Source organism: Schistocerca piceifrons, chromosome 5 (assembly GCF_021461385.2).
Source record: "Schistocerca piceifrons isolate TAMUIC-IGC-003096 chromosome 5, iqSchPice1.1, whole genome shotgun sequence".
Lineage (NCBI taxonomy): Eukaryota > Metazoa > Arthropoda > Insecta > Orthoptera > Acrididae > Schistocerca > Schistocerca piceifrons.
In genome coordinates this window covers 529,468,935-529,541,023 of record NC_060142.1, presented here as the reverse complement: position 1 = coordinate 529,541,023, position 72,089 = coordinate 529,468,935, and positions in this window count along the sequence as shown.

The window sequence follows — 72,089 nt, the reverse complement described above, 5'->3', positions numbered from 1 at the left end:
GGCTGTGAGGGACACACGTGTATTCAGGGGATTCTTTGATGACACTGATCATTATTTAATCTGCAGTGAAATTGGGATTGTGAGGCCGAAAGTGCAGGAGGTCAGGTCCACATGTAGGAGGATAAGAGTGGAGAAACTTCAGGATAAGCAAACCAGGCACAAGCACATAACAGCGATCGCTGAAAGGTACCGGTTAGTTGAATGTAGTCAATTACAGTCATTGGAAAAGGAATGGACAAGGTACAGGGACACAGTACTAGAAGTGGCTAAAGAATGACTTGGAACAGAAGTGTGTAAAAGTAGGATGAAGCAAACAGCTTGGTGGAATGATACAGTCAAGGCAGCCTGTAAAAGGAAAAAGAAGGCGTACCAAAAATGGCTACATACCAGAACCCAGGTAGACAGAGAAAGTTATGTTGAAGAAGGAAACAAAGCCAAACAGATAATTGCAGCATCCAAGAAGAAATCCTGGGAAGACTTTGGAAACAGGTTGGAGACTAGGGTCAAGCTGCTGGAAAACCATTCTGGAGTGTAATTAGCAGTCTTCGAAAGGGAGGTAAGAAGGAAATGACAAGTATTTTGGACAGGTCAGGAAAACTGCTGGTGAATCCTGTGGATGCCTTGGGCAGATGGAGGGAATATTTTGAAGAGTTGCTCAATGTAGGTGAAAATGCGATCAGTAATGTTTCAGATTTCGAGGTAGAATGGGATAGGAATGATGATGGAAATAGGATCACATTTGAGGAAGTGGAAAAAATGGTCAATAGATTGCAGTGCAATAAAGCGGCTGGGGTGGATGAAATGAAGTCGGAACTCATGAAATACAGTGGAATGTCAGGTCTTAAATGGCTACACAGGATAATTGAAAAGGCCTGGGAGTCGGGACATCAGACTGGACAAAAGCAGTAATCACACCAATCTTTAAACATGGAAACAGAAAAGATTGTAACAACTACAGAGGTATCTCTTTAATCAGCGTTGTGGGTAAAATCTTCTCAGGTATTGTTGAAAGGAAAGTGCGAGTATTAGTTGAGGACCAATTGGATGAAAATCAGTGTGGGTTCAGGCCTCTTAGAGGTTGTCAGGACCAGATCTTTAGCTTACGGCAAATAATGGAGAAGTGTTATGAGTGGAACAGGGAATTGTATCTATGCTTTATAGATCTAGAAAAGGCATATGACCGGGTTCCTAGGAGGAAGTTATTGTCTGTTCTACAAGATTATGGAATAGGAGGCAAACTTTTGCAAGCATTTAAAGGTCTTTACATGGATAGTCAGACAGCAGTTAGAGTTGACGGTAAATTGAGTTCATGGTTCAGAGTAGTTTCAGGGGTAAGATAAGGCTGCAACCTGTCTCCACTGTTGTTCATATTATTTATGGATCACATGTTGAAAACAATAGACTGGCTGGGTGAGATTAAGATATGTGAACACAAAATAAGCAGTCTTGCATATGCGGATGACTTAGTTGTGGTGGCAGATTCGATTGAAAGTTTGCAAAGTAATATTTCAGAGCTAGATCAGAAATGTAAGGACTATGGTATGAAGATTAGCATCTCCAAAACGAAAGTAATGTCAGTGGGAAAGAAATATAAACGGATTGAGTGCCAAATATGAGTAGCAAAGTTAGAACAGGTGGACGGTTTCAAGCACTTAGGATGCATAATCTAACAGGATGGCAACATAGTGAAAGAACTGGAAACGAGGTGTAGCAAAGCTAATGCAGTGAGCGCTCAGCTACGATCTACTCTCTTCTGCAAGAAGGAAGTCAGTACCAAGACTAAGTTATCTGTGCACCGTTCAATCTTTCGACCAACTTTGTTGTACGGGAGCGAAAGCTTGGTGGATTCAGGTTACCTTATCAACAAGGTTGAGGTTACGGATATGAAAGTAGCTAGGATGATTGCAGGTACTAGTAGATGGGAACAATGGCAGGAGGGTGTCCACAATGAGGAAATCAAAGAAAAACTGGGAATGAACTCTATAGATGTAGCAGTCAGGGCGAACAGGCTTAGATGGTGGGGTCATATTACACGCATGGGAGAAGCAAGGTTACCCAAGAGACTCATGGATTCAGCAGTAGAGGGAAGGAGGAGTCGGGGCAGACCAAGGAGAAGGTACCTGTATTCGGTTAAGAATGATTTTGAAGTAATAGGTTTAACATCAAAAGAGGCACCAATGTTAGCACTGAATAGGGGATCATGGAGGAACTGTATAAGGGGGGGCTATGCTCCAGACTGAACGCTGAAAGGCATAATCAGTCTTAAATGATGATGATGATGATGATGATGATGAAACTAGCATAAAACTAGAATAACGTGGTTGAACAGTAGGCAACAAAATTTCGATAAAGGAATAATTTTTGACTGACTTAGACAACGATTCAATCATTGCCTAACTTCAGTGCAAAAATTAAGTTCGAAGGGTGGTGATATGTAAGCTGTCAGGCAAATCCAACACCTTCCTTGAAAACCCTGACATGATAGCAAATCCGGCAGTATGTCACATAGCTCCGAATAAATCCTGACATTAAATTAACCAAAGTAACACGATCAACGAGTGAGCAAATGGAATACCACAGACTAACACAAGAATGCCTAAATGCATGTCATACCTTCCCACCGTGAAACAGACGCAGTTTCGAGGGGAGAAACGAGAACAGAAGCCGAGAGCAGAGCCGTGTAAGCTAGGAGGCCCTACGATAAGGGACGGACACCCATATCGCCGGCCGATCGCCAAGAGCAGCCCCCAGCCCATGTTAAATGATAGAGCCCTCCAGAAGAACAGTATGGATCTTACAATAACACTAAAAGGCCCACACCGGCTGCAAGTTTTAGCGTGAGACTATATGCGTCTCTGTTACGTTGCAAACATTATAAACATTGCCTCGCCACGAAAAGTATAACGTTTCTCATTAGATAGACAGAATTTTTGTAGGCGGAGCTTAAGGTTAACATTGAGACCCTTATTGGTCAGTTGAAAACACAGCCAGATATCTTTTTCTTAAACCAATTTCGGTAAATTGTAGTGAAGAGAAATTCGTGAGAGTTGCTACCAAGACGGCGAAGTGTGTGGAGCTGCGCCTCCCGCCGCCCCCTGACGCTGACTAACCACCGACAAGGTAATGAACGCTCGCGATGCCGCATAAGAGCGCATAAGGCCTCACTCAGAACTGCAGAAGTCTCATCTGTTACACCCCTTTTTGCGAAATACTAGAGTCGATCGTCAATTAAAGCTCATGGTGTTCACATTTGCCACTTGAAGTAAATATCTAAAACGCGATGATTTTTCTGTTATATAATTAAAGAGAAGCCACATCAGCCACTGTAATTTACGACAAGTTAAACAAGTAATTAAAGATAATTGAGGGTCACTGTAGACCATTTTGATAGTTTTCTCTTTTATGAAACTTAATTTAAACCTAGATTATAGATGTGATATGGCATAGGTCATCCTTCGATCCATTGTAGAAGTTGGAAATCCATTCAGGGAATATTCGTTCACATTTTTGTTGATCGCAGTTGGTTTTTATCATCCTGTATTAAAATATTTCCTTTCATCAATAGCACAATTTATAAACAATGCTTCGTGAGTAGAATAAAAATTCCAATGGTAAACTTAATTGCTTTTTCGACGTTATTTGACCGGCTAACTAAAATTAGGAAAGCCTTGAACCCCTTCACTAAATTTAGTTAGTATTAAGATTCTTTTACAGGGAGTGCAGTGGAGCTGACGCTGAAATCATTAAGTCTTTGATTACATCATCGCTAGTCTCACTGAACTCTACATGTCATGTGTGGTCTGGCGTCTCCTTACTTGCAACAGGTCCCAGGTTCAAACTAGTTAATTCCCTAATAAATATGCTCAGAGCGTCGTTGCGCGAAAGTGGTAGGGAGACACGACTTAGAACAAAGAGACACCACGCAGAATGTTAGACACCTCTTAGCAGGAAGTGGTTAATCCACGATCTCTTAGCAGCAAGCGTTTACTCCATGTTCTCCTTGAGCAGCAAGGGTTCTTTTCGATCTCTGAGCAACAAGTGGGTTCTCTCGTAATTTTCTGAAACTTCAATGCTTCTGTCGGAGCAGGAATCTCGACGGCCAACAGGCATTGCTAGTTGCGTCCAGTAAAATATCAGTAATAAGGTTATCTTGTTGTGACAAGAGGAAGAAACCAGGACACTTATCCCTCTCCATGATACGATTCTCAACTTGACACATAGGAGAGCTTACATGTAGTCACACATGTTTTAGAAATTTAAACAGAACGTTAGTGTGGACGCTGAGGCAAACGGTGGCTCTGTCTCTGGCCTTTCAAAAACAACACCTGACTAGATAGTTATATTTCTAAAATGCATCTTCGAACAATAAATTTTTTATACCGGAAGGAGGCTCTCCCGCCCACCGCCTGAAATGCAGGGGTAGGGGAAGTGAATGCCATGTCGGCAGCCTGGGCTGAAACCCAGTCTTTGTGGTTCAGTCCTCTTAAGAAAACTCCTACCGTTTGTCAGCCAGCTCGTAGACTATTAATTTTGCAGTCCTTCACAAAAAAAGAGAGATGAAAACAAGGCAGTCACTGATTGTAATAAATACAAATTACAAACTCGGGGTGATGTTTTGACCACTAAATTCTGCTTTTGTAAGCCAGATGGAAAACATCTGGGATGCTGGCCTGCACCAGCTCCTCGAAAAACTACCGGCCTGTAATTTACGGTTACTGCAGATGTGAAGGTGTGATGGCTTGACTGAAACACTATGGAATGGAAGAGCTCGTGGTAATCTCTGTGCCTTTTGATACCGGGTACTGAAGTGTGGATACCCGCAAGTTTGCAAAAACAGACATAATGTATGATGGGATACAGCTATCACTGGTTATACAATTTTACTTATAATTCGTCTTGATTGCAAAAATGTTTATTCACATTACCGGCTTCGGTTCCTCTAGAACCATCTTCAGATCTGCAATTTCGGTTACAGGAGTAAACCGTCCACGCACAGCAACCTTCACAGGCTGCGTCACAGGAAACGAAACCAGTCATGTGAATAAACATTTTTGCAATCAAGACGGATTATAAGTAGTCAAATGGCTCTGAGCACTATGGGACTTAACATTTATGGTCATCAGTCCCCTAGAACTTAGAACTACTTAAACCTAACTAACCTAAGGACAGCACACAATACCCAGCCATCACGAGGCAGAGAAAATCCCTGACCCCGCCGGGAATCGAACCCGGGAACCCGGGCGTGGGAAGCGAGAACGCTACCGCACGACCACGAGATGCGGGCTATAAGTAGTTCACATTAGTAATGTATAGTGTCAACATGTTACGCATCGTAGAGACACTACGAGTAAGTCACACTATGCCCAATCGTGGTACGATCATTTTATAAAATGTAGTCCATAAACTGAATATCAAATACTGTTTGGCTAAGTAATATCAATTAGACTGTGTGTTAAAGCTGCCTCGAGACTACAGGCGCCACACACTAAAGAGCCAGTTGTTAGGACTACGTGAATGGAAATGGTTTTATGTAGGCATAATATCTGCTGAAAATGTCCACGAGAATTGAACTGTAGATTTATGCACTCATAGGAGCTGCAAACAAAATCATTGAAAAAAGTTAAACACAATCATTTTTATTTCGGCTTAATTAGTTACTTCCAGTTTAAATTCTATACATTTCAACATGCTTTCTTACGAACACATACTTACTGTTACGTTATAACGTGTAACCTGCCACATTTAGATGAGCACAATTAAATTGAAGAATTAAAAACAAAATATATCAATGACATTCAACGTCTTTAATGTATCACACAAAATCCTTTAGTCACAAAAGAATGCAATTTTTCAGAATGAAGTAGATGAATAAAATAGAAATAAATAGGAAATTAACGGATCTCAAAAGTACTCCGTCATCTCGTTTAAAAACCTGGAAATCACGTTCTTTGGCGCTGTGTATAGCAAAGATCATATCGGCCAAGTTGCAAGTAGAACAGACTACAGCCTTCGATTTGTAGGTTACGAAAGACGCTGCTTTAGAGACATTTATAGACCTGTACTATAACACCATTCAAATATCTGGCATCCGTTGAGATTCGAAAAATATATAGCACAGCACAACACAAAAAAACAAGTTTAGCTGACGGAATAGTGTAGCGGAAGTCCTGATTATCTAGCACATTTGTCGACACCACTCTTTTACGCTAACATTGTTTCGCAGCACTGCACTATTTTGTGTGTATGTGTTTTTGTAAAAGAGGAGCGATAGGGAGAGATATGAGCAGAAAAACGTGGGAAAATTATAGATGAGGCACGTTTGGTATAATAAGGGTTAGAAAGAGACAGGTATTTCACGCCTTTGTGATATGTCTCCGCTACCCATCGCGTTGTAACGTTACGTGTATTTAGGCCGCCCAGAACTGTAGAGCGGACGTTCTAGGCCAGTCTGCGACGAACAATAGCGGTGTAGCCGAATGTAGATAAAATACAAAAGAGAAAAGCTAGACTACTGTCAGTCGCTTGGCAGAATGCAAAATGACCAGCATTGGCGGACTTTGGGACAAGATGGCGGCTTACAGCTCTTCGAGAGTCTCTCATAATTTGCGTACTAACGCAAATATGAATACCACAGCGATCCCAGAAAAACGGGGTGCGTCCAATGACACAACAATATTTTCAACATCTTTAAAACAAAAGTTAATATTTCACAGTGAATAAACATTTTCACAACGAACCTCTGAATTAATAACTTTTAAACGCTTGATTTCATTTCAACATACGATATCTCAGATAGCTACTGTCGCAGGTTCGAATCCTGCCTCGGGCATGGATGTGTGTAATGTCCTTAGGTTATTTAGGTTTAAGTAGTTCTAAGTTCTAGGGGACTTATGACCTCAGCAGTTGAGTCCCATAGTGCTCAAAGCCATTTGAACCATTTTTGATATCTCAGATAACAGTATTGCTCTGTAGGTCTCATTCGTGAAAGCTGCGTATCTGTATCTATTTTATTTATTGGTGTATTATATGTTTTACATCTTTTTTATTATGCAAATGTTTGTCAGAACAACATACTCTCCACATTTACACCGCCAATGAAAAAAGAGTGAATACCTCACGTGTTGTCACACCTGAGTAGTTATTTAGCGAACAGTTTACTATTTTGCCATTAACTTTATTTAAATGTTGATTGCAAATGCTACTAAAAATTGTGATAATTTAAAAGTGTTTGGCCACTTGTGTTGGTGGACACCACAACTGAAAAGATAACGAAAAGATGCTTCTGTCAAGAAGGTATAAACAATTGCTTAAACAATATTTAACGACAATTCTTGGTCATTTAACGTGAGGGCACTTGCGCAAGAATACTAGCTTATTTATTTTGAACAAATTTTCAGTTCGAGTATATGTTGTGTATGGTTGGAGTCAGATTCAGTGTCATAACATCGCTTTATTTAAATACTGTAATATATTTGTTTAGTGTCAGGAATGGTCCATATGAATCAAATTTCTATAGAACTTGTTGACCATGTAGTTTTCATAGGGACGCCCTTCAGTCAACAAATAACGGACAGCCTATCGTGTATCATATTTCTGTAGGACTTACGGACGATGTGGTTATAGTGAAGCCGGCCGACAGCCAATGAATAACGGAAAGCAATTCTAATCATAGTAATTAGTTGTTGTTGTGGTCTTCAGTCCTGAGACTGGTTTGATGCAGCTCTCCATGCAACTCTATCCTGTGCAAGCTTTTTCATCTCCCAGTACCTACTGCAACCTACATCCTTCTGAATCTGCTTAGTGTATTCATCTCTTAGTCTCCCTCTACGATTGTTACCCTCCACGCTGCCCTCCAATACTAAACTGGTGATCCCTTGATGCCTCAGACCATGTCCTAACAACCGATCCTTTCTTCTGGTCAAGTTGTGCCACAAACTTCTCTTCTCCCCAATCCTATTCAATACTTCCTCATTAGTTATGTGATCTACCCACCTAATCTTCAGCATTCTTCTGTAGCACCACATTTCGAAAGCTTCTATTCTCTTCTTGTCCAAACTATTTATCGTCCATGTTTCACTTCCATACATGGCTACACTCCATACGAATACTTTCAGAAATGACTTCCTGACACTTAAATCAATACTGGATGACGCTTTCCTTGCCATTGCCAGCCTACATTTTATATCCTCTCTACTTCGACCATCATCAGTTATTTTGCTCCCCAAATAGCAAAACTCCTTTACTACTTTAAGTGCCTCATTTCCTAATCTACTTCCCTCAGCATCACCCGACTTAATTAGATTACATTCCATTATCCTTGTTTTGCTTTTGTTGATGTTCATGTTATATCTTCCTTTCAAGACACTGTCCATTCCATTCAACTGCTCTTTCAAGTCCTTTGCTGTCTCTGACAGAATTACAATGTCATCGGCAAACCTCACAGTTTTTATTTCTTCTCCATAGATTTTAATGCCTACTCCGAATTTTTCTTTTGTTTCCTTTACTGCTTTCTCAATATACAGATTGAACAACATCGGGAAGAGGCTACAACCCTGTCTTACTCCCTTCCCAACCTCTGCTTCCCTATCATGTCACTCGACTCTTATAACTGCCATCTGGTTTCTGTACAAATTGTAAATAGCCTTTCGCTCCCTGTATTTTACCCCCGCCACCTTGAGAATTTGAAAGAGAGTATTCCAGTCAACATTGTCAAAAGCTTTCTCTAAGTCTACGAATGCTAGAAACGTAGGTTTGCCTTTCCTGAATCTTTCTTCTAAGATAAGTCGTAAGGTCAGTGTTTCTACGAAATCCAAACTGATCTTCCCCGAGGTTGGCTTCTACTAGTTTTTCCATTCGTCTGTAAAGAATTCGTGTTAGTATTTTGCAGCTGTAGTAATTTACAGCACAAATATTTATGTGTAACCGAGAAAATGATTTATCTGGCGCAGAAACTCCTTACGATTGCGAGAGACAGGTTATCTCTGTGGATAGAATGTGAACATTATGTGTACAATGCACTTACTTACTTCTGATTTACAATTGCGGAGAATAGGATCGCAGTGGAACTGTAATTAGCGGTATAGTTGTAAGCTGCCATCTTGAATACGTAATGAAATTTATTTGTGACAACATTTCGTCTCATACAAGAGTATGATGTATACTGGAATGCAGCTAGGAAAATCGTTTATGGAAAACGATAATTTCGTGAATGGATAAGGAACGTCAATTCTTTGGTTACATTAATTTCTCCCATGTTTGTGGCTCGGAACATTATTTGGTGTGTCGTAACTCGTGGGGAACTTTGCATCCTGGGAAATCAGTAGAGCGTGCACCGCGGTCGTTTATGCTCTATTTTAAGAGATTAAATTCTGGATTTTATCGAAACTGATAGACAACTTATACGGTGATTTCCATGGTGCAGAATGAGGACGTCACAGCACACAAGACGGCTTCCCCGCGGAGCACGATTGTGCCTCTGATTACTTTTAAAAAATTTCAGAGTCGACGATCGCCGGAATTCTGCAGAGCCACAGAGGTTTTATTCCATGTGGAGTAATTAATTTTATACCAGAAGAGTGGGAGATAGTTGTATAAAAATGCTGAGGAAGTGACTCCTCTCGCCTAAGAGTTTCCCTTCAAGCACCTGCATATCATTTAGTTATAATAAATTAACTTCAGTTTAAGGGGGGAGAACTTAAAACAACAGTAGAACACTACGGAAGTCAACTGGACACACTTACGCTTTGGATGAAGAGCTCTAGGGCGCGATTCTGGACAATTTATTTCGAGTTCTTGAAGAAGGCTGACTTGCCTGTGATATAGTGTTTTATTCGGCCGCATAACTGATAGTTGCAGGCGGTGACCGGCCTCTACGAGACTAACTTCTACGTCACATCTCGGAGAAGGAGGACTCTTGGAGGTTCATTCTGGAAATAGAGAGACCTCATTTTGGTATCGTGCGATTTTTGATGGAGTGGGTGATAGATTCTGGGGCTTTATATTTCGAGAGGTCTGAATGTGCTGCACAATAGGACTGTAACCATTTCCAATTGTATTACAGAGCTGAGGATGGTCGATTATGAGTTTCTACTTGTCATCTCGCGGGCGATAATTTGTAAATCGTCTTGTTGAACTCAGAAGCTTTTGGAGTTTGTGAATATTTCGTGTGTTATGATTACGAAATGGATTAGGCTCTCGTGTACCTTTGATTACAGTTTAGGTTCTAGATTTCCTACCTTTCTCGTAATGTTCTCAATGCACCTTTATTACGTTTTAGATGAGTATTTTCTGTCTTATTTTCACTGAATATCGTAGGATCACATACATTTATACTTCACAAGCCGCACAACGGTGTGTGGCAGAGGGCACTTTACGTGCCACTGTCATTACCTACCTTTCCTGTTCCAGTCGCGTATGGTTCGCGGGAAGAACGACTGCCGGACAACCTCCGTGCAAGCTCAAATCTCTCTAATTTTACATTCGTGATCTCCTCGGGAGGTATAAGTAGGGGGAAGCAATATATTTGATACCTCATCCAGAAACGTACCCTCTCGAAACCTGGACAGCAAGCTACACCGCGATGCAGAGCGCCTCTCTTGCACAGTCTGCCACTTGCGTTTGCTAAACATCTCCGTAACGCTATCACGCTTACCAAATAACCCTGTGACGAAACGCGCCGCTGTTCTTTGGATCTTCTCTAACTCCTCTGTCAAAGCGACCTGGCACGGATCCCACACTGATGAGCAATACCCAAGTATAGGTTGAACTTGTGTTTTGTAAGCCACCTCCTTTGTTGATGGACTACATTTTCTAAGGACTCTCCCAATGGACTTCAACCTGGCACCCGCCTTCCCAATAATTAATTTTATATGATCATTCCACTTCAAATCGTTCCATACGCATACTCCCAGATATTTTACTGAAGTAACTGCTACCAGTGTTTGTTCCGCTATCATATAATCATTTTAGACGTCCTTTCTTGAGTAAATACCATTCAACACAATTCTCTGTCGTCTATATAAATTATGGACAGTAAAATAGAACCCTTGTTTCTAAAGCATTAATTTATCTTTTGTTATGTGTTTCTGTGTATTTAATTTAACATAATTCTCTTTCGTCTCGATTAATTATAGACAGTAGAATAGATCCCTTGTTACTAAAGCATTCATTTATCTTTTGTTATATATCTCTGTGTGTTTCATTAACTCGCGATTCCCGCCAATGCTTAGACAATTCGACTGCAGGATCACAGCTCCAGATCATTATCAGCTGCGGGGCCGGAAAGCAGACGCGCGCTACTCGACCCTATGCTTACATTTTTTTCTAAACAGAACAATGCATAGCGCAAGTACCCAACATACAAGTAACCGCGGGTAAAGACGCAACTGGTTTGCTCGTATGGGTTGCTCTTTCGTAGAGCATTGGCAGCAATTACTAGGTACGCTCGCAGGTAAGGTTTTCTCGTCCGGGATATGAGTCTAATCCCTTTCGAATTGCAGTTTTAATTTTAGCATTATACAGTACCCTGTGATGTTGTTGTTGATGTGGTCTTCAGTCCAGAGACTGGTTTGATGCAGCTCTGCATGCTACTCTATCCTGTGCAAGCGTCTTCATCTCCCAGTACCTAATTCAGCCTGCAACCTTCTGAATTTGTTTAGTTTATCCATCTCTTGGTCTCCCTCTAGGATTTTTACCCTCCACGCTGCCCTCCAATACCAAATTGGCGATCCCTTGATGCCTCAGAATATGCCCTACCAACCGATCCCTTCTTCTAGTCAAGTTGTGCCACAAATTTCTCTTCTCTTCAATTCTATTCAATAACTCTTCGTTAGTTATGTGATAAACCCATCTAATCTTCAGCATTCTTCTGTAACACCACATTTCGAAAGCTTCAACACTCTTCTTGTCCAAACTATTTATCGTGCACGTTTCACTTCCATACATGGCTACACTCCATACAAATACTTTCAGAAACGTCTTCCTGACACTTAAATCTATACTCGATATTACCAAATGTCTCTTCTTCAGAAACGCTTTCCTTACCATTGCCGGTCTACATTTTATATCCTCTCTACTTCGAATATCATCAGTTATTTTGCTCCCCAAATAGCAAAACTCATTTTCAAATTTAAGCGTCTCATTTCCTAATCTAATTCCTGCAGGATCACCGGATTTAATTCAACTACATTCCATTATCCTCGTTTTGCTTTGGTTCAAATGGTTCGGAGCACTATGGGGCTTAACTTCTGAGGTCATCAATCCCCTAGAACTTAGAACTCCTTAAACTTAACTAACCTAAGAACATCACACACATCCATGCCCAAGGCAGGATTCGAACCTGCGACCGTAGCGGTCACGCGGTTCCAGACTGTAGCGCCTAGAACCGCTCGGCCACCACGGCCGGCTTGCTTTTGTTGATGTTCATCTTACATGCTGCTTTCAAGACACTGTCCATTTCGTTCAACTGCTCTTCCAGGTCCTTTGCTGCCTCTGACAGAATTACAATGTCATCGGCGAACCTCAGAGTTTTTATTTGTTCTCCATGGATTTTAACTGCTAATCCGAATTTTTCTTTTGTTTGCTTTACTGTTTGCTCAATATACAGATTGAATAACATCGGGGATAGGCTACAACCCTGTCTCACTCCCTTCCCAACCACAGCTTCCCTTTCATGCCCCTCGACTCTTATAACTGCCTTCTGGTTTCTGTACGAATTGTAAATAGCCTTACGCTTCCTGTGTTTTACTCCTGCCACCATTAGAATTTGGGAGAGAGTATTCCTGTGATCCAGGTCTAAAAATCTATTGCATGATAGGCAGTCTGCGCGGAGGCCTCCGAGCATAAGATTTTGCAGCAGTTGCGTGGGTCAGAATCGGTAGCAGAAGTTAGGTGTGGGGAAGCTGGGCGCGGAACTTCAAGACAGATGGAGGAGGCTACGAAGAGGGGCGCTGAGTTCGAGTCTGCAGCGGCCAGCAGCAGTGGAGACGCGGCGGCAGCGGCAGCGCTGCGTACGAGCGGCGACTTCTTTCGTCAGCCTCGTAATGGCAGCATCTACACATTCAGTAGCATCGGTACGGCAGAAGCAGCCCGCATGACCGCCAAGTAAGTAATAGTGCCGATAGTATCAATATGTGTCAACCGGCAGAGTTATTGTCAGTGATGGAGAGCTTCCCACGATTAAGCAATCACCCAGTCTGTGGGGTTAAAATAACGTTAGTGGGCTAGTTAGTCCAAAAACTGAATGTGATAATGTTGAGAGGGACGATACTAGTGGGGAAATTACTCCTACATCAGATAAAACACACGTAATTGCTGTTGATATAATGGCGTGATTAAAGGAAGTTCTGTCCAATTTCAACTCTAACGCGAGGGCAATGCAATCTACTATATGGGAATTGACTACAGAAATGGGACAAGGAAATTCTGTTCTCAGTTGAAGTACTGAAAGTGTAAAAGGGGGGTGTAAAGAAATTACGTCAGATTGTGATGGGGTATTTAGAAGTAATAATGGTAGACATGGGTAAAAATTTCATATTAAGTTGGCCTGGTGAACGCCGTAGACGAAACAGCAGAAAAAGGTAGGAGAGGGGGGAGGGGTGGGATGGGAAAAGATAGGAACGAGGTGGCTAGCTATGTTAAGAATTATGAGCTGAGGCAAAATATACTCTAGGAAGTGACTACTAAATCGGTCAACTACGTGTCAGGTAGAGTTGTAGAATGTGAGAAAGAGTTTCTTAAAAATAGAGAACATTTTGAATGTGTATTGATTAAAGAAGGCGTGCTGCATGATCAGCAGTTTAAATGAGGGCAGAACTAAGTTCTTTAGAAGCAGAGCAGGCTACTACTGTGATAGGATTTGCACGGGTGGGTTTAGGAACGACAAAAGGCTTTGCAAATGACGGAAAATATCATCCACTTCATTAACTTGCTCGAGTCGAGAGGGTTTTGTAGAGGGAAGTCGGAAGAGACAAAAATTAAGTTCGTTGAAAGACATCTCCAGCCAATGCACAATCATGGGCAAATTTAATGACTGCTTCATTTACTGCCTGCAAAATGTTTGAGAGTTGTTTCCTGAACAAATTCTGTCAAGTGAAGGAAACGTAAATTTTGAATGAGTTCCTGAACGGACCATGATTCAGATGTGGAAATGGGTCGATGCGAGTTTTTTTGTGTATAAACTTGCTTCGTTTACGCGCGTAAATCGTCCGCAATCGTCCGCTGAAGATATTGACAGGGATTACCAAAGCTCAAGAGGTGACTACTGAAACTTTTAAAATGGGAGCTCGTCCACAGTCTGAAAATTATATTGACGAGTTTTTAGATTTTATTGAGAATCTTGAACAGGCATTGAAATCCCAGCAATATAAAAATATAATAGGAACAGTAGACAGGGAAGTGAGTACCAGAATGGGAATTACAAGAATCACATAAATAATTACCAGCGCAATAGTAACAATGACTTTAACAGGGGAAATGAAAATTTGAATTCTCACAAAGGAAATCAAAATAGGAAACGAAGATTTGAGGAACAGGAGTCTCTCGAAATGCATCGCCTGAATATCAGATCAGGAAATAAGAAATCGCCGCATGTCCGGTCAGGGGATGGCGAAATAAACCGGTGTTGACAAGGACACGTTATTTTAAGATTTCTATGGGTGACGAAAATTCGGCAAAGAAGCCGAAAATGTTGGAGGTGTACGTTATAAGAGGTATAAATAAAATGGAGAATAACTTGAAGTAGTGCAATCATGAAGAGGGCGCAAGAAATATGGTGAAATGTGTTGGAGAGGTTGGCTAATAATAATATTAGTCTGAAGTATTTATTTTGTGAAATGAATGCACGTTTAGTGGTAAATTCAGTAGTAAGATGGAAGGTAAAGGTGGATCTGAATTTGGTGGAAGTGGGTTGTATGACGATTTTTAACAAGGCACAAGTGAGTAAAAATTAACATAGGTGAAAGTAACACAGACGGTTTTGCATCGACAGAAATATATGAAGATTTAAGTGAAGTCGGCGAAGCTGTAGTCTAGTCAGCTGGAAATGAAATGGTTCAAATGGCTCTGAGCACTATGGGACTTAACTTCTAAGGTCATCAGTCCCCTAGAACTTAGAACTACTTAAACCTAACTAACCTAAGGACATCACACACATCCATGCCCGAGGCAGGATTCGAACCTGCGACCGTAGCGGTCGCGCGGTTCCAGACTGTAGCGCCCAGAACCGCTCGGCCACCACGGCCGGCACTGGAGATGAATTTTGTTATTTATCGACGGAGTTGTTTGCAGGTATTCGTGAAGGCGACATCGCTATAGTCGCGTCAGGTATTTGTGGATGTGGACGATTTATTGTTAAAGGGAGGTAGAGGTAATGTTTTAGGTGCTGATGTTCCGAAGGTTGGCGCCACTGATTTATATATCTCGGAGGAAGGAATGTGTGCATTTATTTCTGTTGATGGAAATCAAACGATAGCTCTTGATGAAAGAATGAATTATGAGTGGATGGAGAAGGACGAATGTGAAAATGTGTTAGAAGGCATGTCAAAACATCAAGTTGCGGCGGAGTCTGAGAGTTGGCAAAAAGCAAAGCAGACAGAGATATATCCGAGTTTGGTTAAATTTGAGTTTGCCGTGAATTCTAATGTAGAACGAATCAGAAACGGCAATGTATTTAGTGTATCGGCAGAGATTGACGGAGTTAAGGCGGTGACTTCATAATGTATCGACAGATGTAATGGATGTCTTAAGTAAAGAAGCTTATGAGCTATCAGTACATGTTAACGGAGTCAACAGTGATAAAGACTGTAGTGATTCGACGGAAATAGTGATGTTTTCTGTAAGGAAACGAAGTTTTTAGTTTTGTGGTTAGTTGAGAGAATGCTGTAGCTACTGATATTGTTATTTCAGAGGAAGGCAACAGTATACCGGATGCTTATGGCGACGATGAAATGACGGATTTTGAGGGTGATTTAAACCCTATGGATGAGTTGGAGGTGCATCAGGAGAATTTAGGAATGGATAGTGAGATTGAGGGTTGTCCTGAAATTACGATGTGTGCCATAAATATCGAAGAAAAAGGGAAAGTTGCTGAAACTAACCTTTTGAGGGAGAGTGTTTAAAGAGGGGTGAAATGAAAGATGTGCAAACTATAAAGGAAATGAAGAAAGCTGATGAAGAATGAAAGTATGTATTTCTCGAATTTAAAAGATGGGTACGGTGGTAGTCACAAATTCTGTATGTCCGTTAATGAGCGAGGAAAGAGGGCCCGAATTTGAACAGGTGAAAAAGCGCAAAAGAAAAAGATTCTGAAGATACTCACGCTGGCGAGACAAATTTTATATGAGGCGACAACGACAGAGTTGCACATTGTAAAAGAAAAGCGTCATGTGTATTAATATAAGTGTGTAAGTTAGTGTAATTTCATGTGTGGTTTTGAGAATTTTGGTGGGGGGGGGGGGGGGGGGAGGGAGGGGGAGGAATATTTCGGTTTTGTGTAAGGGGTCATTTGGTAAATTTAAGATGTAAGTAATAAATCACGAAGTCACAGTTTAATCCAAGGAATGAGTTAATATTGGCCGCACAAGTCGTAGTAAGAAGATGTCGACAGAACATAAATAAGTTCCACCAATTATTACGAAAGAGACAAATATAAATGGTACTGTACATAAGATTTGGGGGAAAATTTCGAGGGGCTATTAACACGTGTTACTTGTAGTATTTTGCATTATTTTCTCGTGTAATGTGTTTAGTTTATTTGTAATTATTGTTCGTACAAAACCTGGTGGCTGGTGGTTATCAGACTTCATTAAAAGTTTAATTGCTTGTGGGTGTAGAAAGTGTAGCGGTGAGAGCAGTATACGCAAAGTTTTGCCGGTATATTTCACTGAGTAATTCTGTAATATACGTTATTTTGGATGGGGTTTTGAATAGACTTACGTAGGTAAAACTCTGAAGATAGTGGTATTTTAGAGCACATGTGTGAGAACATTTGCTGAATGTTTGATGCAGTTATGTGCTGAGTCGAAAGGAAACTTAAATGGGGAATTTCTCCACGTGCTAGTATCAGTTTTAAAGTTTCTAATTAGGCACGGTAAAACTGTAGAGAAATGATAAAATGTTAGTTGTTTTATGGTTCCGAACAAATTTGGCAGCACGGAAGACGTGTTTTCTAGTGGGAACATGGACAGAGTGTTTTGAATTTCGAGCTTAATGAACTGTATTGGCCCTTGCTATAAATCAATTTTTGCTTGCTAGTCTGTTTGTGAATTTATCGATTCCACTGTGGAAGGCGTTCACTGCATCATCTATGCGGATTCAGGAAGTCACATGATTACTGGTAACTAAACCACGGTCGTATTTCGACAACAATCGACCTCCAGTATTCACAGCGGCTGCGGATGTTTCAGCACTTGGCCAAGAGCGTGTTGCACTTCGGCAAAGTCACCTGGACTGCGAACTTTGAAGCTAGAACACCGATCACGCGCTGTTTTTGTGACGGTGAAGGGCTACGTTGTGGTCAAAGTATTAAAATGATATTAGATGAGAAATAAAACGCTAACAACTTTTGAAATGATCGAACTGACTCGAAAGTTACGTAAGTTTATTTCGGCATTTAATTAACAATTTATGTAATTTGTCTTAGATTTAGTAAATTAATGCTGATAATAGATGTTACGAACTATGCTGGGAGATACGTGCTGTTCACACATCACCACAAAGGTATTTACACTATTTTTCTGACACGCAGTTATGGTACTGTGTTTATTTGGTTACGGATGTATTTATTATGTTGCGTAAGTATGTAAAAAACGTTGCGACTTAAGGTCCCGAGTTAGTCAGCTAATGTGCCACATTAAGCTGAGGTGTGTAACCCTATGTGTACTGGGGTGAGGTGTTCGGCCTCTCAGAACTGCTATGAGGTACCGGTACGGTGAATATAGTTTACTGCACAGCTCTACCGGTCTATAGGCTCAGGGTGAACCGCAGCAGCTGGTCCAGGTCGCCAGTGTAACCGGATGTGTTAAGTCCCAAAGAGGGGATCTCAACAGTGGTCACTCGTCTAGCAAATGTAGGCTGACCATCAATGGTGAACTCTTGAGACAAGCTGAAACATGGCGCGTTACAGCTCTTTCAGAGTCTATAGTAATTTACAAACAAATATTAATGCAAATCCGAATACATCAGCGATTCCAGACAAATGAGGACCGTCCAACGATACAAGAATGATTTCAGTGTCTCTAAAACAATAAATGTTAATATTACACAGTGAATAAACATTTTCACAATAAACCTCTGAATTAACAAGTTTTAAATGCTACATACGATTTCAGCATATGACATTTCAGATGACAACATTACACTATAGCTAACATCCCTGAGAGCTACGTGTCTCGTATTACATCTTTATAACTTTTTTACTATCTGAATGTTTGTGAAAACATCATATTCTCTACACCTACACAACAAATGAATACAGAGTGAATTCCTCACATATTGCCCACCCGTGTAGTTATTAAATGAACGGTTAACTGTTTTGCCAGTAACTTTGATGCAAGTGTTATTAAAAATTATCCTAATTTAAAAGTGGTGAGTCGCAAATGTGTTTGTGGACGCCGCATTTCAAAAAAGAACCAAAAGATACTTCTGTCAAGAAGGCGTAAACAACTGTTTAAACTACATTTAACGACAATTCGTTGTCATTTAATGTGAGGACGCATGCGCAAATACACGAATTTATTTATTTACAAACCTTTGTGAGTGTGTAACTCATGTTCAGAAGAAAACAGTACGCCTTGAACGACTAGAGACACGACGTTCATATTCTCAGGACATGTAGATTAGTATCCTCTTCAGAAATGATTAGCATTGGAAACCCGCCAGCCTGCGGGTTCAAGATCAACGTCGATTTCGATGTCGCGGCGTGACACTACCTACCGGTAAAATGCGCCTCTGGCTCTCATTGTCACTATAAATCGAAAGTAAAGAATCAGTGTGACTTGAGCAAACGTGCAGGATGCCTCGTAAATGTGTGCGCGAACCGTGCCGTCCAATCAGTGAATTTGAAAGAGGACACATTATTGGCATGAGAGAATGTGATGGACCCATCGGGGAAATTGCAGATCGTGGGGGATGAATCGTTTCGGCAGTGGAATGGGTGTGTGAATGGTTCACGGAAGGCCGTAGAACACGACGAGATGGGTCTGGTCGCACCACCCAGACCAACCCCCGACATAATAGACACTTCCGAATAGCATTGCAAGATAGATCAGCGTCCCCCTCTCCTGAGGCGCAACAACAGATCACTGTAGCACATCGTACACTATCAGGGGCGACAGTCCGCCACCGTTTACTACGGTATTGGTTACGTGCGCTTCGTCCACTTCTCCGCCTACCTTTGATGAATTTGCAGAAACATGCAAGATGCGTGGAACCATGTCACTGGGGATAGGAATGGCATAAGCTAGTGCTTCCGGAAGAATTGAAGTTCTGTTTGTTTGATAATGATGGCATCACTTTTGTTCGCTGTGGACAGGAGAGGTGCATCACTGTGACTGCATTCGCAGAAGACATGCAGCACAAACTCAAGGCCTTATGGTATGGGGTGCTATTGGGTACAGTCAAAAATCACGTTGGCTCGTGTACAGGGCACTGCGCCCAGTGTGACCTACAGTACGTGAATAACATCCTGCGACCATGGATAATCCTCCCCGCACAACACCCGAAAAGCCATTTTTTAGCAAGACAACGCTCGATCACTTGTTGCTGCACGAACGCGTGCCTCCTTTGTGTCACAAGATGTCAGCCTTTTGCCCTGGTCCATCAGATCACCAGACTTGTGGCCAACCGAAAATGGTGAAACGATGGGTGCAGCGCTATGACTCTATCCGAAATACCACATACGAACTTCAGAACCAGAGGAATGCAGCATGGGTGGCTACAACACAGGACGCCATTCGTGCCTTATACGCATGAATATCACTACATATGGAATGAGTTGTCAGGGCCCATAGCGGATACTGTACCTACTAGGCAACAGGAAACACACTGAACCGAGGTCAGTGAAATGCTAACAACTTCTGCAGAAGAAACTAATGTACATATCCTGTTGTTGTTGTTGTTGTTGTGGTCTTCAGTCTTGAGAATTGTTTGATGCAGCTCTCCATGCTACTCTATCCTGTGCAAGCTTCTTCATCTCCCAGTACCTACTGCAGCCTACATTTTTCTGAATCTGCTTAGTGTATTCATCTCTTGGTCTCCCTCTACGATTTTTACACTCCACGCTGCCCTCCAACGCTAAATTTGTGATCCCTTGATGCCTCAGAACATGTCCTACCACCCGGTCCCTTCTTCTTGCCTAGTTGTGCCACAAACTCCTCTTCTCCCCAATTCTAGTCAGTACCTCCTCATTAGTTATGTGATCTACCCATCTAATCTTCAGCATTCTTCTGTAGCACCACATTTCGAAAGCTTCTATTCTTTTCTTGTCCAAACTATTTATCGTCCATGTTTCACTTCCATACATGGCTACACTCCGTACAAATACTTTCAGAAACAACGTCCTGACACTTAAATCTATACTCGATGTTAACAAATTTCTCTTCTTCAGAAACGCTTTCCTTGCCATTGACAGTCTACATTTTATATCCTCTCTACTTCGACCATCATCAGTTATTTTGCTCCCCAAATAGCAAAACTCCTTTACTACTTTAAGTGTCTCATTTCCTAATCTAATTCCCTCAGCATCACCCAACCTAATTCGACTACACTCCATCATCCTCGTTTTGCTTTTGTTGATGTTCATCTTATACCCTCGTTTCAAGACACTGTCCATTCCGTTCAACTGCTCTTCCAAATCCTTTGCTGTCTCTGACAGAATTACAATGTCATCGGCAAACCTCAAAGTTTTTATTTCTTGACCATGGATTTTAATACCTACTCCGAACTTTTCTTTTGTTTCCTTTACTGCTTGCTCAATATACAGATTGAATAACATCGGGGAGAGGCTACAAGCCTGTCTCACTCCCTTCCCAACCACTGCTTCTCTTTCATGTCCCTCGACTCTTGTAACTGCCATCTGGTTTCTGTACAAATTTTCGCTACCTGTATTTTACCCCTGCCACCTTCAGAATTTGAAAGAGAATATTCCAGTCAACATTGTCAAAAGCTTTCTCTAAGTCTACAAATGCCAGAAACATAGGTTTACCTTCCCTTAATCTTTCTTCTAAGATAAGTCGTAGGGTAAGTATTGCCTAACGTGTTCCAACATTTCTACGGAATCCAAACTGATCTTGCCCGAGGTCAGCTTCTACCACTTTTTCCATTCGTTTGTAAAGAATTCACGTTAGTATTTTGCAGATGTGACTTATTAAACTGATAGTTCGGTAATTTTCACATCTGTCAACACCTGTTTTCTTTGGGATTGGAATTACTATATTCTTCTTGAAGTCTGAGGGAATTTCGCCTCTCTCATACATCTTGCTCACCAGATGGTAGAGTTTTGTTAGGCCTGGCTCGCCCAAGGCTGTCAGTAGTTCTAATGGAATGTTGTCTACTCCCAGGGCCTTGTTTCGACTTAGGTATTTCAGTGCTCGTTCAAACTCTTCACGCAGTATCATATCTCCCATTATATCTTCATCTACCTCCACTTCCATTTCCATAAAATTGTCCTCAAGAACATCGCCCCCGTATAGACCTTCTATATACTCCTTCCACCTTTCTACTTTCTCTTCTTTGCTTATAACTGGGTTTCTATCTGAGCTCTTGATATTCATGCAAGTGGTTCTCTTTTCTCCAAAGGTCTCTTTAATTGTCCTGTGAAGATGAATGTCCCATCTCTAGTCGTTCAAGGTGTTTTTTTTCTGAACATGAGTGCATTTTTTGCGAATGGTTTGAGTGTGACTGAATGTTTAAAATATTTCTTATTTTTAATATTATATAAGTTCAGTCTGTGAGGTGGTCAAGACCAGTCAAATGATGTTCGTAGGATATGAGGACGATGAAGTTTTGGTGGGGACAACTCTCACCCAATGGAAAGGCAGTCGGTAGCGGAACGCTACGGGGTCAAGTCGAGACAGGGACTCTTTGGGTGAAGAGCTCAAGCGAGTGATTCTAGACCCTTTTATGTCGAGCTGAAACTTCATTACACTCTCAGCCGGCCGCGGTGGCCGAGCGGTTCTAGGCGCTTCACTCCGAAACCGCGTGACCGCTACGGTCGCAGGTTCGAATCCTGCCTCGGGCATGGATGTGTGTGATGTCCTTACGTTAGTTAGGTTTAAGTAGTTCTAAGTTCTAGGGGACTGATGACCACAGATGTTAAGTCCCATAGTGCTCAGAGCCATTTTTGAAACTTCTTTATTTAAATGTGTGAATCTGCACTCAACCTGCTGAACGACTGAGAAGATGAAACTTCTACGTTATTTTATTCTGAAACAGTTGAGTAAAACTGAACGTACTGAGCCTACTTTCTCTTTACTTTTTCTTATCATGTCAACACTGGCCCACAACATTCTAGCGCAACGCAATCTGACTGCTCAAAGAAAAAAAATTACAACCTGACTTGAAATAATTAATACAAAAGAATGGCCCTGAATAAGAAGCCATCCTGACAATAAACTATACATTTCACTAAGCACTTACCTCACAAAAATCTTCATTACGCGAACTACTGCAATACCGCGAGCGTCAATACTGTCAGCTAAATAAAAGATTTTAACTACTAAAGCCACTAACTACTAATAGGCATGTCGTTAGCAAAGGAAAGATTTTGTTGCAAATCAAATTTTTTTTTACCTTAATAATCTGACATCCAGTTCAAACACTAATATAAATCGTCATTGACATCCAGTACAAAGATATATAACCATGAATAATTTTCAATCTCCAAATCGGATACTTCCAGATCGTTAGCCTACGCTAACACTTCAGTCCTCTACCCTCCATCAATACTAACTTCTCACGTTTAACATCCATCACTGCTGGCTGTTGACCTCCAACTGCCCAACAATACATCCATCATTGCTGGCGACTAACTTCCAGCTGATCAACACTACTGGCGATTAACTTCCGACAACGAATCCTAAAGCCACAGGGTCTCTTACAAAGAAAGCGCAGTCAGAGATGCAATGCAAAGCGCGACACAGCGCTGCCAACACAGAAGCAGACCGCTTACAGAGTTCGTGAAGAAAGCCGACCTGACTGTGTTATAGTGCTTTATTTGTTCCCATGGCTGATAGATTCTGGGCGGTGAAAGACCGCTACGAGAATAACTTTTACGTTACATCTCGAAGAAGGTGGACACTGGGAGGTTTGTTCTGGAAGAAGACGGACTTGCCTTTGGTATCGTATGATTTTTAATTGCATGGGTGACGGATCCTGGGCGGTGAGTAGTCCCTATTATATTGTAGTTTCTCAAGAGACTTCATAAGACTCCAACTATTTCCGACTCTATTACAGAGCTGAGGTTGGACAGAGTAGGAGTTTCTACTCGTCATCTCGCGTGTGGTAATTTGTAAATCACCTTGTAACCTCCCAACAGTAAAAATATTAATATAATTTTTCACATTCAGTGTAACCTCCCAACAATAAAAACAGGTATAACATTCACATTTAGCGTGACCTCCCGACAGTTTATTATTCCGTAGCCTCACAATAACGTGATTAATCTCTCAATAAAATTGTGGCTCACTTATAACCTTGCAATAATTAACTGACTGTGAATCTAAACTGGTAAATTGGGACGTCAGCAGTGCTGCGTCGTGGCCCTGGAAGATCATATTGAATAAATTGAAAATTCTTACCTCAATAAGGTCGCCGCATGTATATCTGCTCCTATAAAAAAAATTTCTGGCACAGTCCAGTGCAATGCTGGCCGATAGATTTGTCACGTATAAAAAGAAACAACTGATTTTTCTTTACAATAATCGGGATGACCATGGATTGGAGAAATTAGTAAATTCTTTAAATTGAGATGAATGATTGTCAAAAGTTAATTTTTTATAAGAAAGATTATTATTAAGAGATTTTTTTAAAAACATTTACATGGGATTTGATATAACAATAGTACTGCTTTTACCTTACACTACATCGCTCAGGCACCGCCATCGCTCCACACGACCGGCCCAGCCAACTCCATACACCAGACTCCTCGCTACAATTTACTCCTACTACCACACAGTTCCTACGGCAGCCAACACTGTTATCTGCTCTGAGATTCTCTTATAGCTTGCATATCGCAGGTATCGCGTGAGCCATCCATCGAAATTACATCTGCTCGAGTGCGCTAGCAACAAATTCCCTAGTCATGGACCTCTTACAACCTTGTTGATCTCTAAACTGTTATGAGATGACGAATATTTCGTGTATTATGAGTACGAAATGGAATTAGATTTCATGTATCTATGATTACAGTTAACTTCGTAAATTTTTCTACCATCCTCGTAGCGCTCTCAACGTAACTTAACTGCATTTTTGAAGAGCATTTTCTGTATTTTGTTAACTGAACATCCTAGGTCTAATAGCCATTTATTTGAGATGTTTTTTCTTGAATAAATATTATTCAAGATAATTCTCTCTCATCTAGACCAATTAAAGTATTCATAACCTATTAATTTGTATTTCTGTGTATTTTATTAACTCGCAATTCCAGCCAATGCCTAGACTATTTGACTGCAGGATCACAGCAGCACGTTATTATTTAGAGCGAATTAGCTGCGGGACATGAAAGCAGGCGTAACTATAAGTAATGAGGCAATTAATTTGGTCGTATGGCATGCTGTTTGGAGAGAAACTATTCAGCTGTAACCATTAGGTATCATCACAGGATTCAACAAAAACTAACTCACTCTGTATCTCACGGAGATACATGTTGTTTATGTCTCCGGACTATCACATAATATAACAGTAGTTTCCTTAACACAGAAGAAGTAAGTGCGTGTTTGTTGCATCATAAAATTTCTGATTACACTTTGTCGCCAACTAGATGTACATTTACAGAAAAATGTTGAAATCTTGATGAAATTCATCCCGATCAATATACGTTACGCTGTTGTTTCCAGATATTTTCCGTAATAGTTAGATGGGTTGTGTTGGACACATAAAACGCCATAATTGAAAGTAGGATTGTAGTTAATTCTTATAGCTAGGGGCACGTGCCTTAAGTGACGCGCCATAACAAGCACCCTCGTGATGAGAATCTAAAATTTATAATTACATATGATGAATAACAGTTATATTACTTCCACGGATAGCGGTAAGTGCCATCTTTCTAGCTGCATAACGTTTGGTGGAATTCTGGATGCCACTGAAATGTTCGAGTAGCATGGCTGAAAATCTCACTCTTAAGAAACTTTTATCATGAAGTGTTTAAACGAAATTAAAATGTGCGCATTGTATCTTCTTGTTACTCTTTTCGTAAGCACAAGTGTTCATTTCATTAACAATGCAAGTGTGGACCTGCTGTGCCTTGAATTCAAAGAAATAGTATCGACAGCAACTGAGAGATTCATACCAAATAAACTAACATACGACGGAGCTGATCCCCTTTGGTACATAAAACAGGTCAGAACACTGATCCAGAAACAACGAAAAAAGCATGCCAAATTTAAACAAACGCACAACCTCCGAGTTTGGCGATCTTTTACATAAGCTCGAAACTTAGATCGGACTTCAATGAGACATACAATAATTTTCACAACGGAACTTTGTCTCGAAACCTGAGAGAAAATCCAAAGAGATTCTGGTCGTATGTGAAGTATGTTAGCGGCGAGGCACAATCAATGCCTTCTCTGTGCAATAGTACTGGAAATACTGACGACGACAGTGCCGCCAAAGCAGAGTTACTAAACACAGCATTCCAAAATTCCTTGATCACAGAAGTAAATATTCTAGAATTCGAAGCAAGAACAGCTGCCAACATGAGTAACTTAGAATTAGATATCCTCGGAGTAGGGAACAAACTTAAATCACTTAATAAAAGCACGTCTTCCAGTCCAGACTCTTCCAGAGTATCCTGATGCAATAGCTCGAAGCTAAAAAATCATAAACAACCGCTCGCTCTACGAAGATCCGTACCCAAAGACTGGAATGTTATTCAAGTTACACCAATATTAAAGAAAGCTGGTAGGACTAATCCACTAAATTACAGGCCCATTAACGTCGATATGCAGTGGGATTTTGGAACATATATTGTGTTCGAAAGTTATGTATTACCTCGAAGAGAGCGGCTTATTGACACACAGTCAACGTGGATTTGGAAAACATCGTTCTTCTGGGACGCAACTGTCTCTACAGAGGTACGAAGAGTTAGGTGATGTTGACAAGGGACTTCAAATTGATTTCGTATTTCTAGATTTTCAGAAGGCTTTTGATACCGTACCACACACGCATCATATAGAGAAATTGCATCTCGGTTATGTGACTGAATTCGTGATTTCCTGTCACATAGATCACAGTTCATAGTAGCTGACGGAAAGACATAGTAAAACTGAAGTGATATCTGGCATTTCTCAAGACAGTGTTATACGACCTCAGCTGTTCCTTATTATATAAACGGGTTAGTAGACAATCTGAGCAACCGTCTTAGGCTGTTTGCAGATGATGCTGTCGTTTATCGTCTAGTTAACCCATTAGAAGATTAAAATAAATTGCAAAACGATTTAGAAAAGGCATCGGTATAGTGTGAAAATTGGCAACTGGCCCTAAATAATGAAAAGTGTGAGGTCATCCACATGAGTGCTAAACGCAATCCATTAAACCTCGGTTGCACGATAAATCAGTCAAATCTAAAGGCAGTAAATTCATCTAAACACTTAGGAATTACTACTACGAGCAACATAAATTGGAAAGAACGCATAGAAAATGTTTTGGGGAAGGCAAACCAAAGACTTCTTTTATTGGTAGAACATTTAGAAAATGTAACAGATCTCCTAAAGAGATTGCCTACACTACGATTGTCCGTTCTACTTTCGAGTAGTGCTGCGCGGTCTGGGATACTTACCAGATAGGATTACCGGACTACATCGAGAAAGCTCAGACCAGAGCAGCACGTTTTGCATTATCACGAAATAGGGCTGACAGTGTCACTCACATGATACGGGATTTGGGGTGGACATCATTAAAACAAAGGCGTTTTTCGTTGCGGTAGAATCTTCTCACGAAATTTCAATCACAAACTTTTTCCTCCGAATGCGAAATTATTTTGTTGTCGCCGACCTACATAGCGAGAAACGAACGTCATAATAAACTGAGGGAAATCAAAGCTCGCACGGGAAGATATAGGTGTCTTCTCGGCCATATTGAAAAACGCCTGAACCGCTCAAAAATACACGTATGAGCTAAGAAGTCTTTTAATAAAAGGCTGGCTACGGTAGCAGTTTTTCCAAGTTTCATGTGAAACTTTACAACAATTCGTTGCTCTGTTATTAGACGTATTTGTCCGTCAAGGCAAAATAACAGCTCTCAAACAAACGAAGGCCACGGCGACGCTGATTTGTCTGCAGGCCCCAGAGATGCCACATTCGATTGAGAAGGCTTCATGCTTCACAGCTACTGGTAGTTGATCTTTGGCGCATCCGTAATTAACTCTATGACAGCACCACTCCCGTAATTTCACAGCCACACCTCATATACCTTTCTTAGACGAGACATAAGAAGACTGTCAGCTATTTCCAGTATTATTGACGTCAATGCCGATTTGATGTACAAGGATTTGCGTTTGTAAAATCTCATACATCACATTAAGTTTCCCAACAGAATACAGAAGCCCAACTTCGTTACGAGTGATAGGTGATCCTGATGCGTCAACGTCATCTCTGTACAGGATTTGCATTTTTTTTTTTTTTACGTTGTTCTACCTCACTCTGTGCTGCCCACATAGCAGTGTGGCCAGTACAGCTATTATTTATTTACAGAGATCGCTGGATGCCGGGCAGCGCGGCAGGGACGGCCAGCGGAGGCGGCAGCCAATCGCTAACGCTGCCCATGGGAGAAAGCCCTGCCGCTTTCTCCAGGGCCCTGCGGCGCTACGCACCCTCCACTGCTCCCGTATGACGTACTGCTCGCGGGACTTCCCCTGCCCCGCCATTGTGACTCTTCCCACGTTGCGGTGAGTGTGCCCTGGGGAACGTCCACCAGAATGGGCCCTCCGCCACTCGCTGCTCGCTCTGATAAGTAAAGCTGCGAGTTCCAACAGCATATTACGACATCACGAAGATGACGACATACTAGCGCTCTACTGCCCCAGTTTGAGTCATGCTACTGGTGCGATCCACCCAACTATTGTTGAATTCTGTCGTCAAGTATTTCATGGTGCTGGGAGAGGAAAGAGAGCCATTTGAATAAAATTGCGTTGTCTGTGAGCATCGTATCAAATTAACTAAGACGGAGACATTCAGAAACGAGTAATGACTCGGACATGTGTCTGCTGCTAATGATCTATTGTTGCAGTGTTACGCTGGTCTACCACGTAATGTTGAACAGCTTCGCATGACAAGGGGAGGCAGGATCCAATCTAGAATGGTAGCACCGTCGTGTTTAGGGCCGAGATCACAGCACCATAAATTCAGGTATTCATATAGGCGGAACTCAGTCATATGCTAAACATGTAATAGCAGTTACTTCTTATTGGAAACTTGCTTACACAGTATTAACAGTAGAACGCAGTCAGTTTTCTAGAAGTCTTTCTTAGTGCAATGTACATGAATCCATATCTGTTCCGCATACACTACTACCCATTTGAATTCAAAGTTTCATTTTATTTGTTAAAGTTAAACGTACTTATACTTTGCATTACATACATGATCACTCGCTGAAACTGGGTACCTGACCGCAATGATTTTTCAGAACATGTTTTAGCATTCCCATAGATCGATTTTTGACTGGGGCAAAACCTGTGAAGTTATCGCAGAATTAGTATACACTTACAATTTCCGTAGTAGGCTATCAAAGGCATTTTTGCTGTACAGCAAACTAGCTCTTTAAGCCATGGTTTCCACCACAAACTCATACGTTACATACACTGCACACATATAGGTCTGATTCTCTGCTGTTGTACACCATACGACTCCAAGGCGGATATTAAATTAATCAGTGGTATTTGGCCGGATGTCATGATCTTTGGTCCCGAAACAAAGTTACTGGGTCACTACAGTGCTCATTCTCACGACGTGGTTGAAACAAGGAACAGTACAGATGAGAGACAAACTGCACTTCACACTTCCAAGATATTTCAAGTCAACTAAATGCAGAAAAGAAATACTAACAGGTCGCTTAAGACCGTTTCTGCATGTCACTCTGCCCCAATCGCCATCCTAGTCCCAAGGGATAGTCAGGGTGTCTTATTCCCACAATACTTTTATGTAAAAATTGGGTCATGTATCTACAAAATTTTGCTGAAATTTCTCCAGACGTCCCTGACTTATGCTTGAATGACACTTCCATATCGTTCACACTTCTATGAGATGTAGGTGCTTCTTAACCACATAATGCTCCTTTTCAGATAGTTAGTAACCAGGAAAACGCGTTTTTTTTTAATTTGTCGTTCACTCCTGCATAAAACAGCTTCAAATATCTGATCATTTGAGTCGGCCGCAGTGGCCGTGCGGTTCTGGGCGCTACAGTCTGGAACCGAGCGACCACTATGGTCGCAGGTTCGAATCCTGCCTCGGGCATGGGTGTGTGTGATGTCCTTAGGTTAGTTAGGTTTAATTAGTTATAAGTTATAGGTGACTGATGGCTTCAGAAGTTAAGTCGCATAGTGCTCAGAGCCACTTGAACCATTTCTGATCATTTCACAAATGAATAAACGTGTTAAATATGTGACGTTAAGCATGTTACCGAGAAAAGGCTCGTAAAAGGTTTTAAATTAGGTTAAAAGTTTGGTGGAAGTCGTAAAGTGCCCTGATTATTATATACTGGATGTGTATAGCCCAGTAAATCTGGGCTCCGTTTTAAGAAAACCTAATTCTTCACGCTTCTCACTGTTTATGACGTCTTGTCCCATGCAATGGTATAATTTTGCAGGTGCATTTAGTGGTATATTTGAATGCTGTCTGCAATAGCGTTGCGAACAAAGACGGTAGTGAAGAAATAATAAATGAAAACGTCATGCCTGATGCGGCAGATTTCACGCATCTCAGTGTTTACGCCGTAGTATCTCCTAAACTACTGGGTGGGTCAAATAAAAGTGGCTCGGAGAACAGGGATCCAGGGTACAATAATAATAATAATAATAATAATAATAAACCCACAGCAGAGGAAAGGAAATAGCAGTACTAACCTAACTATAGCAGATGTCCTGCTGTAGTTCTTGAAGACCATGAGGGTCGTTGCTATACACCTTAGACTTGAGGTCTCCCAACACAAAGTAATCGCATACTAACAGGTAAGAAGATCTGTATGGCAAGTTAGGGCCACGAACAGATTGACCTCTGCTAACAACTCTGACAGGCGTGAAGGTTGTGGAATGTGCTGCACGGTTCCGCCGGCTGTATGGGCAGTTGCTCCAACGTATTGGAAGTAACTATAGGTATTTTGCTCTTCCGTTAATGCTGCCACAAATTCACGTCCAACTGCATCCACTCCTCCGGGACAGTTTTATTTGCCCCACGCTGTGTGTTGGCTCAAATGGCTCTAAGAACTGCGGGACTTAACATCTGAGGTCATCAGTCCCTCAGACTTAGAACTACTTAAACCTAAGTAACCTGAGGACATCACACACATCCATGCCCGAGGCAGGATTCGAACCTGCGACCTTAGCAGCCGCGTGGTTCTAGACAGAAGCGCCTGGAACCGCTCGACCACATGTGTACGTTGGACATCGATACAATTTTGTAGGGTAATGATGATAGGTTCTAGTTTAGCTGGATATTTGACTAGCGAAATAATCAGTAAGTGTGCAGTAAATTTGCAAGGTTTTCGGTCTTGTTTCACAATCTCCTCCTTTTGGTAAAATTATTATTGCTTCAGCAATTTCTAGACAGTCGTCATTAATTTCCTTATAGACTTACGTTCCTGGGACCAGAGTGTGTCACATAGTTTTAGAAGACATTTCCTTTGCATGCTTTCCCGGACGAAGAAAACTGTTTCTTTGGTACTACCAACAGTAGTTCTAACTTCTGGTGAAGTGTTTCAGCACTTAATTAAGCCTATAGCTAGCAAAATGATAGTAGCATGCCTTGAGATATTTCCCAGCAATTATCACCTCAACTTTAACAATTTTTCTGGTCTTGTATTGCATCCATCATACTTTGTCCTACCATTTTATCTAGATTCCAAAACCAAGCTGATGAGGTAGATATTATTGTGTCAGAAATAAGTTTCTGGTCCATCCTTGTTAATCGTACAAAGCCAATGAAGTCTTGTACTACGATATTAGCTGAACGATCAAAATAACGTGCAGCAAGGAAAAGTTATTCTGTGCTTGCAATATCTAACGTTTCGTTTGGCAAGATAACCGAGCGAGGTGGGGCAGTGGTTAGCCCACTGTACTCGCATTCGGGAGGACGACGGTTCAATCCCGTCTCCAGCCATCCTGATTTAGGTTTTCCGTGATTTCCCTAAATCGTTTCTGGCAAATGCCGGAATGGTTCCTTTGAAAGGGTACGGCCGATTTCCTTCCCCATCCTTCCCTAACCCGAGGTTGCGCTCCGTCTGTAAATGACCTCGTTGTCGACGGGACGTTAAACAACACTAACCTAACGTGGCAAGATAGTATACAATTTGCTATTATTGATGGTGTTAATCAAATCATTTCTTAGTTCTTCGAGGCATGCATCATTTTGAACTTATGGGGAAAGGACACTAAGATTCGTAATTCTTCCTAAAAGTTTTCTTATTTAAGCAACCTGTTTCTATTTTCACTAGCATCATCTTCAGGCTAATGAAGCTCCGAAACAGATTGCTTAAATAATAAAATTTTTAGAAATAATTACGGCTGTTGGTATCCATTTTGTACGAGTTATTGTTCACCAGCAGTCTCGCATCCACGTCTATATTAACGATCTATAAAAACCGAACATCATTTTGGGATCTGTTACAATAATAGGTGACATTTTAGGATGCGCTTTGAAAACGTTTCTCCAATGTTTCTTTGCCTGAATGTACACTAAACTAAGATAAATTATTAAAAAAACCGCATTTGAATTCTTTTTCTCCAAAATCGAGATTATGAGATGAACAAAACAATTCGCAAGTAACGACTGATTTCAGCTTAGCGCGATTAGTTCCTACTATTTTACAAGACTGTCATTGACGAGTTTTTCCACACTCTTAGTTTTGTTCGTCGTAACATTAAAAACTTTACTTGACTTTTTAACTTCCTCTTTATACTATTCGGAATTCATACACATTTTTACATACAGGTGAAATTTTTGTAAACCCTGAATGGAAGTCTTATGAACACACTATGATGACTTCTACGTGCAGTACGTGGCCGGGAATACATAGACAGTTTACATAGTGCATCTTCACCTGCTTTAGAATAAAGCAATGGTGCATATAATACAGCCAGTCCAATTGAAATGTTGTCTTGATGCCATGTACAGGGTGACAATTATTGAACTACATGAAAAAAAGGAAATTAGATACAAACTAAGTCGTTATTACCCTTTATTCAACATGTAAACGTCACTACGGCTATCTGGATTGAGGTAATGACAAATTCGATATACTTGCCATCATTGGCGATGACGTGGCACAGACGATAGCGAAATTCTGCATGACCAGCTGAACTGTCGGAACATCAATGCTGTCGATGACCTCCTGCATAGTGGTTTTCATCTCAGCAGTGGTTTTGGGGTTATTGCTGTACACCTTGTCTTTAACATAGCCCCACAAAAAGAAGTAGCATGTGTTCGGGTCCGGAGAATATGGCAGCTATTCAAGGCCAATGTCAGTGGCCTCCGAGTAACCCAAAGCCACAATGCGGTCCCCAAAGTCACCCTCTATAAAACACTGTCCTACTTCGATGAGGTTCAATTGGTTCAAATGGCTCCGAGCGCTATGGGACTTAACATCTGAGTTCCTCAGTCTCATAGAACTCAGAACTACGTAAATCTAACTAACCTAAGGACATCACACACATCCATGCCCGAGGCAGGATTCGAACCTGCGACCGTAACTGCCGCGTGGTTGCAGACTGTAGCGCCTATAACCGCTTGGCCACAACGGCTGGCTTCGATGAGATGCAGCTACGTCTTGCATGAAACACATCTTGTCGAATTAGGGTCACTTTGGATAGTGGTGATGAAATCATCTTCCAAAACCTTCACGAACCGTTCGGAAGTCACCGTGCCAACAAAGAATATCGCACCAATTATTCCGTGACTGGACACTGCATACCACACAGTCACGTGCTGAGGATGAAGAGCCTTCTCGGTCGCGAAATGCGGATTCTCAGTCCCCTAAATGCGCCAATTTTGCTTATTGACGAACCCATCCAAATGAAAGTGGGCTTCGTCGCTAAACCAAAACGTACTAATTTCCATCATGTCCCGTGGCCAACGGTGCAGTTTGAACGTCCTAACGTAAACCGCTCAGACTTTATGACGATTTTATTTCATGTAGTTCAACAATTGTCACTCTGTATGTCATTCTAGAAATTATAATTGTGGTCAGGTTGCCATGGATTCAATAAAATCTTTAGGGAATCGGCAGTCACTTCTCTTTCAAGCAAATTTCCGACGTGGGATGACACTGACTAGGAGAGTACTATCATTTTAATAGAAGCACTTGAAGCAAGCAGAGATACTAGTTAGGTCTGTATTTCCTCCGTCAGTACAGGTCCTGACGTTTTTAATAGAGGTATTCAGTTTGACGCGGAATTTCTTTTGGTATTTCACTGCATACAGTACTATATTTAATTTTGGATTTTCATACGTTTTTGAGGTAATTTTTTCTCTATTCACTGTGCTTTTTTACCTCGCACAGCTCAAAATTCTAAATGAACTACATTCATGCACCTCTGCCTATGTACAACTCTGGATTGACTATGGAAAAATCGAAATGTAATTTCAGTCGCTTCCATATTGGTTAGATGGGTTTCGCAAAATGCAATTTTGCATTTTTGTCGTATGGGTATTGCACTGTATTTAAGTTCTTAAAGATGGTCGTATGTAATTGTTATTTGCAGTAATGATTATAAAAATAATTAAATGAAATAAGTTGTACAACAATTACTGAATGAGCGCCATCCACTGTTACATCGCACAGGTTGGCAATAGTTTCAATGACGGCGACTCCCTATTTGTACCAACTTTGGAGCATTGGCCACACATCACAAACGAACACTTCTTCAGCAGTTGAAAAGAAACATAATACAATACGCTGCATTAAATTAGGGCCTTAGAGTTGTTACCAGTTATTTGAATTTTGAAGGATTAAGCTCTTACAAAGTGTTTTCGTTCTGCAACTCCTTTGTTGCACTATTTGCCATATCATATTTACGAAGATGAACGCACCAATTGACGTGGGAACAGGAAACGTGAATTTTTCCATCCTTCGGACGGCAATATTTCCGAAACGGAAATAATTCCATGGGTATCTTTCTATGGGATACAGCGTAGACATGTTATAATTGTAAATATAAATTTAATTTTGCATTTTTCGTCGTATGGGTATTGTACTGCATTTAAGTTCTTAAGGATGATGTCATTTTTAAGACTTTATTTAATTTTTATCCGTTTGTGCTGAATGACTATTTATGACACAATAGTTAATTGTTGGTATGAGTGAACAATGCGCACGCCGCTAGGAAAAGCTCAATAATGTTTCCGAAGAATGTGTTCGCACATCTTGAAAATGTATTGATGATTTATCTGCTTATTCCCATTGTCAAGTCAATTGCTGATTTTAACTTACATCAGGTAGAGTATTAAACGAAAATACTAAAATTATGTATAGATACTGTAGAACAAGTAGTGTAGTGGCCTTTTTTGAATAATCGATATGCGTGTGTCAATTTTTTAGATTGGTTTAAGAAAGTAAAGTAAGATATCAAACTGATCGCTTCAGTTGTTTCGGTAAATGAAAGTTTTTCTGGCCAGAAGCACGTGTGGTCCCAACTACAGACATACCTTCACTTTCAATCATTTCTGTGTGCTGACTAGCATACAGTGCAATAGATGTAAGATGGTTATACAGTAATTTTAGTACATCTTCAAACAATGAGATTTCCTAAACAGAAACATAGAGACTTGAAATTATTATTTTTGTAATTTCGTCCCAACCTCCTACCAAGTTGTTCGCTACTCTAGTCCGTTTTGTATCTCACATTGCATACGTTTTATATCATTTTACGTCAATTTATTTACATTTTCAGATCATTTTAGTGATAATTTTCGAGGCATTTTAGGTTGCAGTCCAGACTCTGCGGTTACAAGTTATTTTCCATATTCGTAAACTAAATGAATTCTCACCAGGATCAGCTGCGCCCACTGCAAAGCGCAGCGTTATTTGCTTCACACATCTGTTTTTATGTTTTTAATCCAATGCATTTTTCTCGAGATCATACCGGTTTGAAACTCAGTTGAGCCATTTGCCGCTTACAACGCCATTTATCCCTCAATAAGAGAAGTGTTAGCTACAAAGGTATCATATTTGCTTCCGTAGAATCCTATTCTACAACAAAAATGGGATGATCGTGTTTAAGATTTAGATGCTGTCCCCCCAACCGCCCCACACTCTGCAGATGGGGCAGGATAGTCAACATTGGTATCGCTTGACAACATTTTCAAAAATTTTGAATCCGTGTTTTTCCGTTTTTAATGCGATGGGTAGTTCTTGAGGTATTTCGTTCTCTCATAATAGAAACTCAGCCCATATATGACTGCACAAGTCTGGATCTGTTATCTTGCGAAACAGAAGGAAACTAAATGCTGTAAGGGACATGCAGATTGGTTTCAGTAAACAGAAAGTTACCAAGTGGGCAATAGTAAAATATTTCATGTATCAGATACACTTAAGGAAAAAAATCGCAACACATAAAAATAATTAATGAAAAGTAATGAAATAACGGGAATACATTTGTCTAACATATTTAGGTGATTAACATTGCAGACTCACAGGTTAATGGAATGGCGAGGTAATTCATTGCAAATATGAAATGCTGTTAAATTAATAACCGATGTAAGCACCAGAATGCTGAATGCAAGGATACAAACGTGCATGGATTGTGTCGTAGAGGTGCCGGATGTCAGTTTGCGGCATTGAGTTCCATACATGTTGCACCTGGTCGGTCGATAGAGTGAGGGTTAATGCTGGTTATAGATGAAGCTGGAATTATCGTCCGATGATGTCCCATATGCGTTCGACTGCAGATGGTTATGGTGACTGAACAGGTGAAGGCAGCATATCGGAACTTTGCAGACCATGATGGGGTATGCGTGTGAGCCTTGTACACTCCTGGAAATGGAAAAAAGAACACATTGACACCGGTGTGTCAGACCCACCATACTTGCTCCGGACACTGCGAGAGGGCTGTACAAGCAATGATCACACGCACGGCACAGCGGACACACCAGGAGCCGCGGTGTTGGCCGTCGAATGGCGCTAGCTGCGCAGTATTTGTGCACCGCCGCCGTCAGTGTCAGTCAGTTTGCCGTGGCATACGGAGCTCCATCGCAGTCTTTAACACTGGTAGCATGCCGCGACAGCGTGGACGTGAACCGTATGTGCAGTTGACGGACTTTGAGCGAGGGCGCATAGTGGGTATGCGGGAGGCCGGGTGGACGTACCGCCGAATTGCTCAACACGCGGGGCGTGAGGTCTCCACAGTACATCGATGTTGTCGCCAGTGGTCGGCGGAAGGTGCACGTGCCCGTCGACCTGGCACCGGACCGCAGCGACGCACGGATGCACGCCAAGACCGTAGGATCCTACGCAGTGCCGTAGGGGACCGCACCGCCACTTCCCAGCAAATTAGGGACACTGTTGCTCCTGGGGTGTCGGCGAGGACCATTCGCAACCGTCTCCATGAAGCTGGGCTACGGTCCCGCACACCGTTAGGCCGTCTTCCGCTCACGCCCCAACATCGTGCAGCCCGCCTCCAGTGGTGTCGCGACAGGCGTGAATGGAGGGACGAATGGAGACGTGTCGTCTTCAGCGATGAGAGTCGCTTCTGCCTTGGTGCCAATGATGGTCGTATGCGTGCTTGGCGCCGTGCAGGTGAGCGCCACAATCAGGACTGCATACGACCGAGGCACACAGGGCCAACACCCGGCATCATGGTGTGGGGAGCGATCTCCTACACTGGCCGTACACCACTGGTGATCGTAGAGGGGACACTGAATAGTGCACGGTACATCCAAACCGTCATCGAACCCATCGTTCTACCATTCCTAGACCGGCAAGGGAACTTGCTGTTCCAACAGGACAATGCACGTCCGCATGTATCCCGTGCCACCCAACGTGCTCTAGAAGGTGTAAGTCAACTACCCTGGCCAGCAAGATCTCCGGATCTGTCCCCCATTGAGCATGTTTGGGACTGGATGAAGCGTCGTCTCACGCGGTCTGCACGTCCAGCACGAACGCTGGTCCAACTGAGGCGCCAGGTGGAAATGGCATGGCAAGCCGTTCCACAGGACTACATCCAGGATCTCTACGATCGTCTCCATGGGAGAATAGCAGCCTGCATTGCTGCGAAAGGTGGATATACACTGTACTAGTGCCGACATTGTGCATGCTCTGTTGCCTGTGTCTATGTGCCTGTGGTTCTGTCAGTGTGATCATGTGATGTATCTGACCCCAGGAATGTGTCAATAAAGTTTCCCCTTCCTGGGACAATGAATTCACGGTGTTCTTATTTCAATTTCCAGGAGTGTACTATTGGAAAACATCCTCTGGAATGCTCTTCATGAATGGCAGCACAACAGGTCGAATAACCAGTCTGACATACAGATTTGCAGTCAGGGTGCATGAGGTAACTACGAGAATGCTACTGATGTCATACGAAATTGCATCCCAGGCCGTAGTTCCAAGTGTAGTGTTGGGGTTGTTTTGGGGGAGGAGGCCAGACAGCGAGGTCATCAGTCTCATCAGATTAGGGAAGGATGGGGAAGGAAGTCGGCCGAGCCATTTCAAAGGAACCATCCCAGCATTTGCATGGAGCGATTTAGGGAAATCACGGAGAACCTAAAACAGGATGGCCGGACGCGGGATTGAACCGTCGTCCTTCCGAATGGGAGTCCAGGTGTGGGTCCAGCGTGTCTAGCATGCAGAAGGTTGGTTGCAAGTCCTCAACTGGCCTCCTGAAAATCAATTCACGGCCATAACTGGCTCCGAGGCAGAACCAGCTTTCATCATAAAACACAATAGACCTCCACCCTGTCCTCCAATGAGCTCTCGAAGGCACCACTGAAGTAGCGAATGGGGGGGGGGGGGGGGGCAATGGAATGTACGCTACAGGGTGTCTGGATCGGAGCTGTCCTTGAGGTGACCGATTTGTAACAGCTCGTTGCATCACAGTGGTGCAAACCGCTGCTCGAATTCCTGCTACAATGTAGTACGATGAGGCACCCATACGCCGAACACGATGGCTTTCGATATCAGTAGTGCCACGTGGCCATCCAGAGCTCGGTGTTATAGCGACCCTACATTCTCGTGATCACTGCAGCCAGCAGTCATGTACAGGGGCTGAACTGCTGCCAAGTTTTTCTGCTCCTAGTAGCCCTATTACGCGACGTTTTTCAAACTCAGTGAGCTGTTGATAATGGCGTCTTTGTCACTTTAAAGGCATTCTTGGCTAACATCAACTCACCACCTCCAATGTGAAAGGCAAATAATGGCCACGACCGTTACAGGGTGTATTTAAAGCAAAGAGGCTATTAGCGCCACTCTTATGCGACTGATTGGAAATCTGTATAGACGTAATCATTCAGATGTAAAATCACACGTGCCATCCTTCGTTTATCTTGCACAACTTCTTCGTAGTGTTGCGATTTTTTCCATCAATGTATAATGACTGTTGTCCTGTTAAAGTTCCAGTGTATGAAGAACCTGGATTGAGAATCGTAAGATTGTATTATTCTAATTGATGAAGGCGAACTAATATTCAAAAGAGCAACCTTATAAGCGACTTGACAACCACTGGGAATAGCAGTTTAGAGCACAATATAGAGCATAATAACATTTGGTACTAAACAGGTGCTATTCTGAGATGAATAGGTTGTCACAGGATAGGAATTGGTGGCGTGCCGCATCAAATCAGTCAGAAGACTGATGACCCAGAAAACAAAACAAAAAAAAAAACTAAGCACCAGCTACAGGAGTATTAGGACTTCTGGTCCACACTGTATTTTTAGTGTCTCGTTTCCTGATCTAATTCAGTCATCACCGCCTGACGTTCTAAGATATCTCAATAGTTTCATTTTTACATGAAAGCCTGTACCTTAACCTACGCACTGACGCCATTACAGTCTGATTCACCGGCCAGGGTGGCCGAGCGGTTCTAGGCGCTACAGTCTGGAACCGCGCGACCACTACGATCGCAGATTCGAGTCCTGCCTCGGGCATGGATGTGTGTGATGTCCTTAGGTTAGTTAGGTTTAAGTAGCTCTAAGTTCTAGGGGACTGATGACCTCAGAAGTTAAGTCCCATAGTACTCAGAGCCATTTGAACCATTTGAATAGTCTGATTCTACCTTTGTTTACGTTGCATACTGAGTGTTTAAGATGCCTCCGATAGTCATGAGTCCCGCCGACTGTGAAGTAGAGGCTGTTATAAGATTTCTTAAAGGCCTAAAAGCGATCTGTATTCATCACGAGATCTGTTCAGTTTACGGAGAAAACATTATGAGAGATGGAGTGGTAAGAAAGTGGGTGAGAGTATTTTAAGATGGCCGCACAAATGTGCATGATGAACAACGGAGTGGGCGTCCTTCGGTCGTTAATGAAAGTTTGGTGCAGGAAGTGGACAATAAGGTGAAAGAAAATAGACGCTTTACGATTTCCTCCTTGCGGAATGACATCCCTAATGTTTCTTGTAGTGTTTTGTATTGCATTGTGACCGAGCACTTGAATTACCGAAAATTGTGCGCACGTTGGGTACCGAAAATGTTGACGGATGTGCACAAAACCAAACGTTTAGACAATGCATTGACTTTCCTTGAGCGGTACCACAACGACGGTGATGATTTCTTAAGCCAAATTGTTACGGGCGATGAAACATTGGTGACCTACGTCACACCAGAATCAAAGCAACAGTCCATGGAAGTTGAGCAAGGGCATCGTTTTGCTGCAAGACAATGCCCATCCGCATGTGGCGAATCAGACCAAAGATCTCATCACATCGTTTCGATGTGAAACTCTAGATCATCCTCCGTACAACCCCGACCATGCGCCCAGTGACTACCATGTGTTCCTGCACTTGAAGAAACACCTGGGCGGTCAGCGTCTTCAAGACGATGACGAAGTCAAAACACTGGTGATGCAGTGGTTAACAAGTCAGGCGGCACACTTCTATGAGGAGGGTATTCAAAAACTGGTAGAACGTTATGACAAGTTCCTGAATATTGACGAAAATTATGTAGAAAAGTAGATTAAGGTAAAGGCTTTCATGCGAAAATAAAGTTATTGAGATATCTTTTTTAATTTCAAAACGGTACTTACTTAAGAAAACACGCCTCGTGTATTCCATTAGCCAACGGGCTTGCCGCAGTTTCAACACCGGTTCCCGTCAGATCACCGAAGTTAAGCGCTGTCGGGCTGCCGAGCGCTGTAGGCAAGCGGGGTGCACTCAGCCATCGTGTGGCAAACTGAGGAACTACTTGATTCAGAAGTAGCGGCTCCGGTCTCGGTAACTTATATACGCCCGGGAGACCGGTGTGCTGGCCACACGCCCCTCCCTATTCGCATCCAGTGACGCCTATGGTCTAAGGATGACACGGCGGCCGGTCGGTACCATTGGGCCATCATGGCCTGTTCGGGAGAAGATATTCCATTAACGTTGTTCATCGTATAACTACATTTCAATACGCTATCAGTTCCAGATCAAATACAGGGGACGAAAAGCTATTTACAATTTTTACAGAAACCAGACGGCAGTTATAAGAGTCAATGGCCATGAAAGGGAAGCAGTAGTTGGGAAAGGAGTGAGCCGGGTGGTAGACTATCCCCGATGTTATTTAATCTATACATTGAGCAAGCAGTAAAGGAAGCAAAAGAAAAATTTAGAGTATGAATTATAATCTGTAAAGAAGAAATAGGAACTTCGAGGTTTGCCGATGACATTGTAATGCTGTCAGAGACAGAAAAGGACTTGGACGAGCAGTTGAACGGAATTGACAATATCTTGAAAGGAGGCTATAAGATGAACGTCAACAAACCAACACGAGGATAACGGAATGTAGTGTAATTAAATCGGGTGATGTTGAGGGAATTAGGTTAGGACAAGAGACACTTAAAGTAGTAGATGAGTTTTACTATTTGGGAAGCAAAATAAATGATGATGGTCGAAGTACAGGGGATATACAATGTAGACTGCCAAAGGCAAGAAAAGTGTTTCCGAAGAAGAGAAATTTTTTAACATCGAGTATAGATTTAAGTGTCAGGAAATCGTTTCTTTAAGTATTTGTATGGAGTGTAGGTATGTATGGCCGTGAAACGTGACGATAAATAGTTTAGACAAGAAGAGAACAGAAGCTTCCGAAATGTGGTGCTACAGAAGAATGCTGAAGATTAGATGGGTAGATCACGTAAGCAATGAGGAGGTACTGAACAGAATTGAGGAGAAGAGGAATTTGTGGCACAACTTGACTAGAAGAAGGGATCGGTTGGAAGGACATGTCCTGAGGCATCAAGGGATCACTTTACTATTGGAGGGCAGGTTGGAGGGTAAAAATCTTTGAGGGAAACCAGTTCGATACAGTTCCCCACAGTCGTTTAATGAACAAACTAAGAACATATGGACTATCAGAGCAATTGTGTGATTGGATTGAAGAGTTCCTAGATAACAGAACGCAGCATGTAATTCTCAATGGAGAGAAGTCTTCCGAAGTAAGAGTGATTTCAAGTGCGCCGCAGGGGAGTGTCGTAGGACCGTTGCTATTCGCAATATAAATAAATGACCTTGTGGATAACATCGCAAGTTCACTGAGGCTTTTTGCGGATGATGCTGTAGTATATCGAGAGGTTACAACAATGGAAAATTGTACTGAAATGCAGGAGGGAATGGCAATTGAATCTCAATGTAGACAAGTGTAATGTGCTGCGAATACATAGAAACAAAGATCCTTTATCATTTAGCTACAATATAGCAGGTCAGCAACTACAAGCAGTTAATTGCGTAAATTATCTGGGAGTAGGGATTAGGAGTGATTTCAAATGGAATGATCATATAAAGTTGATCGTCGGTAAAGCAGATGCCAGACTGAGATTCATTGGAAGAATCCTAAGGAAATTCAATCCGAAAACAAAGGAAGTAGGTTACAATACACCTGTTCGCCCACTGCTTGAATATTGCTCACCTGTGTGGGATCCGTACCAGATAGGGTTGATAGAAGAGATAGAGAAGATCCAATGGAGAGCAGCGCGCTTGTTTACAGGATCATTTAGTAATTGCGAAAGCGTTACGGAGATGATAGATAAGACTCTGCAGGAGAGACGCTCAGTATCTCGGTAAGGGCTTTTGTTGAAGTTTCGAGAACATACCTTCATCGATAAATCAAGCAGTATATTGCTCCCTCCTACGTATATCTCGCGAAGAGACCATGAGGATAAAATCAGAGAGATTAGAGCCCATACAGAGGCGTACCGACAATCTTTCTTTCCACGAACAATACGAGACTGGAATAGATGGGAGAACCGATAGAGACATTCTAAGTACCCTCCGCCACACACCGTCAGGTGGCTTGCGCAGTGTGGATGTGGATGGATGGAAGTAGAGATGAATAGATTAAGCAGATTCAGAAGGATGTAGGGTGCAGTTGTCACTTGGAAAGGAAGAAGCTAGCACAGGATAGAGTAGCATGGGGAGCTGCATCAAAACAGTCTCGGGACTGAAGACCACAACAAAGTCAATTCCATTCAACTTCTTCTTCGTTTGCTAATCATTACGAAACTGAAGCACGCATACATAACAATTTTATTCTTTACAATGGACGTTGGGCGAATTTTGCTGTGGGTTGTCAGTGCATCCAGAGGACAGAGAGAGGCGAAGCACAGTGCTGGAGCAGCTTCGGCAGAGTGCCTCCGGCCAGGACCGGGTACCCGACATATTGGACGACGGTCGGCCCTAAGGTGGCGGCGCTGACAACGGCTACTGGAGGCGCGCTGACTCTGCAGAACGCCGGTGACCGAGGCGTCAGGCCCCGGCGCTGCTGGACAATCTCCGCGTCTGGCCGCCAGCGGCGGGGTAATTCTACGAGCAGGGGGGCGTGGCCGGGTCAGGGCTGGTGTGGTGGTGGGGGAGGGGGCGACAGTGCCCCACGGCGGCTAATCAGGCCGGTGGCTGCGGTCCGCCGGGGACTCCGGATTGCTCCGGAAACTTCTGGGCCCCCAACGACGCCGTGTGCGCCGACAAGAAAGGCCGTCCTGATCTCGCTTCCATGTCTTCCCAGGCGGAAAACTCTCCGTCGCCGGCTTCTTGACACTTGTGTGCCGTCCTGGTCGTCAGCGATTGAATCGTAGTGTAAAGTAAATTGTATCCCACCGGGCAGCAACTTAGGACCAATACTGTATCTTATGCACGCACTGATGTACCTTACAAATTTAGATAGGGGAAAAATTCTTTTTGCTGGTGCCAGAAACATTATAATACCAGGTTAAACATCAGATTTTCTGGGAGCGAAATAAATGAAACCCTGAAATTGATTAATTAACAGGTATCATGTAACTGATATGCATGTGATAGCATGCTTACCTAATACGTTCCAAAACGCTGCGGATTAGAAACGGGTGTTTATACCTCAGGTTCTATTGGTGATAAAAAGATAGGATAAAGTGCTTTGGATAGCCCTTGGACTAGGTACCATTAGTATGCCCAACCGAAGGATCATCCTAGTGTCACTATCCTACGGTACAGGAACAATGTATAAACATTACACATTTCGTCCTGCTTAGGCAAGTGGAGCAAATTGATTGGTTCTTTTTCCATTTCATTTGATGTACGGTAGGTCTGATGGGCCTTGCGGAGGCATCATTTGGTCATGGGTTGTTCCTCGGGAAACCACAAAAAAGTTTTGTTTTATTCTACTTCTACTACCAACGGACCAAAACCCAACGGCGATTCGAAGACGGCTACGTCCACCAAATGGCAGACATTTTTACTATATATTGCTAAGAGCCCGACCTCGAACAACCACGAAGATTCTCTTGATAACTTTATCCGTTTCCGAGTTACGTAGGTCAAAGTTAGCCTACATGTGCATGTGAAATACGAACGTAAAATCCGGTGTCAGACGAATAGTCCCTGCTATCTCGTGGGAAAGGTACGTTGTAGGACTGAAGCACACACAAACGTTTTTGCACATAAAATCCGAATAGAGGCGTAAAATAAATTTCGCTTTACTTCAGTTTCATATAAGTAAACTATCTGAAGTTTACTGAACAATATATTTCTTTCCATATGAGTCACATGCCCTGTTGCTGCAGGAAAAAGATGGGAACGAGCTGAAAAATGAGATTATATCTTCCTGTTTGTTTAAAAGACTCTTAATGAAAAGTGGTGTACCAGCTGCCTCATTCTACCTTCTTCAGCACCATTAAAAATTTTCTCAAATATTTTGACATGCAACTCACTCACACGAACACTAGTTCATCTCTCATATCCATCCACTCTGTTTTCCTTTCTCACTCACTAGCTAAGCCCAGCTCTTTGTAATTATGTGTTTGTGCTTCTCTGTCATTGTCTTCAATATCCCAACCACAGTTCCATTCGTTCTGTCCTACTATTCCAGTTTTCTCTCACTGCCGCTGTGTCCCTCTCTTTCCATCACACAACCATAGTCTTCTTCGATCTTTCTTTATTATAATTACTGTGTAGTATCTTCCAGCATTTAATGCTTTCCCATCTCCTTGTCACTGCCACTGGCTTCGTCTCTTTCAGCATAAAAAAGCGCGTATGCATTCGCGTGCCATAATCTTTGGGAAATGTTTTTAAATATGCTGAGAAAGGTAGAATGAGGCAGCTGCTACCGCATTTTTCTGTCAGACTCTTTTAAATAAACGGGAGCATTTTCACATTTTTGTGCAGCGATAGGAGCTTTTTCCGCTAGTACACTTAACACTGAGCTTAAAGAAAACTCAGAGTATTCTTTCTTTCTCGAAGAGGAAAAATGGTTCTGCAAAACTGAAAGTGGATGAAGACTTTATATATTGTATAGCAAATTTTTAGGAATTAATATTGACAGTTACCTTTAGTATGTTGACTACACAAATACACTAGCAAAGAAAATTTCATCAATGTACTATGCCCTTAGAGTCCTGCGGTGCATAACAGACAGTGCCTTATGTTTACATATTGCTCTCATATGCATTTCATCTTTAGCTATGGAATAATGTTTTGGGAGTCAGATGCACATATATACATGGACACAGTCTTCAGAACACAGAAAAGGATCATTAGAACGATAATTAAAAACAGTATAGAGGCTCACTGTAAAGATCTATTTAAATAGCTGGGTGTTTTAAGTGAACCATATGAGTATATCTATCTGTTAGTTAGTTATGCACATCAAGTGGAACACCTTCATTTATTTCACAGACAGTTGTGCTCATGACGATGGAACAGGAGTCAGGCTAAACCAACAATTATCAAGAGGAACCACACAAAAAAACACAAAACTGTGTATTCTACTAATAAATAAACTTGTAGAATAAATTGTCCAATTAGAAGAAAGGGAGAGTTAAAATACTAATAGTCGGTAATTAGTTAAAGCCTACCTCCTGCATAATTCACAATACAAAAATACTACGCTCAAGATCGGAGACAGATCATTTTTACTTGAGCTCAAAACCTCATTAATTATGGTGAAGGGCAGACTCAACTTCCTCAGATGGGCCAAAGAGACAACACGAAGATTTCATCAGAACGGCGGAACTATCGTTAAGTTACTAATGGCAACCGATTATGCGCAGATACAGATACACAGTGTGTGCAGTGTACTACTGTACTATAGTGCTGGTATGTGAGTAACATGGTAGTGACCAGTGATGTGACACAAATGAAAATAGTGGTGAATAATGAAATATTATTTATGCGTAAATTAGTTGATATTTTAAAAATTGTCTCCATTTTCGATTACGATAAAATATCTGAGATACAATTTTGTAAATTGCTTATGGGTGAATAAAAACCTAGCTAACTATCCATTATTCCATCTCAGTATATTTCTCTGACTGAGCCAAACATGGACATAATAGGACCCTATCGCTGTCTGCTTCTTATGCAATGTATGCTTCTTGATGTAACCACCTGCATTAGCCACAGTGTCGAAAACTGTGAACTGTATCACTCTTCCGTGTTCCTTGTAACACATGATAGGCAGCAGGCTAGCTACACCTCCATTAGTAAACTGCGTGTAGCGTTGGGAAAGTGAGAGTGATATTTTCTCTTTCACCTCACACAGAGACTTATTCTTGTCCTTTACACTACTAACTGTTCTATTCCTTTAGCGGGAATGATCTTCAGGTGGCAGCCTGACAAGTTCAAATTATTACATAGCTTTCGCTATGGCTTCATGGCAGAGGTCTATCAATGCCAGAATAATAACAACGATGAAATACTGCCTTAACACCAAAGCGGATGCCATGTAAGGGTTTGAATTGTGAAATTTGTAATACTTTTCTACAAATTCTGGCGAATAGAACATGATTTCATTTTGTTCTCTGTGCCACATTAACTGAAAGTGAAGTTTAAATTAATTGACTGACTCTCGTTTTGGAGATAATGATATTTACGATGCGTATCGTGCAAGAAAAACAGAAAAAAGTATCATATAATTTAAGAGCGTCTGTTTCTGACCTGATTCTTTGGCTGCGGTGCAGGGGCGTCCTGTTAACATCCAGTGATAATGCTGTAATATGGCAACGTAGTATTACGTGCTGTACCTTTGTTGCATCAGTGAAATATCCTGGTGAAAGCGTTACCATGTTCATCACTCACTGTATTATAATTCTGAGGAAGAAATCCAATTGGCATTGCAAAAAGCGCATACTACGTGACGTTTTACGCTGCAGGTATTCAGATTTGCTCGTGCTATCATCCACAAGATCTTGCAAATTTTCTCTTTTGAACTTTCTCTGGGAATAATTCGAAACAAGAAACTGGCAAGCAGTTTTCTCCCTATCCAATTTCACTGATTCCTACTGAATATCGAAGAAGTTCCATGATCTGGGGGCAGATAAACGCAACTGCTAGCAGTTTGTAGAAACAAAGCCTAGAGAACTTTCGAAACAAGTAGTTTACATGTAAAGCTTTTCGATAAGTCTTCGTCAGCCCCATATTTATATGCATTTCTGCAAGCAAATATTTCCTTCACTCAACAAATGATTTATCTACAACTTTTCACAATCCAGGAGTTAATGTCTCTTCTGTAGACAGTGCTTGTCACTAGTTATATTTCTTACACAGGTAACGTCTGTGGTCTAGCAGTATCGCAGTCTCAATAACATGGTATCAACTGTAAAACCCCAAAAACTTCCCACTATTATAATCTACTATTCTTCTCAGGGTGGGGACTGCAAAAGATACAGAGAACGTGAAGGAAAAGAATCCCAATTTTAACACAGACACTTGGAATGTGGGAACGCTGATTCAGTGTAGCAAGCAAGAAAATGTAAAACTTGAAATGGAACGACTGGAAATCGATATCTCAGGCATATCGGAGATGAGATGGCCCCACCCAGGTGATTTCTGGTCTGGAGAATACAGAGTCATTCACACCAGAACTGACCAAGACATACCCGGAATGGGAGGAGTAGGAATAATTTTGAGGAAAAACTATCGCTCACGTGTCAAGGGATATGTGCAATATAGATCTCCAATATTACTAGTCAAACTTGAAACTAAACCAAAGGACACTGTGATAATACAAATATACATGCCAACATCCAAAGACGAAGATGCAGTCATTGACGAAATATACGAAGAAATAAGTATTGCGATGAGAAATGTTAAGGGAGATAAAAACCTGATTGCCATGGGGGACTGGAACGTGATTATGGGTGAAAAACCGGAGGAAGGAATTGTTGGCAAATACGGACTTCGAAGAAGAAATGAAAGAGGAGATCGACTAATCGAGTTCTGCTCGAGTCACCAATTAGTTGGTGCAAACACACTTTTCCAACATCACAAAAAAAGTAGATACACATGGAAGACCCCTGGAGACCTCAGGAGACAACAGATTGATTACATTCTAGTGAAAGCACGTTTTAGGAACCAGATAAAAGATTGCAGGAGGTATCCATCTGCAGACATAGGCAGTGATCATAACCTGGCCCTGATGAAATGTTCACTGACATTCAAACGTTTGAAGAAGAAGGCAGTAAAACTTAAATGGAAACTAGAAAAACTGAAAACTGAGGGACTGGCAATGCGCTATGCTTATGAAACAGACAACCTAGCTAAAAATTTTCAACATAGTGGAGTAAATGAACACTGGGATCAAATTAAATCTGGTATATACAAAGCAGCAGAAAATATAGTTGGAAGAACTGAACACAAAAAAAGAGGAAATGGATTACAGCAGATATTATTGAGCTTATAGAAAACAGGAGATCATGCAAAAATGCAACTGATGAACAAAGAAAAGCTGAATACAGAAGACTAAGGAATTTAGTTAATAGAGAAGCTAGGACAGCAAAAGAAAATTTTCTTGAAGAGATGTGCAGGAAAGTGGAAGAAAATATGCAAAACAGAAGAACTGATTTAGCCTACAGAACAGCATATCAATTTTTTTTAACAAACGTAAAACAACACTCTCAGGCACAATAGAAAATAAACAGGGGAAAATGCTGTTTGCTGAATACATGGTGAAGAGATAGAAAGAATACATAGAGGAGTTGTATGCCGGAACACCTCTTTCGGAGGAAGTAATAGGAAGAGATGAGCAAGTAGACGAAGATGACAAGGGAGATGACATTCTGCAAGAAGAATTTGACAGAGCTCTAAAAGAACTACGGGACATCAAAGCAACGGGTACTGATGACATCCCTTCGTATCTAATAAAGAAAGCTAGTGACAGCATGAAAATGATATTGCTTAAACTTATTAGATCCATCTATAACACAGTAGAGATACCGATTGATTTTCAGAAATGTATCACTGTTCCAGTACCAAAGAAGGCAGCAGCTACAAAATGTGAACAGTACCGAACTCTACGCTTAATATCACATACATCAAAAATTCTCATAAAAATAATTCTGAAGAGAACTGAAGAGAAGGTGGCGGATGTGCTGAGTGAAGATCTGTTTGGTTACAGAAGGGGATTGGGAACAGAAGAGGCGATTCAGGCACTGAGACTCGATATCGGAAAGCAATTACAGAAAAATAAACCAACTTGTATTGCCTTTGTAGACATCGAAACGGAATTTGATAACGTTATCTGGCAACAGATGTGCAGAGTGCCGAGGAAAAGTGGAATAAAGTACAAAGGCATCCGAGTGATACTCAGTTTCTATAAGAATGAGGTGGCAGCGATTGGGAACTGTCACCAAGAACAAGAAGCAAATATTAGAGAAGGGATAAGACAAGGATGTGCTCTCTCTCCTCTTATATTCAATGCTTACATCCAGGAGGCTACAGACCAAGTTCGAGAAACTACTGAGGTGGGGATCAGAATTAATGGGCAGAAGATAGACATGCTACGTTATGCAGATGATATTGCTATAGTCACGGAAACAAAAGAAGATCTAGAGGAGGTCCTCAGAACAATGGAAAAAATTCTATGCAACCAGTATGGAATGAGAATAAACAAGAAAAAGACGAAAGTGATGGTATGCAGCACAGGAGCAGAATATGAAACTCTGAGAATGAGAATTGGTAGAGAGGAGCAGGAAGTGATAGAGTAATTTACTTATCTGGGAAGCGAAATCACAAGGGATGGTAGAAGCCGGAACGAAATTGTGAGCAGAATACAAAAGGCCAAAATTACATTTAATCGGAAAAGGAACTTACTCACCAGCAGCAACATCAGTCTGAAAATAAGGAAACGTATCATGAAAAGTTTCGTTTGGAGTGTGGCCCTATACGGATGTGAAACTTGGACAACCGAAAGAGAGGAGAGAAGACGGCTAAAGGCACTGGAGATGTGGTGCTGTAGAAAGATGATGAAGATCAGCTGGAGAGACAAAGTAACAAATGAAGAGGTACTTAGAAGAGTACAGGAAACCAGATCTCTGTGGAAGCACATCCAAACAAGATGAGACAAACTTGTAGGGCACATCCTACGACACAACAACATCATTGGAACAATAGCAGAAGGAGCTACTGAGGGAAGGAATCGGCGGGGGCGACCAAGGATATCATACATGCAACAGATCATGAATGACGTTGGAAGTAACACATACGTGGAAATGAAGAGGACAGCAGACAGAAGAGAGGAACGGCGCTCTGCTGCAAACCAACCTCAGGGTTGAACACTAAAAGAAGAGATTATTCATTACTAAGAAGCATCTCTCAGATATGCTTCTGTCACACTGGTAATATATAACACAGAAAAAGGGAGAAACTTGTAGCCTTTGTGTAAAATTACTCCATTACGACCTTTAATGCTAGGTAGTAGGAATGACAAGAAAAGACAGATTGAGTAATGCAATAAATTTATTTCACTAATAGCGAATATATAGTCCAAACTCACAAGAAGAGAAGGTATGCATGGCAAAGGAATGTATACAACGAATGATTCCAGGTAGATTACATCAAGGTCAGATATTGATTATAAAAAGTGCCCAGGAGCAGATATATAGTCACGTAACTGTTCAGTAATCGTGTGGAGTAGACTTAAATTACGAGAATCGTCCGGAAGTATCAAAGAAGAGGGGATGCTGAGGTACAGAGGAAAGATAATCGCCGTTTGAAGTTCTCTAAGGTTGTGGATATTACGGTAATGAGTACCGCAGTGGGCAGTTTAGTTGAAGGGAAATGGATATCACCAAAAAGGGCAAACACAGGAATTGTACAGACGAATATAGGTACAAGGAACGTAAACGCTAACAAATTTTAGCTAACAGCATAAATACACTCTAAGCCAAAAAGAACGACACATCAGGAAGAAATTATCCGAATGTGACGGAAATCAGTAGAAGTTATCTATATGTACAGAGAAACAAATGAGACGGATCACGTATTCAAAAGAAAGAGCGTCACAAATTGAGCAAATAAATAACGCGTTGGTACGACTCTGGCTCTTATGCAAGCAATTATTGGGCTTGGTGTTGCCAGAAGGAGTTCTTGGATGTCATGTTGAGGGATATCGTGCCAAATTCTGTCCAATTGCCACGTTAGATCGTCAAAATACCGAGCTGATTGAAGGGCCCTGCCCATAAAACTCCGAACGATCTCAATTGGAGAGATATACAGTGACACTGCGGGCCAAGATAGTGTTTGCCGAGCACGAAGACAAGCAGCACAAACTTTCGCCGAGCGCGGGTGGGCATTATCTTGCTGAACTGTATGGCTTGCTATGAATGGCAACAAAACTGGATGTCGAATATCATTGACGTACCTCTGTGCTGTAAGGGTGCCGCGGATGACAACCAAAGTCGTCTTGATATCAAAGATAATTCTACATCCCGTTTTGCTGACTTTCATGGTGGGCTTATATTTCAGCTAGATAATGTGTAAGTAGGCTGTTTATGTTTTCTTATTGGCAACGTTACATAGCGCTCTGTATAAAAATCACTGGCTGTGCTGTGTGCAGTCTGTGGGTAGTTTGCATTGTTGTCTGCCATTGTAGTGTTAGGCAGCTGGCTGTGAACAGCGCGTAGCGTTGCGCAGTTGGAGGTGAGCCGCCAGCAGTGGTGGATGTGGGGAGAGAGATGGCGGAGTTTTGTAATTTGTCATGAACTGCTATATATATATTATGACTTTTGATGACTATCAAGGTAAATACATTGTTTGTTCTCTATTAATATCTTTCATTTGCTAACTATCCCTATCAGTAGTTAGTGCCTTCCGTAGTTTGAATCTTTTATTTAGCTGGCAGTAGTGGCGCTCGCTGTATTGCAGTAGTTCGAGTATTGAAGATTTTTGTGAGGTAAGTGATTTCTGAAAGGTATAGTTTAATATTAGTCAGGGCCATTCTTTTGTAGGGATTTTGAAAGTCAGATTGCGTTGCGCTAAAAATATTGTGTGTCAGGTTAAGGACAGTCGTGTATAATTCTTCAAAGGGGACGTTTCAAATGTTCGACCGCGCACAATGAGAGTTTATATTGCTTGTCTCCAATTAACCAAACAGAAAAAGGAAGAAAAAAAATGTTAAGGAAAAAAGAGGAATACACGAACGCAAATCACTTACGAATGAAACAAACGGAAATTTCAGGGAAACGAAGGCGACATGGCTGCAGTAAAAACTTGCTGAAAGCGAGACGGAAATGGTCGTCGGATGATTCATCACATAACAGTGTCAAAAAACCTATAATGGAACTAAAAGCAAAATCTCAACTCTAAGAATGCAAAGGAACTAAACGGTTAAATATCAGGGAGAGAGCTAATACGAGTCGCCTCCACAATGTGAGTTCGTCTGTGGTCATGAACAGAAACGGAACATAATTCAATTGAAAGGTTTACTGAAACAAATACAGGAAGAATCCATACAGGGAGATGTTTTCCACCGTTACGAACTCTACGGATTGATCGATGAGAGGATACGGAACAAAAATGGTCTAACGAAGTTACGTCCGAATATGTATGGTTTCCATGCAGGAGACCATTCATTCAGTCACACTTTGTTACAGAGGCTGCGCTGTAACACTCGCAGTACATGCAGCCACAGTTACTGTATGCATGGCTTCCTTCTAGAGAGTGGTACTCATACATTATGCCCTAGTGCTCACTCTTGCCATAGTAATTAATAATGTTGTGTCCGATTCACTTCTCTTGCCGACCCCCTTGCAGTGTATGTGATACAGAGTTGTACACAATGGAATATAGAGCTTGCCGACATGGTGTTTACTTACGGAAAGCCAAATGGCAACTGACGGAGGGCAGCAAGGTTGTATCAGGAGACGCATGTCTGCCGACAACAACCACTTAATTCAATGTTTGCTGCTGTGTTTCGCCGTTTACCTGAGATAGGATCGTTTCAGGAAGCAGGAAATCACGAAGGACGTACCCGAAATGTTCATACACCGGACCTGGAGAAAATTGTGATTAACACTACGGAAGGCGACCGCCGTGTCAATACCAGACAGTTGGCCTGCCAGTACGTGGTAAGCCAGAAGATGATGTGGAACATCTCCATGACAATTGTTACTACCATTACCATTTGCAGCGTGTGCAGGGCTTACTAGGGACAGACTTTCCACATAGGGAGTCGTTTTGTCACCGGTTTCTTCACCAGGCGACCACGATTCCGGGATTTGTGCTATCCATCTTATTCACAGATGAGGGCACCCTTAAATGGAGTAGTATCTTCAACTTTCATAACACTCATCTATGGGATAGCATGCAGAATCCCCCCCAATATATGGTGGCAGCGAATCATCAGCATCGGCGCAGGCAGAATGTATGAGCCGGAATAACTGGCGGCCGTATTTTGGAACAAGTCTTCCTACCACGTCACCTAACGGGCCGAAACTATCGGCGCTTCTTGCGGTTTACTTTGCTCCCTTGCTGGAAGAAGTGCCGTTGATGATTCGAAGGGTTATGTGGATGCTACGTAATGGTGCTCCGGCCCACATCGCCGTTATCGTCCGGAGCATCCCAATCGTGTCTTCCCTGGTCGATGGATCGGACGAGGAGGTCCAGTTACACGGCCTGTTCGTTCACCGAATCTCAACCCGTGCGATACCTGGTTACGGGACCATCACAAAAGTATGGTATATGCAGAGCCCACTCCATATGCGGAGACAGTGGAACAGCGTATTCATGATGGCCTTGACACTGTGCGGCTGCAACTTGGCCGATGTGATCATGTGAAACAGAACATGCTATGGCCCGTTCACACATGCGTTGAGGAACATGGAAACTATTTTTAGCACGTACTGAAGCTGTAGCTACTTGGTACATCGCTCATTAGATCGCAGCCTATGCAACAATGTACGCTCGAATAACAGCTTTGTAGCATGGAAAGTTCATTAGACATAAGTTCATTAGACTTTTTTGGTCCGTATCCTCTCGTCCATCAAGCCCTAGAGTTTGCATACCGAGTAAAAATTGCCTTATACAATCTTCAACATATTCACCATCAGAAGTCACACAATTGTCATACTGTGGGATCAGCTTTTGTAACCCTGTGTCTTAGAAGTCTACGAATGGAACCACGGTGTGGCAACCATCCGTGCCTGTTGTTTTTTCGGTCTGCGAACACTGTCTCCGCCTGGACAGGAATTTCTCGAGCTCCTGTAAAATACTAAAATCATTGGGAGAGACGTCCGAGCTGTAGGATGGATGCTCATACGCCTCAGTACAGAATGTTTGCAGGAGGTGTGTTTCCCGTCGATCCGTGCGTCATCTAGCAGCAAGCCAACACTGCCACAAAGGATCCGTCGCCGCTGGTTTCGCAATTTCTGCATTGGTTCGCAGTAAGGTTCAGCATTCGACGTCTCGCCTATGGTCAGAAATTCGACGAGGAGAGCTTCCCGTCTGTTCCAAGACAAAGAAAAAAGTCCTTTTCTCACTGACACAGTCTTCTTGATTTTTGTCTTGCAGGAGCCAATGTGTCGTCAATGCCTTGGTAGTTGCTTGGTTTGTGCGGTATTGTGTGCAACCCACATCTCGTCGCCTGTGATAATCCGGTCCAGAGACTCGCCATTGTCATCATGATGCCGCTGCAGAAAAGTAACACCTGACCCTATGCGCACTGCTTTGTGTGCTGGAGTCAGTTGCTCCGGCACCCACATGCTGTACAATTTCCTGAATGGGTGCTCCATGAGAGTTTCATGCAACTAGGAGCAGCACATCGTGGGAACTGACCGCTGAGTTCCGTGATCGTGAAGCGACGATTGTCCAAATGCATTAGCGCACGAGCTCCACCAGGTCACCTGTGAAGATGGATGCCCACTCGCTGCGTTCGTCATCATGGATATTTTGGCGACCTGCTGTAAAGTCACGCCACCAGCGACGCAGCACCATCTATTTTTTCACGACGTTAGACCCTTAGACCGGGCAGAGGTGACAATAATTTTCAATCAACGCTGTGTTCTACGCATTACAAAACTTCGTCACTGACTGCACTTTATATAGGGCGAGAGCTAGAATGCGAACCTCCATTTTCAACCCCTGCTACGAAGCTACTGTTAGACATTCGGACGTTCAGTTAGCTCATGCGCCACCCCACGTCATTACTCTATCACGCACAGACAGCCACTTCACGCCAACACATTGTCTGCTAGCTGTGGAACGAAGGAGAAACTTACTTTGTGGATGGGGTACATTAAAAGCCTCCACGAGGCAGAGAAAGTGTCTGACAGCATGATAAATAGAAAGATAGAGGTCGATATTGGAGACATGGACGATACGGAGTTTAACAGAGCTTGAGAAGACATGCATTCAATTAACACAGAAGGCATTCTTTCGCAGACATTCTTTCGTAGTTTATATAATCGTTGAGGGAAATGACAACCAGACTACTATTATGAGGGTTCACACAGTTTATGAATCTGGAGACATAATATCAGATTTTCGGAAAATATTGTACAGCCACACCCCAAAATAAGAAAAGCAGATAATTGTTAGAACTATTACACAATTAGCTTAATGTCCCATGCGTCCCGGTTGCTGACAATAACAATATACAGAGGAATGGAAAACACAATTGAGGATCGGTTAGATGAACATGAGTTTGTCTTTAGTCAAGATGAAAGTGCCTGAGAGACGTTTCGGACGAAGTGACTCAGAAAAGAGGCAAGGCCCAAGAAAAATCAACACACTCTGATAAGATTTATCGACCTCAAAAGAAGTTTGAAAGTATCAAAATGTGTCAAATGCTCAAAATTTTCAGGAATGTGGGCGTATGCTATAATATACAACACGCACAGGATTAAAGATGGAAAAATAAGACTCGAATACAAAGAACGAAGTGCTAGCATTAGGAAAGGTATAAGACACGGAAATAATCCTTCGTCCCTACTGTTCAGTTTCTACATCGAACAAGCAATGGCGGAAAAGAAGAAAGAATCGAGAGAAGAAAGGGTATGAAATGTAACAGCTAGGCTCTTTCCTGTTTTTTAAAGTTTGTTATTACCAGAGTCTCAGTCACATTAATTGATAGAGAAGCTAATAACGTGTCAACAGAAATCCTAAGCATAACCAAACATGGGCCATATGAGTAATACTACACTTTGGGTGCCATTATGATGCAGTAAACTTTTACAATGTATTTCTGGTGCCTTAAGTAAGCATCGAAATCGGTAGGAATGTTAGAAACAACAGTATTTATTTAAAATCACTAAAATACGTTTCGTTCATTTCCTATGACACGTTTGAAACCTGGTGTTATTTGAGACTAAAAAACAGAATTAAATTCAAATATGAGGCTTACTAGGTAATTCCAAAGCATTATTCCGTCTACGTGAAATGTAATTATTTTAATTGTTGTTGTTGTTGTGGTCTTCAGTCCTGAGACTGGTTTGATGCAGATCTCCATGCTACTCTATCCTGTGCAAGCTTCTTCATCTCCCAGTACCTACTGCAGCCTACATCCTTCTGAATCTGCTTAGTATTTTAATTAACGGGAATGATAATTTCACATATTGTAAAAAACTACTTTAAGGAGTTTCCGGACTGTTTTTCGAAAAACTATTATTACTAAAACAAAGTACATTTTTATTGAAGCTAGGAGAAATCTAGGAAGAAATTGTATTCGACATTTTTCATTTAATCCACTAAAGAGCAATATGTATTGTTATACTTGCATATCTGACTATTTTCATTGTGAATGAGATTCTCGTGTAGTAAGATTCATGTACTGTCTAATGTCATTTTATTTTACGATTTGAACTATGTTATTTTCTATTGTAATATATGTCAAAATTCATTGTATTTCATTACTTTTCTGTATTAACAATCACCGTCACTGCAGCAAAGGCCCATGCGGATCCGCTGTTGTAAGCCTGTTTTGCTTAATTTTTCGAGATGACCTCCTTACCGATCCTATTTTTCAATAATTAATCGACTGTTAGAGGGACCAAATTAGTTCATTGTACTATGGCTTGTTTCATTACTCGGACGACTTCAAAACAATGATTAATTACTTTGAAACTCAAAATTATGTACGGTACGAATTAAAGTGAGCATTTTGCCTACTTAGGACAGTCGTTGTTATACCTGGATTGGGACTTTTTTTTCTTTTTCTACATCAACAGGAGCAGATCATCTACAAGATGCAGATAAGTTAAGTACATCATCAAGGAGCTTACCCAGGGATTCATTTTCTGCAGAAATTGATAGTTAAGTGTTAACTTCAAGACTCTTTATTACAGTGTTATTAAAGTCAGTTCTTTGTTAAGTATAGTGTATTAATTAACTTTCAAGCTGTAACGTCCCCTTTGGAAAATTATAAATGACTGTGCTAATAAACCTCTTACGTTATTTGATTTTCAAACGGCTGAGCAAAACTGAACGTGCTCAGACATTTCTCTTTTACTTATTCTGATCATGAATAAACTGACACAAAATATTTTTAGCTCAACGCAATCTGACTTTCAATAATCCCTACAAAAGAACGGCCTTGACTAACAATAACCTATACCTTTCATTAATCACTTACCTCACAAAAATCTTCGTTACTTGAACTACTACAATACAGCGAGCGCCAATAATGCCAGCTAAATAAAAGATTCTAACTACTGAAGTCACTAACTATTGACAGGCATAGTTAGCAAATGAAAGATTTTGATAGGGAATAAACAATGTATTTACCTTAATAATGTTCAAAAGTCATCATATATATATATATATATATATATATATATATATATATATATATATATATATATATATATATATATATATCAGTTCATGATATCCAGCGTTACAAATTTACTCTTTCTGATGGACACACGTCCTGATCGTCTGCTCTCAAAATTCTGCCATCTCTCTCCTCTCTCCCCACATCCACCACAGCTGGCGGCTCACCTCCAACTGCGCAACGCTACGCACTGTTCACATCCAACTGCCCAACATTACAATAACAAACATTCCAACAATGCAAATCAGCCACAGACTGCACACAGCAGTCAGTGATTTTCATACAGTGCCCTATGTGGCGTTACCAACATAAAAACCTAAACAGCCTACTTACAAAGTATTCGATCGCAGCCTGGGGAAACTTTTCTGACATCAGTGATGTTTCGCTGATGATACTGTTATCCTGTTTGGAAATGAGAGATAGCTGCACCATCTGTCGAACGTAATGAGCATTATAATGTGCACCTATTATGGACTGCGAGTAAACTGAATAAAGATGAAAGAAATCAAGACCAACAGAAATGAGGTAAGCGGCAAGCTTATCAAAATTGGGTACCATGAAGTTATACAATATGAAGGAGTTCTGCTACCTTGGAAGCAAAATAACACATGACGGACGAAGCTTGGAAGATACAAAAAGCCGATTAGTACAGAAGAAGTACAAATAATAGGCCTTAATTTGAGAAAGAAATTTCTAGTAATGTATATCGTATGGATGTGAATCTTGGATTGTGGAAAGCCAGATAAGTAGAGAATCGAAGCGTTTGAGACGTGGTGGAAAGTATGCCGCGAAATGGCGATGAGAGGAACAAGTGAGAAACATTAAAAAATAGAAGGGCAAGATGATAGGCGATGTGTTACGATATTGTGGGATAATTTCCGTAGTACTAGATGGAGCAGCAGAGGATAGAAACTATGGAATGGCAGAGATGGAATAAATGGGACAAATAATACGGGACGTTGACCGCAAGTGTTACTGTGAGGCGAAGAAGCTGGCAATGAGAGAGATTTCACAACAAATTTGTCATAAGAGTGATAACAAAAATGAGCTAGATCTGGTAGGGCCTTGTCCATGTACCTGACGCAAAATTTACGCATGAACTCCAATATTTACTAGAGTGTGCGACTTGTCTTACAGTTGTTCCGTGTGGTATCGTTTTAATTTTTTAACATATTAATTCTGCCTATCTTCTGCCTTAATACAAATAGGTCCTAGAAAAGTTTTGCAATGCGACGCAACAACAAGCGGCAGGAGGCTGATTGCAGCTGGGTTCTGAGAACACTTCATACTTACATTGTAGCCGCTGTGCCAAGTCGGCGGTCTCCAGTCATTCACTCGTAGGGTTAGCCTGAAGTGCTTGTTATGGCATCGTCGTCACGAAGTGAGATTCGAGTAGTTTTGCGATACAATTTGGCGCGTGGTTGAAATATAGACCAGTGCTTTGAAGAAATGACTCTTGGACTCGGTGATACGTGTCTACATCGTACAACTATATTCAGGTGGTACAGATAACTCCAAAGACGAAACTTGACTCTGGAGGAAGATGGGAGGACGGGAAGACCACGATCATCAGTTACGGAGGAAAACATTGATGCTGTGAGGTCAATGCTAGACGAAGACAGGCGAGTGACCTTTAAGCAGGTAGAGGATACCTTAGGGCTAAGTACAGCAGCAGTTCGTTCGATTCTGCACGATCATTTACAAGTAAACAATCGTTGCTTTCTCTGGTTGCCGCATAGATTGACAGAAGAGTACAGGACACGACGTGTGACATGGCGCCGGGAGATGTTAAAGAAGTTTTGTAAGGGACAATCTCAGTACGTGAATCACATCAAGTGACGAGAACTGGCTGTACTACTATGACGTGCCGACTAAGACTCAAAACAAAGGTTAGTTCCTTGAGTATGACAACACACCCGTAGCTGTCAGGAAATACCGTTAACTAAAGAAGAAAATGATAGTTTTTTTTTTTTTTTTTTTTTTTTTAAATCGACTGGAATTATGGAGCGTGTTGTTTTGGAGACACAGAAGACAGCCAAAGCTAAGTGCTGTTCTTAGCAGTGCCTGCCCAAAGTCATCCAATCTTTAAATAACCTTCGACCGAAGTTAAGAATGGAGACTTGGTTTCCTCCATCACGACAACGCTCCAGCTCGCCGCGCCAAAAGATGCACCGAATATTTGCAGGATATAGGTCTGAAACATATTGAGCATACTCCTTACAGTCCAGAATTTGCTCCATGTGACTTTTCACTGTTGCCGCACACGAATATGAAGCTGAAAGGAATGCAGTTTTCAAGTGATGAGAACCTCCTGAGGGCTTGGGGCAACGAGCGTGCCTTACTTCCTATAGAAACCTGGGAGAACTAGTTTAGGGACTGTTTTAGCCGGATGGAGAGGTGTATGCAATGTGTTGGAAACTTCTTCGAAAAAATTAAATAAATAAAGCAGCACTGGTTTGAGGCGACGCACCACGATTTCAGCTCGTGAACCAAACGCGTCATTTCACGTACACGTTTATCCAAAAACCACCCTGTGGTGAAGCTCAAGAGAACTCTTATGGAAATCAATAGCTACGAATACAAATATATGAAAAACTGTATGAGCATAGTGTTTTTAATGCTGCGATGATACTAACGCTTGTAAACAACAGGCGCCTAGATTTTGTTCAGGAACAATTAGCAATATTTTGACAACTCACTAACTTCCTCGGTGTCAACAGCATTTGCTCTTATTGAAGTACAAAAGGGCCCCGAAACTCCGGCGCAAGGTGGGGCCGTCCACCTCCCTTCCCCCTGTCAGCTCTCACGAAAAGGGAAAAAATATAGTTGAGGGAGGTGTATTTCTTTCAAGTAAATGATTTAAAAGTCGATGTTATGCCGATTATTTTACAGTGTCGGAAGTGGAACAATTTTGTGGGTACTTACAAATTACCATTCGTCTTCCAAAACATTAAAAATACTCCATGGCCCTGTCCTCGTTCCGCCTCTTCCCCCTCTACAAACTGTCGCACGGGTGTCGTTGGTACATGCTGCAGGTAAATAGGTGCCTCATCTCGTGTAACGTCACAGGTTAAACCACTTGACCATGTGATTGCATACCTACGGATCTCGGATGGCTATCAGTTGTGAATAAAGTCGAACTGATAAGAGGAAACAAACACAACTCAATGGCGACAGTAGCGAAAATACTCGCCAACTACAGTATTTTTGATGTGGAATTATTAACCAATAGAAATGTTAGAATTGATACGACATTCCATTATTTAACTTCTTTACAGCCAGCAACAAATTAAATTAAATAATTACTTTGAAATAAGGGTTTACTATGCGAATTGGCAGTAAGTTAATTTAGGTTTACTCATGAATATTCTAGAGGAGAAAAGTTTTATGTAAATCTGTTACGTTCTGTTACATGTTAATCATGCTCGGTTTGCCAATAATAATCTTGCAATCAGGTACGCATCCCAGATAACAACGACAGAGGTCAGCAATGTAACCTCGAGTGACATAAAACACTGAAGTCTATAAAAAATACTCTTTTCAAAAGAGTCACTGCGATTTACAATTTAAATTAATGATCACTCTAAGAGTCAGTCTTTAAGTATCGTAATGCCGGGGTTCTCAGACGTTGTTATCTAGTGGAGAGGTTGGTCGGCGGCTAGAATGGTCCAGCATTGCCCCTCTCCCGAAGTTTGCGACAACTCATTAATATTGTGCAGTGGCACGGACTGTTGACCGAGTTTCCCCTCTGCCAACTGCAACTCACGAGTGCTTGTGAGAGAGCGACTTGCTGTTTCTCGCGCTTCGCTAAATGCATGCGGGCGCAGTCCATGGTTTACGAGCCTGCTTCGCGGTTGAAACCTCCGGTAACGACGCGTCCAGCGAGCGTATCCCATTTCGGCGAGCAGGGTGCGCAGTCGCGCAAGCCAAGTTTCCGAGTTACCTCAAGAAGACGCCCCAGTCCGAAGTTTTGGAATTCATTTTGCCCTACCGTATCCAAGTGAGATAACGAAAGTCATGGAATACCTCCTAATACCGTGTCGGGCCTTCTTTTGCACGGCGTAGTGCAGAAACGCAACGTAGCATGGACTGAACAAGTCGTATGAAGTCTCCAACAGAAGTAATGAGCCATGCTGTCCCTATAGCCATCGATAATTGCAAAGTTTCTGCGGGTACAGGAAGTTGCACACGAACCGAGTGCTCGGATATGTATCGTAACAATCCGACAGGCTTCACGTCGGGCGATCTGGGTAGCCAAATCACTGGCTCGAATTGTCCAGAATGTTTTTCAAACCGGTCGCGAACAACTGTGGCCCGTTATATAACATCGTTGTTTGGGAACGTGAATGGCTGCAAATGGTCTCCAAGTAGCCGAACATAACCATTTCCAGTCAATGATCGATTGAATTTGACTAGAGGACTAAGTCTGTTCCACCCACACAGCCCACAGCTTTGTGCAGCCCCCTCCGGCTTGTACAGAGCCCTGTTGACAACCTGTGCCAATGGCTTCGCCGCACTCAAACCCTATCATAAACTCACACTAACAGAAATCGGGACTCATCTGACCGGATCACGGTTTCCAGTCGAATAGGCTCGAACCGATGTGGTCACGAGCCCAGCAGAGGCGCCGCAGGATATGTCGCGCTGCTAGCAAAGGCATTCGCGTCGGCCGTCTGATGCTATAGCCCATTAACACCAAGTCTCACCGCACTATCTGTACGTCTCACATTGATTTCTGCATTACTTCACGGAGTGTTGCTTGTCTGTTAGCACCGGCAGTTACACGCAAACGCTGCTGCCCTCTCTCGAAGTGAAGGCCACATTGTTGTCGATGGCGTGGGATAATGCCAAAAATTTGGTATTTTCGGCACACTTTTGACACTATTGATTCCATAACGATTTCCGAAATACGATGTCTCAAGCCTCTAACTAAACCTACCATTCCGCGTTCAGAATCTGTTAACTCTCGGCGTGCGGCTATAATCAAGTCAGAAGTCTATTCACATGAATCCCCTCAGTACAAATGACATCTTCGTCAACGCACTGACCTTTTATACTACGTGTAAGCGATACTAATGCCATATATATATATATATATATATATATATATATATATATGGCATATTGCTATCTTATTACTTTTGTCCCATCAGTGTAATGGTTTTTGTTATGACCTCACGGAACTACAATCGCCTGGTCATAACTGTGGGTTCTTTGATTGCTGTTGGGAGCGGTTGGTCGGAAGTACAACATATTACATATAACTTCACTTTATTACTGGAATGGGAAAAACATTTATTTAACTTTGTACTTTCCATGGCCACTGGAATGTGCAGAATGATTACAACTACTTTTTAAATACACGCATCAAAAAAAGTTTTGCATCACCCCGGTATACCGGAACTCCTAAAGATAGACATTGACTGTGGATATTGTATCACAGACACAGTACCTTTGACTCTTCAGAGATGGCACTAAACCTGCCCAAAGATATAAACAACCACGTGTAAGCAGCACCTATTAGACGGAGGGGGGTCCGACAGCAGATCAGTTCCACTCATTCCACTAGGAAGGAGGTACACGGCTCGTGTTCTCTGTAGCTCAACCACGCCTGGACGGTCAAAACCGCGGATCGATAGCGTCCGCATTGTTACTTTGTGCCAGGAAGGGCTCTCAACAAGGGATGTGTCCAGGCGTCTCGGAGTGAAACAAAGCGATGTTATTCGGACATGGAGGAGATACAGAGAGACTGGATCTGTCGATGGCATGCCTCGCTCAGGACGCCCAAGGGCTACTACTGTAGCCGATGACCCTTACCTATGGATTATGGCTTGGAGGGACGCTGACAGCAACGCCACGATGTTGAATAATGCTTTTCGTGCAGCCAGAGGACGTCGTGCTACGACTCAAGCTGTGCGCAATAGACTGCATTATGCGCAACTTCACTCTCGACCGATTGCATGCCACGCTCATGTCGCCCAAGGGCTACTACTGCAGCCAATGACCCCTGCCTAGGGATTATGGCACGGAGGAACCCTAAAAGCAACAGCACGATGTTGAATAAGCCGGCTCGAGTGGCCGAGCGGTTCTGGGCGCTACAGTCTGGAACCGCGCGACCACTACGGTCGCAGGTTCGACTCCTGCCTTGCGCATGGGTGTGTGTGATGTCCTTAGGTTAGTTAGGTTTAAGTAGTTCTAAGTTCTAGGGGACTGATGATCTCAGCAATTAAGTCCCATAGTGCTCAGAGCCATTTGAACCATTTATGTTGAATAATGCTTTTCGTGCAGCCAGAGGACGTCGCGTTACGACTCAAACTGTGCGCAATAGACAGCATGATGCGCAACTTCACTCCCGACGTCCACGGCGAGGTCCATCTTTGCAACCACGACACCATGCAGCGCGGTACTGATGGGCCCAACAACATGCCGAACGTCCCGCTCATGTCGCATCACGTTCTCTTTAACGATGAGTGTTGCACATGACTTCAACCAGACAATCGTCGGAGACGTGTTTGGAGGCAACCCGGTCAGGCTGAACGCCTTAGACACACAGTCCATAGAGTGCAGCAAGGTGGAGGTTCCCTGCTGTTTTGGGGTGGCATTAAGTGGGGATGAGGTACGCCGCTGGTGGTAATGGAAGGCGCCGTAACGGCTGTACAATACGTGAATGCCATCCTCCGACCGATAGTTCAACCATATCGGCAGCATATTGGCGAGGTATTCTTCTTTATGGACGACAATTCGCGCCCGCATCGTGCACATCTTGTGAATGACTTCCTTCAGGATAACGACATTGCTCGTCTAGAGTGGCTAGCATGTTCTCCAGACATGAGCCCTATTGAACATGCTTGGTGTGGATTGAAAAGGGATGTTTATGGACTACGTGATCCACCAACCACTCTGCGGGAACCACGCCGAATCGTCTTTGATGAGTGAGACAATATGGACCAACAGTGCCTTGATGAACTTGTGGATAGTATGCCACGACGAATACAGGCATGCATCAGTGCAAGAGAACGTGCTACTGGGTATTAGGTATCAGTGTGTACAGCAATCTGGACCCCCACCTCTGAAGGGCTCGCTGTATGATGGTACAACATGCAATGTGTGGTTTTCATGAACAATAAAACGGGCTTAAGTGATGTTTCTGTTGATCTCTATTCCCATTTTCTGTACAACTCCCGGAACCGAGATGATGCAAAATATTTTTTTATGTGTGTATTTTACTTATACTCAAGAAACTACAGTTAAAAAACTAGGTCAGTCTGTACATAGTACCAAATTTTAAATGCAAATACTTATATTGAATAGACAGTGTTGTCCTAAGGCTATACAACTTTGCCTTATTCCCTCGTACTCTCCTGCCATTTGTACCCAGCGACGTTTTAATCTTCCCTCGTATGAAGAAAACATTGCATGGCAGACATTTCGAGAATGATGAAGAGCTTATTTTCGAGACAGAAAGTTTTCTGAAGACCCAAAATGCAGACTTTCAACGTCATCAAATGAAATGTAGCTATGTAGAGACGGAATAATATGATCACCGATTACGATGGTCGCTACTTGATTTTTTCTAGATGATAATTAAAACTTCTCATCCAGTCCTTGTAAGTAGCCTTCAAAAGACCCGGGTGGAATGGTTGTCCAAATACTCAGCTCAGTCGATATGTACCGACCCATGTAGTTCAGCCAGAAAAGCGTTCACCTCCTGAATCACAAACCGCTACCTCTAATCCTCTCACACCACTTCCTCTCCCGCAACTGTGTAGTGTATCTGTGGTCTTTTCTAACTCTTACATCATATGCCGTAACTTACCGAAAACATGGTCCTCATAGGTTCCCAAATCATATCCTTGATGTGTGTCTTTTCATTGGCATACTTAGATAAAGTTCACGTGAGGGTCCATATGTTTCCAAACAAGCTAATCCGCTGATAAAATTTTACATAAATAAATTATAGAAAGTGTGTCTTTCACTTTTACATTTGATTAGATTTCATCCTTTGTGAACTAGTGAATGTTTTCAGCCTATGGCCTTCCTGATATTTATGTGTTCATCGTTGATCGAATGTTTCAGCGGAGCTGAAGAAAAAAGTCTGAAAATTGCACAAAGGATACATGTCCGAAATTTCATACCTAAATGAACAGTGGAAAATAGTCAAATGGGTCATCAAACCGACGAGGGTATGTTCTAGTTTTGCTAGGAAAGATTTAAATGTTTCAAAGGAATCAGGCTAATTCATAAAAGCTTTACTTGTAATTTTAGGAAAAGTTGGAATAGTTCACGAACAGCTACTGCTAGGTGTGTAAATGAAATGTCGAAAAACTCCTAACCGCAAAATCGATTGAAACCTCTCTGCCTCCTCTTGATTTATATACTCCTAATAATAACAAATACCGATCGATGTTAAAGTCTATAATACTTTACGCTTTCTGAACAAAACCTGAAAATTAGAAAAGTTTGGAAAAAGGCTGGTCGAATATTTTGTAAAACTATTTGTGTAAAATTAAGACATAAAATAGATCAGTGAAACATCTGATCTCCCTTGAAAGAACCTGGAAATAATGTACAACAAATGAGGTGCCGATTGAGAATTTAAAGTTGAATTTGCAATTTTGAATCTCATAATTTGAGAGAGTACTACAGTATGATTGGTGGAATTCCATTCAGGAGGGGAAAGCCTCACACACGACCAGTCGACTCGGATCGTGTCTGGCATGTCGCTTGTCTATGTCCTAAAACGAATCGCGTTTTTGAAAAAGCATTCTTAAACTTTATGACACTCAATCGACTCTGAATTGACGGAATCGGTAGTTAATTGAAAACAGCAGTTTTCGTCATCATATGTGGCTTACACAATTTACATATTTTCCTAGAAATAGAGGGAGAAAACATTACGACTGCCACGAATGTACTCATAACCTAAAAGCTCGCTAACGAAAGCGCCTCTTGCGTAGCAATGAAGTGTTTCCTCCATACGCTTTCTCTGAAGCAGTGAAAGTTTTCACAGAGGCGATCCAGTTCAGTTAATTAAATTGTATGTAACAGAGGCCAGTAACAATCGCCACGAGAGGACGACTCATTCCTTTTTGTTCGTGGTAAATGATTCGGTGATTACTCGGGGTTCGTGCTTTGAAATGAAAGTATATGCTCAATACAATCGAATAGCGGTGCCTATGTATGACTGGTACTGAGGATCGACACCATCAGTATACGGATCACAATGACCGAACAGTTCTGAGCATAGTTTGCGAAAAATATACTGCAGGGTACTCTTAGTGGCCGGTAATGTATCTCAGAGCCGCAGTCTGTTTTGTTCAGTGACAGGCTAGCGACTGAACACGGTTACAGATTGGTAATTTGGTCACCTTACAATTCTGAAAATAGCAGATAAACACATACAGATGTCAAAACTCGAGGAAAGGAAAGCATTCGTTAAATGATAACAATAGTAGTATATGCTGCATACGCAAGTTTAAGCTCATTTGAAGCAAGCGAAAAATACGTACACGGTCAGACACTTGCATAATAACTCAACTTTGCAATGCAAAAGACAGAAGACAAGACAGAAGTGAGCCAGCGCTCATGTAACAGTGGACGTATTTGTACATTTTCTTGTTTTAACCAACGAATGCAGTATATATCTGAATGTCTGAAAAGTTCTGTTTTTAAATACAGATTGCTAGTAGATTTTCGGCTAATATGGACGGATTGGATTTGTATACGGTGAAGGATGAGCAGAAATATTAGACTGAAGCTGTTTAAGCCTCGTCTAACTTAAGAGAAATGGTGATTGTGCTGACTAAATCAGAAGCTGTGTTTTCCAGGCGCCATATTTAACTGGGATAGCAAATCCGCTTCACACCTTACAACATAAACACTTCCGTAAATGTGTCGCATGTAAACGAAGTGAATATTAATAAGACAAACATGTATATTTTATAAAGAAACATCTCAGCGACCACGGCTTTTGACTCGGTTACAGAAGACCTGTGCTCGATTCCCAGGTGCCTTGATTATTTTTTCCATTTCTTTTCTTTTTCGTTCCTAAATTGTTATGAATAAGAATGTTTTTGAAGTAGACAAATCAATAAGAAATAATGTCAAGGTAGGTACCAAAAATCTTAATCAACTCGGATTAGGAAAGAATTAATATTTTCATTCTAACAATATTAGCTTGTTCCCGAGAATAAGCAGCTTTCATTCTGTTAAAACTCGAAAAAATCAAACTTGCATTTGGATCGGACATCTTAACTCTTATACAGAAAGGTGCGCAGTATACTGTAGCATCCATATTCAGCAACCTACCACTAGAATTCAAAAATCTTAACAGTAATCCACGCGCTTTCAAATCGAAACTAAAGAGTTTTCCATTCTGTCGAGGAGATCCTACAAAAGTAAAGTTGATTCTTCTTGTATTGTTGATTGCGTTTACTTAAACTTATGGCTTGACTTTTTCGGGTTCATAAACATTTTATTTTATCTGTTATTACTTTTATGTCGTAATTTCATGTACTGGCGCGTTCCATGACCTTGGAGATTTGCTCCTCATTTAGATTCTACGGAACTTGACGTGTAACTAAATAAATAAATAAAATAAAATATTGTTGCTGCTTGTGTAATCATTCAAAGCTATACTCTCACCATCAAGAACTAAATGAATGCAATCTTCACGCAACTGCTGAAGATTTGACGAAAACAGGCTTGTTTGTATTTGAAAATGTTTCTTTTTATGTAATTAACTTTGCGTACCCTGCATACGATAGACCTAATACTGCGTGAAAAATCTGTACTGAAGGTTGATCATGAGTTATGCCGAGAATCGTTATTGCATCTGCACAGTTGTGCGATCCTCGCTGAGTTTTCAGCAGCAACTTCCAAATTTGATAATCAGAAATATTATCTTTTAACATCGCTCTAAAAATAAATGTCACATGGCTTGCATGCAGGAATGAAATTTGACAGTATTTATACTGCCATCCAAGTCAATATGAGACCTGGTGCAAGTGACATAAACGTTTGCTAACGATCTCATAATTAAATTTCACCAAAGACGCTTAAGTCTCATCTTTATCTACGATAATGCTGAAAGCTGACGAAATGAATTAAAATTTCTCCTACTGCCAGGACTCAAACCTATGCCTTCCTGCTTAGTAGGCAGAAATGCTGGCCATTCATCATGCAGCACTATGGTCAACACCGCTGCTCGAATTATGAAAGTCGAGCGCCTTCCCCAACACAAAATTCGTATCTTGAGCTAATTTTCCTCCTAAATTGATGTCCTGTGGTACAGTACTTTCCCATTACGTCTAGTGCTGGGGTGCTATTGCAATGCGTGAGAGCACTGGGGGCCGAACTGCACAATGACTCCGAGTTCGGTGTGGGGAGGCGGTGGGGTGAGTGGACTGCTGTAGCCTGTTGTGGGGTTGTGTACCACTGGGGGCTACGACACGGACGAAGCCTCTCCGTCGTTTCTAGTAGCCCAGTTCCTTACAATGCAAAACAATACAAGGGTCCAATGCCGTAGAGTACTTTTTATAAAGGGTTGACCGAAAAGTGATGCCTCCACCTTCGTAACTCTTGAACATTTGGCATTGGTATGCGGCAGATACTGGCTTGTTCCGTAGTCTATTCTCGAAACCTATAGTTGGCGGGAAGCCTTAGCATTGAACGGTTCTGTTGTTCCAGTGTATGGTATGGAACCCTGCTCAGACGGTCGGTCAATGCGACGTAAGCAGCGTGCAGTCATTGAATTCTTGACAGCAGAAGGTGTCACCACAAAGGAGATTCATCAATGAATTAAAGCTGTTTATGGTGATTGTGTTGATGTGAGTAATGTGCGTCGCTGGGTGAGTAAGTTTAAAGATGTTGAGGCGGGAACGTCTGACGTGCAAGACAACAAAAAGTGGAACGTCCTGTGACAGCAACCACTTAGTTTCACAAGCTAAATGTTGACAGATTGATTCAGGATGATCGTCGTATCACTCAGAGAGAAATGGCAAACACAATCGGCATTTCACAAGAACGTGTGGATCACATTATTGCTTTGCTTGGCTATCGGAAGATCTGTGCGCGATGGGTACCCCAGCTGCTGACACTTGAAATGAAGGCGCACAGACTTGAAATTTTCCAGGAACTCCTCTCGCGTCACAAGAATGAAGACGCACAGTACTCACATCAACAAAATAACCATAAACTGCTTTCATTGTCTGATGAATCTACTTTGGGGTGATACCTTCTGCTGTCAAGATTTCAATGACTGATCGTTGCTTAAATCGCATTGACTGACCGTCCTCGCAGGGTTGCATACTTTACACTGTAACAACACAACCGTTCAATGCTAGTGCTCAGAGCCATTTGAACCAAAACAGTGTTTACCTTATGCGTACGTAAGTGGCAGTCGGAGAAGTTTAATTTACTCGGTTTCCACGAATATATGCGAATATGTACCCCGTATATGAAGACGAATAGTGCTTAGTATTCAATTATCTATCGATTCTGCTAGTTCTTAATCGACATGCCATCGTGAAGTATGGGGGTAGTTTCCCCAAAAAGGAGGGGACTGGGGGAGAGAGGCTGTTGAGTCAAAATGTCTTAGTCTTTCCTTTTAAGCTGCACATAAATGAACTGCCGAATCCGAGAAGAATCGGTTGACCTTGACTGATGCCTTCCCCTTGTTAGTGGCCTCCTTATGCCACAAACTTACGAGTGTCTCAGCTGCTGTACATGATTTCTTCCACCATTTGAAGGCGCATAAAACGTTTCTTTAATCTATTTTATTTCTTAATTTTATACAAAGAAATTAACGAAACATTCTGTCAGTATTTTTTAATCTTTTTCTTTTTATCATTTAAATGTGTCATACAGTGAGGCAATTATTGAACTATATGAGATAAAATCTTCATAACTTCTGAACGGTTTACGTTAGGATTGTAAGTAGGCTGTTTAGATTCTTATATTGGTAACGCCACGTAGCGCTCTGTAGGAAAATCACTGGCTGTGCTGTGTGCAGTCTGTGGCTGGTTTGCATTGTTGTTGGCTATTGTAGTGTTGGGCAGCAGGATGTTAACAGTGCATAGCGTTGCGCAGTTGGAGGTGAGCCGTCAGCAGTGGTGGATGTGGGGAGTGAGATGGCGGAGTTTTGAAAGCGGATGATCTGGACAGAGGCCGGCAGCGGTCACCATGCGGTTCTGGGCGCGTCAGTCCGGAACCACGGGACTGCAACGGTCGCAGGTTCGAATCCTGCCTCGGGCGTGGATGTGTGTAATGTCCTTAGGTTAGTTAGGTTTCACTAGTTCTAAGTTCTAGGGGACTGATGACCTAAGATGTTAAGTCCCATAGTGCTCAGAGCCATTTGAACCATTTCTGGACAGAGACAGTAAATTTGTAAGACTGGATATCATGAACGGATATATATATATATATTATGACTTTTGAACACTATTATGGGGAATACATTGTTTGTTCTCTATCAAAATCTCTCATTTGCTAACTATGCCTATCAGTAGTTAGTGCCTTCAGTAGTTTGAATCTTTTATTTAGCTGGCAGTAGTGGTGCTCGCTGTATTGCAGTAGTTTGAGTGACGAAGATTTTTGTGAGGTAAGTGATTTGTGAAAGGTATAGGTTAATATTAGTCAGGGCCATTCTTTTGTAGGGATTATTGAAAGTCAGCTTCCGTTACGCTAAAAGTACTGTGTGTCAGTTTAAGCACAGTCATGTATAATTTATCTAAAGAGACGTTTCTGGATGTTCAAACTGCACGTCTTGCCGGAGGGCATGGTGGGAATTAGTATGCGCATGCATGGTTTGATTTAGCGCTGAAGCCTACTTGCATCTGGATGGGTTGGTCAATAAGCAAAATTGGCACATTTGAGGGACTGAGAATCTGCATTTTGCGATCGAGAGGTCTTTTCGCTCACAGCGGGCGACTGTGTGGTATTCAGTGTCCAGTCACAGAATGATCGCTGCGATATTCTTTGACGGCACGGTGACTGTCGAACGGTACGTGTAAGTTTTGGAGGATGATTTCATCACCAT